The 72,089-nt window shown below is 40.9% G+C and overlaps 2 protein-coding genes across 2 annotated transcripts; one reads left to right on the plus strand and one right to left on the minus strand.

The window, feature by feature from the left end:
- The first annotated feature begins 24,247 nt into the window (after positions 1 to 24,247).
- LOC127336256 (uncharacterized) lies at positions 24,248 to 25,131 on the plus strand. The gene is made up of 2 exons (XM_051363049.2): positions 24,248 to 24,533; positions 24,623 to 25,131. Exons 1-2 carry the CDS (start codon positions 24,363 to 24,365, stop codon positions 25,001 to 25,003), a joined length of 552 nt encoding a protein of 183 aa, XP_051219009.1. The 5' UTR covers positions 24,248 to 24,362; the 3' UTR covers positions 25,004 to 25,131.
- A 220-nt stretch (positions 25,132 to 25,351) lies between these two features.
- On the minus strand, positions 25,352 to 30,967 carry LOC127336255 (probable potassium transporter 15). The gene is made up of 10 exons (XM_051363047.1): positions 30,494 to 30,967; positions 29,429 to 29,657; positions 29,077 to 29,331; positions 28,904 to 28,954; positions 28,550 to 28,810; positions 28,209 to 28,261; positions 27,896 to 28,010; positions 27,462 to 27,716; positions 26,829 to 27,351; positions 25,352 to 26,303 (listed from the first exon to the last, which is right to left on the minus strand). The coding sequence occupies exons 1-10, from the start codon at positions 30,791 to 30,793 to the stop codon at positions 25,787 to 25,789; spliced, it is 2,559 nt and encodes an 852-aa protein (XP_051219007.1). The 5' UTR covers positions 30,794 to 30,967; the 3' UTR covers positions 25,352 to 25,786.
- Between the last annotated feature and the right edge of the window lie 41,122 nt (positions 30,968 to 72,089).

Below are 72,089 nucleotides of genomic sequence, written 5' to 3' on the forward strand. Positions count from 1 at the left end.
GTATTCAACTCCCAGCTATTCGTTACTTTGCCTATTTCATCACCAAGTGCGTTCTTGCTAGAAAGAATGGAAGTAAGTTATCTATCCAGGATTTAGCCTTTTTAGCTGCTGCATTACAAGGTGATAGGACTTATAATTTGGGAGCTCTGATAGTCTATAGACTTGCTACTAACCGTGAGAAGGGGGGAATTTGTGGAGGTCTCATCGCTTCTCGTTTGTTGGCTATGCGTGGTGTAGAACCTCACCATCTTGATATTTCGCTCTCCATAGAGAAACTTGACATAGTCTCCATGATTAAACATGAATTTGTTTCTGACTCATCTAATTTGAGTAACCTGTCTTACAAGATAACATTTTACTAGAAAACTTGGAGAACAACTAAGAAAACTGAAAAACTAGTAGGATTGCCTGCACCTGTTCTGTTTAACTTTGATTCCAGAAAGGATTGGTCGGTCACAGAAGGTGAACTAAATGCATACTTGGAGGGAGATGGCCATCATGCAAGAGGCGGCACGGAGGAGGCCGAGGAACACCTCGACTCGTCATCTGATGCAGCAAGTTCTTCGCATCAACATTTTGGGCATGTGGATCCTTCACCCTTTTCTTCTGCACCGGGACCTTATTATGACTACGCCATGTATGATCCACCGGCGTGGAACCCTGACCCACCATGGGATTGATCTCCACTTAGGCCAAAAGCCTAAACTTGGGGGGAGGTATACCGGCATCACTCATTCTTTGCATATTATGATTGCTGGATACTTGTATATACTTGTTTTGCTTCTTTAAGTGGTTTTCTAATAAGAGGGAGATGATATTTGAGGAAGTGCTGATTGAAAACAGATTCTGGACTGATACCATAAAAATTCTCAAAAACAGCCAGAACGTTATTTTGTGAAGCCAATTTTTAAGCATGTTCCCCAGGTTGTTATCTAACTTTCATTAGTTGAACACTTTTCGAGCTGGGCAGCGGAAGAATTTCTAAAAAAATCGATTACTGTACTGCTGTCAAGTTTGACGAATTCCTGCTGCTTTGTGTTTATGTGACTCTTCTAGTTTTCATTTTCTTGTTTTGCTTTGTTTCTTTCCTAAAACACAAAAAGACCAAAAATATTTCTGTTGTTTCTCTTCACCATTTGTTTATTTTGGTTTCTTGCTTTCATTTTGCTTTATTTGCTATCGTTGGTTTGCTATAAGAAAATCCAAAAAGATTTTGCTTTGTTTGCTTGCTTCCTTTTGTTCTTGTTTACAATTCGAAAACACCAAAAAAATTTGTTGTTCTTCTTTGGTTTTGTAAAGTTCATTATGGAGTTCATTGGTCTTCGGTGGCTGGAGCGTGGTTTTCATTCTATATTATTCAAGCTACACAAGTGAAAGGCAATAATGACGATCTACGACAATTCGACTGTGGTGAGAGGCTGGTATGAACTCTATTTGTTTTCATTTTTGTACATATACTCATCCATGTGAGCATTCTTAGTTGGTTCATGTGAGGTATATGTCATTTAAGAAAGTCTAGTAGTTCATGATCTCTCATGTTTAGCTCCAGTTTATTAATATGAGTAGCATGTCATAGATGTTTGCTTGCATTGTTTTATTCATAAATATGTATGACATTGTGGTATCCTCCTCTGAATAATTCATTCGAATCGACTTGGCACATGCTCACGCATGCATATGACTGAACAAAAGTCAATTAAGCCTCGATGATTTAATTTGATTCAGAGTTCTTGTATCACTTTTATGCCTCCGTTAATTTATTTTGCCGCAAGCATGATTACGACAGTTACTGCTCTCTTGATTGGCGCTTCCCAGTCTATTGCTAGCCTTCACTTGTACTGAGCGGGAATGCTGCTCGTGCTTCCAAACCCCTGAAAACCAAGTTATTCCAAAGTGTCCACCATAAATACCTATGCATGGCATTTCAAACCATTCCAAGTAAATTCTCATGCGCTACCTTTAAAACCTTCAAAATGCTTCTCAATTTGTGTCAATGTTTTATAGATCATGAGGAAGTATGTGGTGTCTATCTTTCGACCTTGTCATTTACTTTTGACAGACCTTCATAATAAGAGCTGGCAACGGGGTGCCCAGCCCCAAATTAATCAAACTAAATTCTCTTCACATGTTTTGCCCTGATTCATCAGCAAGCAACTTAATTTTGCAAATAGACACTCCTCCATGGTATGAGATTGACTGGAAGGCACCCGAGGATTCGGCTAGCCATGGCTTGTGTAAGCAAAGGTTGGGGGGAGTGTCACCCATAATAAAACTAAAATACATGTGTAAACAAAAGAGAAGAGGGATGATCTGCCTTGCTGGTAGAAATAACGTCCTTCATGGGAGCCGCTCTTGAAAGTCTGGTTGATGAGGTAGTTGGTGTACCCATTACCATTCGTTGACAACAACAAACACCTCTCAAAATAATTTTTACTCCTGTTTTAAAAATGAAAAGCTCTAGCGCATGTTAATCCCTGCTTCCCTCTGTGAAGGGTCAATCTTTGACTTTTATGTTGAGTCACCATCCTTTCTTTGAGCACTTTCTTGAGAGCACTACTGTCATTCTTAGTATAATATGCTTATCCCAAGATGTGATTAATTGTGGTATAACTTTGATGCTTTTATCTTTGACAATCTCTACTTCTAGTCTTTCCATGAACTTCAGAGGTGCCTGAGCATTTATGTTTTGCTATTCAAATACGGGCAAGCGAGATACCACTTTATCATATCCTTTTATGAACATTGCAATCCTGCTGATAGACATGATTCATGATGCTTATTATTAATTTGTTGGTACCTTTCCATGATTGACATAGCTATTGGATGATCTTATTTGCATGTATCTTATTATGAATTGCCTAAGTACTTGTCCATATCATGAGAATATTTACATCATATGAACAAATGTGTTCGTGAAAGTTCTTTTATCGTACTCAGTTGTTAACTGAATTGCTTGAGGACAAGAAATAAGCTAAGCTTGGGGGGAGTTGATACGTCCAAAACGTATCTACTTTCCCGAACACTTTTGCTATTGTTTTGCCTCTAATTTGTGTACTTTGGATACAACTAACACGGACTAACGCTGTTTTCAGCAGAATTGCTCTGGTGTCTCGTTTTTGTGCAGAAATTCAACTTTCAGAAAAATCCCCGGAATTTATGTCAAAGGTCTTATTTTTCTGGAGGAATTACGGAGCCAGAAGGGCAAGCCAGGTGGAGGCCCGAGGCCCCCACACACTAGGCCGGCGCGGCCCAGGAGGGGGGCGCGCCGCCCTACTGTGTGGCCGCCTCGGCTGGCCCCCGACGCCCTACTCTGGACTACTTAAGGGGTTTTGTGGTGACCCGGCATACCACTGCATGATGTAGTATGCAAGTCTGATATAACACCAATGAAACACCGTTCCACTAGCATTATATCGCTCAGAGTGGTACAACAGAAACATATGCGGGTCCAAGGTATGTCTATAGAATTACAACAATGACTCTGTTACATAAGATCATCACAGCCTCCTACTTTACAATGAGGTAAAACTGCAGATAACTCCAGAAGAACGACTCGTAGTTTAATCCTATCACGAACTCTATTTGTAGAGTATTTAACTAGCTATAGAGGCTATGAATAGATTCTAGCTAAATAGGAGCAAGGTTTAGGAAACTAGTTCCTTTCTATTGCTAAGCTAGGTTTTATCCCCGTTGGATGTGGTGTTGACTCTTCTGACAGGTTCCTGTCCCTTGAAGTAGTTGTTGACTCATCGGTCTTCGAGTTGTACTGTAGATCCTCCTTCGATGCCTTCATATCTAAGCAGGGGATTTAAGAGTGGGATGAGTACGAGCGTACTCAACAAGTTCATTATAGGAAAGAGGTGTTTAATGCACTAGCTACAGCATTAGACCAGAAAGTCTAATGCCAATGCAGGTTTTCATAACCATTTCTTCAAAAGGTTACTTTTATTCAGAAGAACTATGTCCGTCAGCCTTCACCGGTTTACTAGAACTTCATGGAGTTCCTTTCCGGCCGCGTTCGCAGTTCCATATCCCGGAACAGGGAGTGACAGGTCACGGTTCATTACACTCTGCAGAGGTGTGTTGCTTTACCCATAAGAGATCTTAACCTTGGTGCCAACCGGGCGCGCAACCCGTCCACACTTCCTTTGGTGTGAGGCCCGGTATAAGGTCTAGCCAATCATGTTCCTCCGCTACCTCGAACACCCACCCTTTGTTGCATGCCCCGACCCTGGGTCCACGCCGGTCCCATTATTCCCGTAATTTCAGGGTGGACCCCGACCACGACGACAGTGCTGGGCTCTACCATACACTCCTACGCCGGTAGCTGCAACCCATCATAGACCGCAATACCGTGGGGAACTTATGGCTTCCCCAGCCTACCGCTTGCACTTCGAGCGACAAGTGTCTACGGACTATGCCGTGGGGAACTTATGGCTTCCCCAGCCTACCGCTTGCCACCGACAGATACAAGTGTCTACGGTAAAGCGCATCCGTTGATGAACGAGAGGTGGAAACACTTTTGACTACTCCGTCCCACTCCGGATCTTATGGTTAACACGGGTCTTACGGCACAAGAATCACTGGCGACATTTGTTGTTTAATCCTAGATGGATATAAACCCTTGCAATGGAACCTCCACCATATCAACACAATCCATGGTTCCATTGCCCACCACATAGTCATATTCATAGTTATGAAAATAGTGGTTTTGGTTTTTATGCAATAGTGATAACCATAATACTTTGCAAGTAATTTGATAGAAATACTCAAATGACATGAGCAAGCGATGAACTTGCCTTTCTTGACTGCAAGATTATGCAGGCAAGGTCTTCGATACGCAATAACTCCAAATTCTGAAATAGCATCATCGTCCGATAAGGACGATGTTTAAAAGATTGGCAAAGATGCAATAATGCATAAGTATGAGATGCAATCGTTCTAAGCGTGATCTAACCCCGATGATTTAGGATTAGTGAGTGGTAATGATTAGTGTAGGGTGTGTTACACTTTTAGAGTGATTCACAAACAAGGTTCTTATTCAGGTTTGTGTTGTTTTAGAATCATAAACAAGTGGTAGAATGCATAGTAATAATCATACACACCCAGGAATAATAGTGGTATAATAAGTAAAGAGCAGTTGTCAATTTTAAGTCCTATAATGCATGGTTGATGATTACTTATTATATAATTCAAAAGAATAACTTTTGAAGAACATGTTCTTTAACAAAGAACAAGTATGATAATTAGGTTCGTGGGGTTCTATGGTTTACTATGGTTCCAATTGGTTTCTGGAGTAAGTATTAGATGGATCACAACATAGTTGGATTCATCAGCAACTAGGCTTGATTGGTTTTACTTAAGCATAAACAACTCAAGCAATTTATTATACATGGTTGCTATCCTGGTGGTTGGATTTTGCTGGTGATAGCTAGCTAGAATTTATAGGTCCTGTTAGGTAGGGTTGATGATGATTCTCTGTTTACTTCAAAAGAATAACTTTTGAAGAACATACTTCTTAAGTAATAAGAAGTATAATAATTAAGGTTTAGGTTGTCTTGTATTAGCTATTGGATCTCTAAGTAGAGAATGGTTGGTTCCTAAATAGGATGGTTCATAAGTATCTCACACTAGTGGGTTTTAGTGGAGTATGGTTAGGTAATGCAAGATGATAAGCATGGTTGCTATTTGGTTTCCTCACAATGGTGTGATGATAATCATGGATAGTTAAGGATGGTGATCTTGGGAATAGGAACTAGGGTTTTACACTTGGTTGATCCTACTAGATCAACAAGTTGTATTTAAATGAGAATATAGCATAACAAGTAACTAGTGATAGGGTTCTTACATTTTATGTGGTCATGGCAGGTATTTATTTGCTACTATGGTTCTATGATTTGAAAGGAGGTACCATGATCACATGTTCTAACCTAGGGATTTAGGTTTAGGACAATTTAGGGTTCACATATACTAATGGAACTAGGGTCTAAGTGAGTTGAGGGTTTAGCACTACACATGAAATGATGAGTTCCTAGTTTTCTTCCATATGGAACTAGGTTTTACTATTTACCATATGGTTCTATGATTAAGAACTTCATTTTGAATTTGAAGTTATTAGTAACTTCTAAGTAAAGAACAATGTTGAATTTGGCATTTTATTATTTTTAAACAGTTAATAATTAGGGTAATTATTAATTAGGGTTTAAATCCCTTTAATAAGGATTTAACAAAACGATGAATAAATAAATTACTTTTAATGTTTTCTTTATTCATGTACTGGTTATTATTTAATTTGAAAAGTTTTTTACTAATTATTGAATTTTACTTGAATTTAAAATTAAAAGAAAAAGGCTTAAACAATAAATATTAAATGATTAAATTTTTATTAAAAAAAAAATTCATGTTATATTTTTATTGGATAGTATTTACTTTTATAAGAATTTTGATGTCTTATTCTTATTTTTCTGAGTTAATATGATTTTTCTATAATTTTCTAAAGTTGCAGTAACTATTGAATTGAAAAATAAAACAAAATGACTAAATCTACCCGGACAGAACACACCCACAGTCTATGACTGGTGGGGTCTGTCCACCTCACCCGCCACGTGGGATTTGACCGAGGCAAAATCGCCACAGTGGCGAGGAGGTCTCTGGTCGGCGGGAACTGGCGATGGTCGCCGGCGTGAGGGCGTTCCCGCGAGCCTGAGCAGGGGCGCGTTGGACAGCACTCGTCAAGGCAAACCAGCTAGTGGCGGCGCCGCCACCAAATGGTTGCCGGAGTAGCTCCGGCGAGCGCGAATAACGGCGGTGCACGGCGGACTACGGCGAGAACAAGCTACAGGGCATGCTAGGGCACAATACGGAACTCGGGAGAGGCGTGAGCTCACCCAGATGACGAAGGGCTTGAAGAGGAGGTCGAGGGAGCTCAGACGGCGGCGATCTCGTAAATGGCCGCGGCGCCGGTGGTCGGAAGAAATGGTTAAATTCGTCGGAGCGGGAGCTTCCCAGCAAGCGCGCGTCGGCTAGAAGGTAGCTAGCGACGAGGTGGAGCTCTAGGGCTTCACGGCACGGCTCGGGAGTGCTCCAGTCGACGGCAAGAGGAATCGGCCGAGCGGCTAGGGTTTCTGCCTCGAGAGAGAATGACGCAGAGAAAAGGAAAATTAGGGCTTCCGCTGCGCTTTATACGATCTACGGCGTGTGCTGGCAGTCCATAACAGCGGCGATGACGCGGGACGTGGCGGTGGTGGCTCGGTGGCGAGCTCCTGTGCGCCCCAGAGGAGAAGACGAAGACGACGCTCCCCTCCTCGTGTTTATCTCCAGTGAAACGACATGGGCTCGTGTTGGGCTGCTGTTTGAGCTGGGCTTGGACTGCTGCAGGGCTGGTGGTGGACTATGATGGTAGGCTGCTGCGGCTTGGCAAGGTCCAGGTATCCAGGTAAGGCCTTTCTCCCCTTTTCTTTTATCTGTTTTTATTTTCTGTTTTCAAATTCTATTTTAATTCCTGGTTTTAATTCGAATTTGTATCCTTTTCTATGTTGCAGGTATTTCTTAATTGAATAATACAAGGAATAGCCCAAGATTCATCATCCACTTAGGTAATGTATTAGAAAATTTAATGTGGGTACTATAACCTTGGTTTAGTTGTTATTATTGGAATTTGAATTCAAATATCCATATGGACCTGAATTTGACTATTATCTTTAAGAATGTTAAAACTTGTTTTCCATATGATAGTTTTATTACTTAGTGATATATGGAGTTTTGTTTGTATTACTTTATATGAAACAATCCCAAAGTAATTCTTATTAATGAATTTCAATAAGGGTTGACTTAATGGCATAAGTTCATGTTTTAATGTATCTCTAAGGATTTGAACTCCTATTTGAAAAGGTTGTCACTTGCCTAATATTTTATGTGCATAACTATGTGCTAATGAATTGTATTAATTCTATCTTGAACGCCCTAGGGTGAACATTATTCTCAACATAGCTTGGTTTTGACTTATGAGGATAAGTGGTTGATCACACATATGATTTTAATTATGGTATTTAACACTAGGTTAATCTTAGGTTCATAATTGAAACATAAGGTGTAGTTGGTGAGCAATCCTAGGGTTCTAATGAGATTTATCTAATGGCAATTGGTTTGACTCTCAACTATGACCTGGTTTGTATTATGATCACCATAGTGATACATAAACTGGGGTTGAGATTTAATTCTAGGTTATAGATATGACATCATATTGCATGTGCTAGAGTTTAATCTCCCCTAACCATGATAAGGTGGTTACTTGCTTAATATTTCATGTGCTTCCCTAATTACTAAGGATTTGAGAATTGGTTTTATCTTCTACCAATTAACTTCTATTATTATCCCCAACTTATCATTTAAGTAACTATAGTAGTTATATTTCTTTTTATAGTTAACTTTGGTTATAATGATGAATGGTTTCTCACCATAAAAATTATAGAGTTTGACTCTAAGGTTTGCTTAGGTTCTTAATATCCTCTACCTTAAGTTCTTAGGGTTTATGATCACTACCCAATTTATAATGATCAAGGTTTGGGTTCCTAAGTTATTACTAGAAATATTTAGATATGGTTGTACCAATTACCCCTCTCAATCCACAAGGTATTGGATTATGATCTATGGTTCTACTCAAGGAATGATGATGTGATAAACTAAATATGTGGTTTGCCTAAGAATTCTACCTTGCTATCTTCTGTAGCTTGTTCTTCAGGAAATCTGATAAACCTGCATCTTGTGGCATGCCTCCACCTCCTAGCTGCTTCATCTTGATCCTAACTATTTTATGGAGTGGCTCAATGTGTTGGTGTCCTTGCATCATGGTGCAAGATGATGAGATGAATGGAGTGTGAGGCTCCTTTTATAGGCTTGGGCATGCTCTAGTATCATGACACATAGGTGGGTGACTCATGTTTTGATTTGATGAGTAAGGTGCTTGGTTGTCATGCTCTCATCCATAGCAATCCTTTAAGCATGAGGTGTCATAGCTTGGGATGCAAGCTATGTAGATATTTTCATCCTATGTGGCATGGATATCATCCTCTCATGTGATTTGTTTTTGGAGAGCCAAGTGGCTTTTGTTACTAAATGTCTTATGAATAATCTTATGCTTATGGGTGAGTCACTATATCATATGTGATTGTATTTATATTATAATTGGGATCAAAGTGTCAAGAATAAGAATTATACCCCAGTTTTGAATGATGATTTTGATTTCACCAAGGCATGATCATATAAGTTCCAAAGTACACATAGTTTATTTTATTCAAATAGTTTGAACTATAATTCGTAATGTAAACGAATTTAGTTTTGTAATATTCCACATATTTAATAAGTTATGATTGTAATAAGAATGGGTGGCTTTTATGCACTTAGGTCCTTGTGTTTTGCTATATTTGGGATTTAGTTTTAAAGTGAGTTCAATTGTTCCTCAAGTGTAGTTGCTTAACTTTGAAGTGTTAATAACTTAGAGTTTGATTATTATCTATTTGATGGTTATAGGCCTCACCCATCTATTGTTACTTGATATCCACTTGAATAGATGTTCCTATGTTATTATAAGGAATATCATGTTATGATCTTTTATAAGATCAAGCAATTGATCCTTGATTAATATGTTATTGTGTTGGTTTTAATTCCATTTGATCTAACCCCTTAGATCAAATCATCTTTTCCCAAAACAGGTTTTAACAAAGGTCACACTGAGGTTTATAGCACTTGACTTGATGAGCTACTTCAATTCCACCAAGGTCAAGTGAAACTTCAGGTACTGTGATAGTTTTACTTTAAAGCGCGAAAATTCCCCAGATTTTCTATGCATGAATGCAATGCACACATCTGTTTCCTCTATTTTTGTAACCCCATTACCTGGGATATTACAGTCTCTACCCCTTAAACTAAACTTCGTCCTCGAAGTTTGAACTCTCTCACGTTTCGTAGTGTGGATCTGACTTGTGCAGACTACAACTTCTCTCGATCTCCGTGGTGATCTCACTAGATATAACTGAATATATCCCTTGTCCAGATTCTTCCTGGAATCCATTAGGATTTGTCTCTGAACCATGGCTTTTTACTTTTATCCTTTAATTTCATCCAACTTAATAAGCTTGTTTCCTTTCTCTTTGAAGATTCAATGCTTGGAACTTCTTCTGGTGCTGATAGTCTTATCTGAAGACTAAGTTGATCACATTCTCCTAATTGATAAAATAGGTCTTTGCTTTCCCTTACTACCAAAACTGCAATAATGGTACTAAGTAAGGTACTTAACATGGAAATGCTCATTATGGTTTATTCCTCTAGGAATGGATTAGACTCATTTAGTCCATCCAATCATGGTTTATAGTTGATACCTATAACTATTTTGGGTTATTTAGGTTCCATGAAAGGAATCATTCTTTTAGTCTGTGGTTCTGGTATGTCAATTTTATTTGGTCTTTAGCTTTTTGGGTTGTATTTGGTCTACGGTATTTCCTTCGTCCAACTTCATTATCCTTAGCTTACTTGAGCTTCCATACTTCTAAATAAATTTTACTCACTTTCTCAAGTTATAGTCCATTTCTTACTTCCTCGAGGTATAAACCTCGGCTTCTGGTCTGACATCCTTCTGAAAGTATAGTTCAACAATCTTATGAAAATAAGATCGAACTTCCTCTCAGTTCAGACCTTCTTCTTCTATCTTGCTCAAAATATTGAGTTATTATACACCCAACTCAATCTTTACTCTACCCCTTAGAGTTTTCTTATGGTCTTCAACTCCTTTTATTCCAACCATTGGATTTATGGTTGGAATATTGGTCTAGGTGTAGCTTATGGTTTATATTCTTCTAAGGTCTTGTGAAGAATGTTTGTGGTATATCCACTCAGTTGTGGACATCCAATGTGAATCCTTCGACTAAATGATTATAGGTTATTGCTATTTGGCTAATAACATTTTATTTGTTAACAACTTCTTAGTACAAATAATCCAATTATGGACTACTTGATACCAATGGTGGCTATTTGTTATCTAAAAAGTTACTCTATTCTAGGTTTTGATCAACTGGACGAGACATCTTCTACTTTATCTCGCAGTATTGATACTATACCAATTGTGGTCTTCTGATATCAACTATGGTCTTCTTATATCTGTTATGGTTTTATATATCATCTTCCTTCCTCCAGGATTTATTTTGCAAGAAAACCACTATGAAGATAGTATCTAAAGTGATTTCCCATGCATTCCCTCTTCTGTATTGATTGTGGATCTGCTTGAGCTTCACCATAATCACCAGCTTTCTCCCATTCATGCTTCTCATGTACTAAAGTACTCCTCTATTGAGGCTAAGCATGAGTCTTGAATGGTACTTCCTTCAGAGTATTGTGGTTGCTTCCCACAATTTTATTTCCTTTTTCTGATGCAACTTCATCTTGTCTTTGGAATCTTCACAATTCGTCACTTCCTCACACGTTTACCATTACCCTCTAGATCTATAGCACCAAGTAATAGCTTGATATTGCAACATGCATTTGCATATCAAAGTCAGACTTCATGTATGGATCTAGTCAAACAATGAAAATCCAATAAAATCCAAGAAGATTCAGCTTTGTGCATATAATACACACCATCTTAAGCCTGAATATAATAGTTGAGTAAGACATCTCTAAACATCAGGCTCTGATGTGTAGTATATAACACCACATAATATAGGTTTATATCGTGATACTTAGCACGAATATATGGGATTCTACTATTTGTCTCAACATTTATCTTAATTGCACATTTGCAATGAGATAAACTTGAAACAAAGGTGGTCTAGGATAGTTAAGGTTAACCTAGTTTTCTTTGGAAGTACTAACTTAAATTCTATTTTGTTGAGGACTACCTCACATGGTATCACTAGATTCTAAAATGGCTATTCTAAACACATAGCTATTGGAATATAGCTCCTATACTTTCAAGTGTTTCTACCATAAACATATGGTCATGATGTGCTTGGCACACTTCTCATGGTTTTGGAACACAACTCCTGTACTATTGGTGAACACCTGACTTCTTATTGTACTTCTCCTACATACTTAAGATGTTCTAGTCCATCACATATTGACTCTCAATTGAATCATATATGATTTCTATCTCTACCATGTAAGTAGACATAATTTATTCCAATCACTCTTCCTTACCTCCCATGGTTGACTTATCATGGTCTATACTACTTCATATAACTCATATTTATCGCTTACTATCAGTTGTTTCACAAGTCTGTATAAATTTGTACTCACCCATTACTTGTATTGGTTTGTACCTTCTAATAGGGTATCTTTCTTATACACATATCTTCATTACTTGATATCACTCCTATTACAGGTCTGGATAACTCTTACTTAACTATAACAAGTGTTGGTACACATCTTCCAATAGGATATCTTCCTTATGGTTGTATCCTCTCTTTAGACTACCATGTATTGTATACCAACTATGATCTATTAATCTATGGTTTTCAGACTTCAATGGTATGCTACATACTTGGGATTAGCTAACTAACTTTACTTGGGAAAATAGGTAGGAAAGTTTGACTCAAGTGTGTCAGGATTATTCTCAAGTGAATATCCATCTCAAGTCATAAGGAGAATTTGGTTTAGCTAAGACCACTTCCTATAGACACTACCAATCCTATAGGTCTCCTTTAAAGGGTTTTAATCCTAGGTCAAAGCATTTGCTCTGATACCAACTGTGGTGACCCGGCATACCACTGCATGATGTAGTATGCAAGTCTGATATAACACCAATGAAACACCGTTCCACTAGCATTATATCGCTCAGAGTGGTACAACAGAAACATATGCGGGTCCAAGGTATGTCTATAGAATTACAACAATGACTCTGTTACATAAGATCATCACAGCCTCCTACTTTACAATGAGGTAAAACTACAGATAACTCCAGAAGAACGACTCGTAGTTTAATCCTATCACGAACTCTATTTGTAGAGTATTTAACTAGCTATAGAGGCTATGAATAGATTCTAGCTAAATAGGAGCAAGGTTTAGGAAACTAGTTCCTTTCTATTGCTAAGCTAGGTTTTATCCCCGTTGGATGTGGTGTTGACTCTTCTGACAGGTTCCTGTCCCTTGAAGTAGTTGTTGACTCATCGGTCTTCGAGTTGTACTGTAGATCCTCCTTCGATGCCTTCATATCTAAGCAGGGGATTTAAGAGTGGGATGAGTACGAGCGTACTCAACAAGTTCATTATAGGAAAGAGGTGTTTAATGCACTAGCTACAGCATTAGACCAGAAAGTCTAATGCCAATGCAGGTTTTCATAACCATTTCTTCAAAAGGTTACTTTTATTCAGAAGAACTATGTCCGTCAGCCTTCACCGGTTTACTAGAACTTCATGGAGTTCCTTTCCGGCCGCGTTCGCAGTTCCATATCCCGAAGCAGGAGTGACAGTCACGGTTCATTACACTCGCAGAGGTGTGTTGCTTTACCCATAAGAGATCTTAACCTTGGTGCCAACCGGGCGCGCAACCCGTCCACACTTCCTTTGGTGTGAGGCCCGGTATAAGGTCTAGCCAATCATGTTCCTCCGCTACCTCGAACACCCACCCTTTGTTGCATGCCCCGACCCTGGGTCCACGCCGGTCCCATTATTCCCGTAATTTCAGGGTGGACCCCGACCACGACGACATCTTTGGGCTCTACCATACACTCCTACGCCGGTAGCTGCAACCCATCATAGACCGCAAGACCGTGGGGAACTTATGGCGTCCCCAGCCTACCGCTTGCACTTCGAGCGACAAGTGTCTACGGACTATGCCGTGGGGAACTTATGGCTTCCCCAGCCTACCGCTTGCCACCGACAGATACAAGTGTCTACGGTAAAGCGCATCCGTTGATGAACGAGAGGTGGAAACACTTTTGACTACTCCGTCCCACTCCGGATCTTATGGTTAACACGGGTCTTACGGCACAAGAATCACTGGCGACATTTGTTGTTTAATCCTAGATGGATATAAACCCTTGCAATGGAACCTCCACCATATCAACACAATCCATGGTTCCATTGCCCACCACATAGTCATATTCATAGTTATGAAAATAATGGTTTTGGTTTTTATGCAATAGTGATAACCATAATACTTTGCAAGTAATTTGATAGAAATACTCAAATGACATGAGCAAGCGATGAACTTGCCTTTCTTGACTGCAAGATTATGCAGGCAAGGTCTTCGATACGCAATAACTCCAAATTCTGAAATAGCATCATCGTCCGATAAGGACGATGTTTAAAAGATTGGCAAAGATGCAATAATGCATAAGTATGAGATGCAATCGTTCTAAGCGTGATCTAACCCTGATGATTTAGGATTAGTGAGTGGTAATGATTAGTGTAGGGTGTGTTACACTTTTAGAGTGATTCACAAACAAGGTTCTTATTCAGGTTTGTGTTGTTTTAGAATCATAAACAAGTGGTAGAATGCATAGTAATAATCATACACACCCAGGAATAATAGTGGTATAATAAGTAAAGAGCAGTTGTCAATTTTAAGTCCTATAATGCATGGTTGATGATTACTTATTATATAATTCAAAAGAATAACTTTTGAAGAACATGTTCTTTAACAAAGAACAAGTATGATAATTAGGTTCGTGGGGTTCTATGGTTTACTATGGTTCCAATTGGTTTCTGGAGTAAGTATTAGATGGATCACAACATAGTTGGATTCATCAGCAACTAGGCTTGATTGGTTTTACTTAAGCATAAACAACTCAAGCAATTTATTATACATGGTTGCTATCCTGGTGGTTGGATTTCTTTGGTGATAGCTAGCTAGAATTTATAGGTCCTGTTAGGTAGGGTTGATGATGATTCTCTGTTTACTTCAAAAGAATAACTTTTGAAGAACATACTTCTTAAGTAATAAGAAGTATAATAATTAAGGTTGAGGTTGTCTTGTATTAGCTATTGGATCTCTAAGTAGAGAATGGTTGGTTCCTAAATAGGATGGTTCATAAGTATCTCACACTAGTGGGTTTTAGTGGAGTATGGTTAGGTAATGCAAGATGATAAGCATGGTTGCTATTTGGTTTCCTCACAATGGTGTGATGATAATCATGGATAGTTAAGGATGGTGATCTTGGGAATAGGAACTAGGGTTTTACACTTGGTTGATCCTACTAGATCAACAAGTTGTATTTAAATGAGAATATAGCATAACAAGTAACTAGTGATAGGGTTCTTACATTTTATGTGGTCATGGCAGGTATTTATTTGCTACTATGGTTCTATGATTTGAAAGGAGGTAACATGATCACATGTTCTAACCTAGGGATTTAGGTTTAGGACAATTTAGGGTTCACATATACTAATGGAACTAGGGTCTAAGTGAGTTGAGGGTTTAGCACTACACATGAAATGATGAGTTCCTAGTTTTCTTCCATATGGAACTAGGTTTTACTATTTACCATATGGTTCTATGATTAAGAACTTCATTTTGAATTTGAAGTTATTAATAACTTCTAAGTAAAGAACAATGTTGAATTTGGCATTTTATTATTTTTAAACAGTTAATAATTAGGGTAATTATTAATTAGGGTTTAAATCCCTTTAATAAGGATTTAACAAAACGATGAATAAATAAATTACTTTTAATGTTTTCTTTATTCATGTAATGGTTCTTATTTAATTTGAAAAGTTTTTTACTAATTATTGAATTTTACTTGAATTTAAAATTAAAAGAAAAAGGCTTAAACAATAAATATTAAATGATTAAATTTTTATTAAAAATAAAAATTTCATGTTATATTTTTATTGGATAGTATTTACTTTTATAAGAATTTTGGTGTCTTATTCTTATTTTTCTAAGTTAATATGATTTTTCTATAATTTTCTAAAGTTGCAGTAACTATTGAATTGAAAAATAAAACAAAATGACTAAATCTACCCGGACAGAACACACCCACAGTCTATGACTGGTGGGGTCTGTCCACCTCACCCGCCACGTGGGATTTGACCGAGTCAAAATCGCCACGGTGGCGAGGAGGTCTCTGGTCGGCGGGAACTAGCGATGGTCGCCGGCGCGAGGGCGTTCCCGCGAGCCTGAGCAGGGGCGCGTTGGACAGCACTCGTCGAGGCAAACCAGCTAGTGGTGGCGCCGCCACCAAATGGTTGCCGGAGTAGCTCCGGTGAGCGCGAATAACGGCGGTGCACGGCGGACTACGGCGAGAACAAGCTACAGGGCATGCTAGGGCACAATACGGAACTCGGGAGAGGCGTGAGCTCACCCAGATGACGAAGGGCTTGAAGAGGAGGTCGAGGGAGCTCAGACGGCGGCGATCTCGTCAATGGCCGCGGCGCCGGTGGTCGGAAGAAATGGTTAAATTCGTCGGAACGGGAGCTTCCCAGCAAGCGCGCGTCGGCTAGAAGGTAGCTGGCGACGAGGTGGAGCTCTAGGGCTTCACGGCACGGCTCGGGAGTGCTCCAGTCGACGGCAAGAGGAATCGGCCGAGCGGCTAGGGTTTAGGCCTCGAGAGAGAATGACGCAGAGAAAAGGAAAATTAGGGCTTCCGCTGCGCTTTATACGATCTACGGCGTGTGCTGGCAGTCCATAACGGCGGCGGCGACGCGGGACGTGGCGGTGGTGGCTCGGTGGCGAGCTCCTGTGCGCCCCAGAGGAGAAGACGAAGACGACGCTCCCCTCCTCGTGTTTATCTCCAGTGAAACGACATGGGCTCGTGTTGGGCTGCTGTTTGACTTGGGCTTGGACTGCTGCTGGGCTGGTGGTGGACTATGATGGTGGGCTGCTGCGGCTTGGCAAGGTCCAGGTATCCAGGTAAGGCCTTTCTCCCCTTTTCTTTTATCTGTTTTTATTTTCTGTTTTCAAATTCTATTTTAATTCCTGGTTTTAATTCGAATTTGTATCCTTTTCTATGTTGCAGGTATTTCTTAATTGAATAATACAAGGAATAGCCCAAGATTCATCATCCACTTAGGTAATGTATTAGAAAATTTAATGTGGGTACTATAACCTTGGTTTAGTTGTTATTATTGGAATTTGAATTCAAATATCCATATGGACCTGAATTTGACTATTATCTTTAAGAATGTTAAAAGTTGTTTTCCATATGATATTTTTATTACTTAGTGATATATGGAGTTTTGTTGGTATTACTTTATATGAAACAATCCCAAAGTAATTCTTATTAATGAATTTCAATAAGGGTTGACTTAATGGCATAAGTTCATGTGTTAATGTATCTCTAAGGATTTGAACTCCTATTTGAAAAGGTTGTCACTTGCCTATTATTTTATGTGCATAACTATGTGCTAATGAATTGTATTAATTCTATCTTGAACACCCTAGGGTGAACATTATTCTCAACATAGCTTGGTTTTGACTTATGAGGATAAGTGGTTGATCACACATATGATTTTAATTATGGTATTTAACACTAGGTTAATCTTAGGTTCATAATTGAAACATAAGGTGTAGTTGGTGAGCAATCCTAGGGTTCTAATGAGATTTATCTAATGGCAATTGGTTTGACTCTCAACTATGACCTGGTTTGTATTATGATCACCATAGTGATACATAAACTGGGGTTGAGATTTAATTCTAGGTTATAGATATGACATCATATTGCATGTGCTAGAGTTTAATCTCCCCTAACCATGATAAGGTGGTTACTTGCTTAATATTTCATGTGCTTCCCTAATTACTAAGGATTTGAGAATTGGTTTTATCTTCTACCAATTAACTTCTATTATTATCCCCAACTTATCATTTAAGTAACTATAGTAGTTATATTTCTTTTTATAGTTAACTTTGGTTATAATGATGAATGGTTTCTCACCATAAAAATTATAGAGTTTGACTCTAAGGTTTGCTTAGGTTCTTAATATCCTCTACCTTAAGTTCTTAGGGTTTATGATCACTACCCAATTTATAATGATCAAGGTTTGGGTTCCTAAGTTATTACTAGAAATATTTAGATATGGTTGTACCAATTACCCCTCTCAATCCACAAGGTATTGGATTATGATCTATGGTTCTACTCAAGGAATGATGATGTGATAAACTAAATATGTGGTTTGCCTAAAAATTCTACCTTGCTATCTTCTGTAGCTTGTTCTTCAGGAAATCTGATAAACCTGCATCTTGTGGCATGCCTCCACCTCCTAGCTGCTTCATCTTGATCCTAACTATTTTATGGAGTGGCTCAATGTGTTGGTGTCCTTGCATCATGGTGCAAGATGATGAGATGAATGGAGTGTGAGGCTCCTTTTATAGGCTTGGGCATGCTCTAGTATCATGACACATAGGTAGGTGACTCATGTTTTGATTTGATGAGTAAGGTGCTTGGTTGTCATGCTCTCATCCATAGCAATCCTTTAAGCATGAGGTGTCATAGCTTGGGATGCAAGCTATGTAGATATTTTCATCCTATGTGGCATGGATATTATCCTCTCATGTGATTTGTTTTTGGAGAGCCAAGTGGCTTTTGTTACTAAATGTCTTATGAATAATCTTATGCTTATGGGTGAGTCACTATATCATATGTGATTGTATTTATATTATAATTGGGATCAAAGTGTCAAGAATAAGAATTATACCCCAATTTTGAATGATGATTTTGATTTCACCAAGGCATGATCATATAAGTTCCAAAGTACACATAGTTTATTTTATTCAAATAGTTTGAACTATAATTCGTAATGTAAACGAATTTAGTTTTGTAATATTCCACATATTTAATAAGTTATGATTGTAATAAGAATGGGTGGCTTTTATGCACTTAGGTCCTTGTGTTTTGCTATATTTGGGATTTAGTTTTAAAGTGAGTTCAATTGTTCCTCAAGTGTAGTTGCTTAACTTTGAAGTGTTAATAACTTAGAGTTTGATTATTATATATTTGATGGTTATAGGCCTCACCCATCTATTGTTACTTGATATCCACTTGAATAGATGTTCCTATGTTATTATAAGGAATATCATGTTATGATCTTTTATAAGATCAAGCAATTGATCCTTGATTAATATGTTATTGTGTTGGTTTTAATTCCATTTGATCTAACCCCTTAGATCAAATCATCTTTTCCCAAAACAGGTTTTAACAAAGGTCACACTGAGGTTTATAGCACTTGACTTGATGAGCTACTTCAATTCCACCAAGGTCAAGTGAAACTTCAGGTACTGTGATAGTTTTACTTTAAAGCGCGAAAATTCCCCAGATTTTCTATGCATGAATGCAATGCACACATCTGTTTCCTCTATTTTTGTAACCCCATTACCTGGGATATTACAGGTTTTGACCTAAAAACACGGGAGAGAAGTCGAAGTCGCTAGAAACCATCCAGAACGCCGCCACCATCGCGAAACTCCGTCTCGGGACCAGAAACTCCGTTCTGGCACTCCGCCGGGACGGGGAATTGGAGGAGATCATCGCCATCATCACCACCGATGCCTCTCCATCGACCAGCCATGTTTCCCACATCCATGTGTGAGTAATTCCCCCGCTGTAGGCTGAAGGGGATGGTAGGGATTGGATGAGATTGGTCATGTAATAGCATAAGATTGTTAGGGCATAGTGCCTAGTGTCCGTAATTGGTACTTTGATGATATTGTTGCAACTTGTTATGCTTAATGCTTGTCACTAGGGCCCGAGTGCCATGATCTCAGATCTGAACATGTTATTGTTTCATGATGATATTCATTATTTTATGATCTTACCTGCAAGTTGTATACACATGTTGCTGTCCGGAACCCGAGGCCCCGAAGTGACAGAAATCGGGACAACCAAAGGGGAAGGCAGTGATGTGAGGATCACATGTGTGCATGGAGTGTTAATGCTTTGCTTCGGTACTCTATTAAAAGGAGTACCTTAATTTCCAGTAGATTCCCTAGAGGCCCGGCTGCCACCGGCTGGTAGGACAAAAGATGTTGTGCAAGTTTCTCATTGCGAGCACGTACGACTAAATATAGAACACATGCCTATGGATTGTTTAGTACTTGGATACCGTTTTATTACTATCTGCAAATGCCCTACTTTGATTGTTACATGAGTTTCTCTCATCCATGCAACGCCCGTCATCCATCCCTATGCCTACAGTATTTTAATCCTGTTGTTTACTAAAATCACTACTGCTGTCTTTGTTACACTGCTGTTGTTATTTCACTACTGCTACTGCTATAAAATTGTTACTACTGATAAACTCTTGCGAGCAAGTCTGTTTCCAGGTGCAGCTGAATTGACAACTCCGCTGTTAAGGCTTTCAAGTATTCTTTGTCTCCCCTTGTGTCGAATCAATAAACTGGGTTTTACTTCCCGCGAAGACTGTTGCGATCCCCTATACTTGTGGGTCATCATCGACTAGCTTTTTTTTAACACGGAATGGCCCTGAAGGGCCTAGATCCTGCATTAGTCACAAAACATGGAGGTACAAACTACATAGAGGACTCCCAAGGAAAATAAATTACAACAAAGACCTCACAATAAGCCCGAAGGACCCTAAACATCAAATAGAAAATGCGATCCAGTCCTTCCTCTCCACTGATGCATCTAGAACTCCAACTACCGGTCATCCTTACCTTCATTGGGGACAAAATCACTTGGTAAAGAGAGGACAAGGAATGCCGCCTGGAATCCCACAAAGGGCCTCCACCTGGAGGTTAAAGAAACACCGAATGAAGCTACCGACATTGATGCAGGCCACTTGTTGGCCATCAAGGTCGGCGGGCAAGCTTGGGCCACTGAGGTTGTACTCGTGGGAACAACAACTTCATGTCTCCCCCCACCCACTATCCAACTCGACTCCAAAATCCAACAAAAACTCTACCTTCTTCAGGACCTTGCCAACATCGAAGAAAAGGCCACACCAAGATGATGATGGCACCATACCCACCGGCCCGACGTCTTTCCCCACCTACTGCTTCCACCAATGGAGCAGCACATGAAGAGGAAGAGCCAGAGAACGCCAGATCTACCCCAAGAGATCTAGCGTTCTACTCACATACACCGGCAAAATGCCTACAAAAGATGAAATTGCATTACTACTATATACAGGGGCATCCGACATCTCTCCTCCACCATCTGCGGCTAACGGCGCTGCTGTGGAAGACTCGGGATTGATTCGGTCTCTCACAGGGGACTCACAAGGGTGGTCAGGTTCGGTTTTAGCTGGGAGGAGAACGAGAGCAAAGTGTCGTCGACTAGTTATATATCTCTGTGACTGTGATCATGGAGGACATGTTAGACCAAAGAAACCTTAAAACTAACAATGTGTAGTATTATTTAAGGAAAAAACTACTTGTAGAATTCTCATCCACTCCAAAAATATATCTATATTTATATCCAAGTTAAGAAATCATTTAAACCTTTCTAATAATATATCTTGTAGAATCCAAAGTTCAGCTCATAGAGTTCAGGATGACAAACCAAGTAACCATCCAAACTTGATTAACTATTGTGCACTTCATGAGAACATTGTCTATTGTTCTCTATTCTTTCTACTTCTCGAGGCATAATGAGTTAATGACAGATCGAGAGGCTCGGTTAAACAAAAATGAAGGAGATGACATATGTTATATATGGTAATCGTGCTGCCTATAGTGCATGAATTCTATCTCAACCTTCCTATGAATTCTATCTCGACAAGAGTATCAAATAGATATTTTTCTTTCGCCTCCAAGGATTCTGTTCCTTCGTATCTATGTTGGAATACGATACAAGAGGCTAAACATGCCGATTGATTAGACTAGCAAACTAAGGGGCCACTGACTTCTATAGAAAAATTGGAAGGAGCAGTGGGGTCTAGTCGAAGCGGTGCACAAAATGTACCAAGGCGAGCCTCACTTCAGGGGTCTCTTGAACTTCATGGAGACACGGTTAGAGAGTTGGAAATGCAGTTTTGACTCTTGCATCCCAGATGCCTATATATAGGATTCACACATGATCTCACGGCAGCCAATGCAACGCAGGCATGCATGAAAGTCGGTACCCATATATGGCAGTACACACTGGAGATCCTAGATATCTAAGAATACATGATAGATGCAAACACATATGAATATAAAATGATACCCCAATGTGATACAAATTAATTGATTGTGAATTATGAAAAAAAATTATTCTTACCCAATAAGGAGTTCAAATAGGTACATGTTTTGAAAGGGACAATGTACTGAACTAAATCTTTAGAAAATAACAAAGAATTTTGTGCATTTCTATGTTTATCACACATCTAAATTTGGCGATATGTGTTACAATCGCATAACGATGATCACTTTATATATCATAATATTTTGTGCTTATGTCATGTATTCACCTTCGCAAATTATAATAGAGAAAATGCTAGTCAAGACCATCAGATAGATATCCAAGCTATATGAAAATACAAAAGATTAGTATAAACAAGGTGGAATCACTGGTTCTAACATTTTTTTAGCTCAACAATTAACCTAGTTGGTTTTATGGGAAAAATACATGGTTGATGAATTTTGTTCAGGAAATCTCATTTTCATTAGAAGATAGCCACCTACTAAATCTGGAAAACAAAGTAATCATCTATGCGCAAGAGAGAATAAAAATAAAATCAAACACAAAATTAAAAAGGTGCCATTGAGATCATGATTCTCATCCTCGTCTATAAACATTTTTTGAAGCTAGAATCCACTTCTTAACTCGTTGTGTATGCGGTAGAAACAGGGCCGCGCGGACGGGAGTGCGGCTGGTGCGGTTGCACAGGGCCCCAAATTTTGAGTGGCCCCAAATTTTCGATTTGCATTTAGGAGCATGTAGTCGATAACTAGTGGTGAATCAGGATCGAGTAGCGGTTGCCGCCCCAGATGTCCCATGTTCAGGCAGTTTAGTTATGTCCTTTTCTATTCTCCAGCGGCCGCGGGGAGTAACATCATTGACGAGTGACGGCGTGGCTTGAAGCTTTCTCTCCAGGTCCAAGGGTAATGGGTATGGGAGAAGATGATGACCGCAGCTTGCCCCTGGGCTTAACTCTTTGAGTGAAGAGGCCCATACCAGGAGACTGCTCCAGCTCAACTTATAATAATTGTTTTGTGAAAACAGCTCAGCTCAATCTATGCCTAACTAGGAAAAAACCTCAACCTACATATTTTATACTTCTCCTAATACTAAAAACAATCTTGCTCAGATAACGAATGTTTCAAGTGTTAGTGGTCTATCTTTATTAAAAAAGAATCCTCTTGCCAGTTTTTTTTGGATCATGAAATTTGGGATATTTTTGTGCACCATTTTCAAGAGTAGACATAGGCTTGCGCCTTACAAATTTTTGATCTAATATTTTTTGCCCCAAATTTTTTATTCCTAAGTCCGGCACTAGCCATAAGCACTTAAAAATTGTAGTTATAGTGCATGCGGTGTTTCCAAGTCAATACCCGAATCATCATTGGAAAGCATCAATTACACATTATTTGTTCATTTGTTCAATCTTTTCGGAAGAAAGGGCCCCTTTTTAGAGTTTGGCACAGGGCCCATGATTTTGTCGGCCCGGCCCTGGGTAGAAACATGAAACAATAGGTACCTCCAAGGGTGGATCGCGGCCAGAATCATCACCTTGATGGTTCGTAGACCAAAGAAGGTGCTCATCGACGAAGGATGGCCCTTGTTATAGTGGCAGAGCTCAGTACAAACAAAAAGGAACCATGACCCTTCAATGAAAACATAGAGTCGGATACAAGTGGTGGCACGCTTAGCTTATTTGTGAATTCATGGAAATTATTAATGGGCTTGCTAATACAATTTGCAGTTTTAGGAATTTTTATCGATTTTATTCTCGGTTACAATTTTAGGCTTTAATATTAGAATCGCAAGTTGAACACATGAAAGATCAACTTTTCTTGTTGATGCCATCTGTCAAATGTCTCGCGCTCAGATGTACATATCCTCAACTTCAAACGTGTACACGAGTATTTTGTTTTCTTCGGCCCGTTCGGAACACGTCATGTACGTACGTGCGCTCGCACGAGAGGCGGGCAGCTATGGGCGCACCCAAGATTGTTTTTTCTTCTTTCTTTTCCTGGCGAAATCTAACGAGTATGGCTGCCGCACCACACAACCGGCGAATGTTTTGCACGCACCGGCGACGACTACAGTGATTCGTGGTGTCGTGCACCGCAGCGCGTCTGGACGGTACACGTCTCACTTCACCTCTTCCCTTCCCCCGTCCATGCTGTGATGTGCATGCACACTCGGCCTATAAAACCAGCACTGGCACCTCTCTCGTCCTCACCATTGTCTACTCAACTGCAAAGCTCACACAGTTTATTCAGTTACCGGCGCCAAACTGATCCAGTTTCCTTCACCAACATCCAGACCCAGCTCAATGGCTTCTTCTTCCGTGCTGCCAATTGGAGGAGGCGTGGGCGCCGCCGTGCTCACCGGCGGCACAGCTGCCGGCAAGGCTCTTGCTCCCAGGCCGTGCTTCCTCGCCGCTCGCCCAAACGCCGTCAACGGAGGCCGCCTCCGCGTGCAAACCCCTCCCAGATCGTCTCCGGTAGGTATATATAGTTTGTATACACTCACCTTTGTGTGTTCGCTAACTTCTCTGAGATATGACCATTGGTTCATTCGTACGTTCGGCAGGCGTACAAGAACGCCGCGAACGCCACCGACGACGCCATCCAGAACGTCAAGGGGGTGGCCGGGAAGGCGGCGGACAAGGCCTCGGACGCGAAGAACAGCGCGGCGGAGACAGCGGGGAAAGCCTCTGGGAAGGCGCAGAATATGTCCGAGGGCGCCGCGGGCAGCGCGGGCGATGCTAAGGACAGGGCGGTGGAGGGTGCCAAGAGCGCCGGCGAGAGCATGACGGAAACGGCCAAGGGTGGCGCGAGCAAGGTGGCCGAGACGGCGCATGACCTCGGCGGGAAGGCGAAGCAGACGTCAGAGGAAGCGTGGGACGCGACCAAGGACGCCGCGCAGTGCATCACGGACAAGGTCGCCGCCGCGGCTAAGGATCTGAGCTGAAAATTTGCTAAAATTTCACAGTTCTGTCAGATCATAGGAGCTCTGTAATATAATGCTTTCGAATGCACCTTTTCAGCTGTGTGTCCCAATGTCTACTGTCTCAAAAGAAATACGAAGTGCTAGCGTTAACTTTTGACTGCAGATGTTTGGACATACCATGATGCAAGTCTGAATCAACAGAGATATTTATGTGTGGATGAGAAGGCAGATGGCAAGCCATCACTGTCCAGAGAAGAACTAAAAGCTCCTGGAAGCACCGTCAAATACTGTTGCTAACATGCACTCATCCTTAATTTCAAAACAGCAACATAAATTTACACGTCCTTAGACAGGACGAAAGGCAAACTATAGAAATTCCAACCAACACATCAAAAAGTTGTCATAGCAACACTGCCTGATCGGCGTACATGTACATATGTCATATATGACCTAATGATCCTTTTTCAGCTAACACTCTGCCTTTTGCAGATATCAAAACTGGCCTCACACAATCAAACAAGTACACAACAATCTGCTGCACAAGGGAAATACTATACAGGTTAATACATCATCATGTGATGTGCCTGCTGCCACAATGTCGTCTACACTTCGACACTGTACACAAAATTACAGGAGAGACGTGTTCCTACTGTCCTAGTTATCGCCTTCTGAATAAAACCAGAAGCAAAGTGTCGTCTTTTGCCAATCGCCATTGTCGTTTGTTTTTATGGTTAGTGTGATCTCTAGTAGATAAGTAGATCGCCATGAACAAAACAACCAGTGCTGAAATGGTAGCTTCTGCATTCACACATAGGAGGTCAAGCGCACCTGCAGCAGATTTGAGTGCGGAATGCTCATCGACACAACCGCCCTGCGACAATTGTTCCTCAAGAACGCGAAGAAGTAGTTTATGGTCAACTTCTTGAAGAACCAGGAGTCCTTCCTGGCTTTGACGATGGGGTTGTCAATAAGATAGACAGCTCCAGTTTGCTTCGCCTGCTTGATGAATGCGAGCTCCAGCTCAAGGTTCTCTGTGTAACCCAGTACAGGATCTTGAGGCGTTGAGCAGCTGGGTGATTCAGGAATCGCTTCATTTGTAGGCGCAAAGTCCACCATGAGAGGGACATCAAGCGAGTAGAGGCTACCGTTTGCTGCTGTGATTATCCGTGTAGGCGTTGTTGGCTCATCATCAGAGTCGATATCATCTTCACTCTGTAGGGACAACTCTACAGCCTCCCGTTGTATGAACTTCTCAAGACCTTCTATCAGAAGGCGCTCAAATGTGTTATGGTGCTCCTGTTTCTTGTCTTTGTAACCGTATCTGTGTTATGGTACTATTTGCATGTTAAATTAGAAGTAAATAAACTACTAAGACCAATAATTATCCCCAAGCAAAAAAAGTAATGTTAAGCACTTAAGCCTCTTGGTAATAATGTTATAAACCAGATATTAGTGGGTAGTAGTAAATAATCATGGATCAATGCAATCATGTTTGAAGATTTTACCAGACCAAGGCCCGTAACCAACCAGATTCGGTGTATTCTGATTTAGCGTTTCATTTCGTTACATTCTACTGTATTTCTTTAGCGTTCTATGAGAATGTGAGCCTATTATGGAACCAACCATTTCAAGTCAGTAAGACCAGTAACTGGCTGTGTCTGATGTTTTCGGTAGAAATGGGTAAAGTTGGGAATAATAGATAAAATTACATCCATGTCCTCGATTTGCTAGTGCTAAAACCTATTATTATGTGGTGGGGGAAGCACACACACAATGTGGATTATATACCGTAGTACTTGTAACTCAGATGGATCATGAACCTAATCTAATGAGTCCATGTACATACCTGGCAATACAGCGGAACATGTGATAGCTCCTTGAGCAGACACGTTGGAAGAGAAACCTTTCACTTTGGGGAACCACAGGCACTGGCACATTCCTTATGCACACGAATACGATTATCGAATGGATGGCGGGGAGCGCGGTCAGAAAATGACCAAAAGTTGCAGGAACTCCTTTCACTATCTCACTATACACCAAGCCTAGTCCAGGCGCTCTCATGGTGCCAAGGTTGGGGCCCAATTTTCTCATTAAATCCTTTGAAAGCTTCTGTCTGACTTCACTGTCATACTTCAGCTTGCTTCCATAGTTCCAGATAAACATAATCATGAGAAGACCAGATGCATAGACCAACAGTGCCCAACCTCCATCTCCGACACTACTCAGAGCTGATGAGAGGAAAATCAGCTCCAAGAAGAGGAATGTGGTAAGAAATGATATCACCTTAATAATATGGGTTTCCCATATTAAAAGCATTATGATTGTTACATAAAGCGTGGCCATTATCATCACCCCAAGTTCAGCTATGGCTGTTCAAGATGGAACAGTTGGTTAGCATATTGAAGTGTTACAGCATATTGCATAAGCAGAGAGGCAAGCAAATTGGCATAAAAGTATATCTCCGGTTCATTTTTATTACCGTATGCATTGCCGACATCATATGTGCTTCTGAATAGCACAATAAATCCCAAACAGGAAGCCAACAAAAGCCAATTTACGACAGGAATGTATATCTTAGCCATGAATTTTCGAGACGTGTGAACAATTTTGAGTCGAGGAAAGCAACCAAGTGAAATTGACTGCTTTAGGCATTGAAATATAGCAATCGTCATTGTCCTACTCGCAATCAGTGCAGCTAAATTAGCAAGCAAGAAAACAGGCCAGAAAGCTCCACCTGCATAGAGAATACAGCGTAATTAGTCAGAGTAAATACACTGGTGTAATACATGATACCAGCCAATTAAACACGGAAAAATTGATGTATGTAACCACAGCATATGGAAGAATCACTAATGGAGTTCATTCATTAGAACATGAGAAGACTGGCTAGATGTTTTGCAGCCTTCAACTTACTTGGAATAGATGAAAAGAAGATATGTTCGGATGACTTCTGGCTTGCAATGAGGAAAGCAGCTTGTCCTAAATATGCCAAGACAAGGCAAGGAAGAACAAGAAGAACAAACATAGACTGCAAAGGAGAACCCAGGTGGATTTAAATATAGTCAAGAGTAGTGGATACATTAAGCATATCTGTTTTTATATTATATAAAACTGAGCATAAAAATACTAAGGTGTTTATAGGAAATTTTAACAGCAGATAGAGCATCATCTACAGGAAATGGAAATAAAAATAATACGGAGTAGTTTCATAAACTCGTGATAATACCTGAACAAATCGTACAGGAAAGTAGCAAAGATTTGCAAAGATAGCCTCAGATCCTGCAGGACAGTTGGATTGAATAAGTATAAGTGAGTTTCATAGAATGTGTTAACAAAAAAGTTCCCTTTTTAACCAAGAGTTTAAGACAAAAGTTCTGAACTAACACACTGCATTCTAACACAGCAGGAATCCAAATTCATCATAGAAATGTCTCGAAATTAAAGCATGCAAGCAAATTACACAAGGAAAAGCAAAAGAGAACTGAGATTGTAAGCTGAAAAGATAAGTTTGTGTGGAAAAATCAAATTATCCTTACTCATTGGAGGTAAACTAGCTAAGATGTTTACCTGTTGCGCACAAAAGACAACCACCAAGGGACAGCCAGGCCTGAAAGGGATTCTTCCCAAAATAATAAATAGCGTATAGAGGATTAAATGCCTTGAAAGCTGCTGGGCCGTATCTACTGAGATTGCATATGCCGATTCCTCCAAGACAGCAAAACCATATCAGCAAACAAGGGCCAACCACAAACCCAATTTTGCTAGTGGCATACCTCTGTAGACTATATAAGATTACAAGAAGTGCAATAGAAATCATAACCACAACATCTGCAAACAATGTTAGACGAAATTAGAAAGGGGAACTAGCATAAATTACAAATAAGTAACTTACTTCACTGCCATTAGATAATGTAAATTCACCTTGTGAGGCATTCGGTATCCCAACTTTCAAGCCACTCACAGCAGACAACACTATTTAATGATAAAAAAAAGTTAGCGAACAATATAGTTCCGAATAAACTACAATCACACAGAAAGGAAAAATATGATATTATAAATTGAGCGCATAGTACACATATGAAGAAAAAATAAACCTGACATTGCTGGTGTGATAACTCCATTGGATATAAACATGGCAGTCCCAAACAGCACTAGGCCTAAAAGTAACTTCTTCATCAATAGTGAAGATTCAAGTTTCTCCTTTACTTTTATGGATCTCTCAAGCTCAGCTGTGGGAAGTTTGAGACGGAAACTTGACATCCTCTTCTCAGCCTGAGCCTGTACTTGGCTTGGAATGAGACTGACTTTTGCATTTCTACAAATTAAAGAATACATGGCAAATATCCCACCTGCAGAGTCATTGAATAGCTGAAGGATGTTAAGCCTCTAACAAACCCATGTATAAAAGGTTCAGCCTTACTAACTCATTAACAACCTGGGATATACCTTCACCATCGTCATTGGCCCAAAGGACAACCAATACATACTTCACCAATGGCATCAAAATCAGAGTATATAGAACTAGTGAGAGTGCTCCGAGAACATCCTCCTCCCCAAGAATAGGGTACTTGTTAAACATGACATCAAATGTATACAACGGACTAATGCCAATATCTCCAAAAACCACAGCAAGAGTCTGAAGAGCAAGAAATACTGTCCTGCCAAGATCAAACTCCTGCACATGTAAATGAAACAGATAAGCCATATATGAGATAGTGAAGGAAACATGAGAAAAGTAAAAAAAAAATCTTTATTTAACGTGGAGACATATTAGGATCTACATACATGCATGTAATGTCCCTTTAGGATCTACATGCATATTACTTTAAGAGATGCCTATATTGTATATAGGCCGAAAGAACCTAAGTTTTTATGAAAGAAAAACTTGCCCTGAATTCACAGCAGGTTGGGGTCTCCAATGAGATTATACAAGTTCCTGATTTAGCTGTATTTAGAAGGCGTGCCTTCTATAAGCATGTTGGTTGGAGTGGGTAAAGGTTCACGGCGATTCAACATTAAGTGTAGGTGATACAATTTTTTTAAAAATAACTAGTGATCCAGAGTTGATGCACAACAAAAAAGACGACAGATAACAGACATCCTTTTCCGCAGTCACCGTTGGTCACACATCCAGATTATGAGTCCAATCAAGAAGCACAGAAAATTTGCATAAGGGATTATTAATTTTGCATGTAAAATTCCACAAAACACTCTAGTCGACCACACATTTATCCGGTTATCCCAGCACAGCCATTCCGAACCACCATTTGATTACTGATCATTAGCGAATTATTGATTTCCCAATCCAATGGTACACACCGAGCCGAGAGTAACCAAATCAGCACCCGGCGATCGTCACATCCCCTGCCATTGCACGCGCACAGCAAAGCTACCACCACAGAAGGTCAGACGCAAGCAACATCCGTCGTGCACATGGCGTGAAACGCGAAACATCGCTACGAGCATACTATATGTGAGGAAGGGAACAAGAGGGCAGAAGCAGAGGGAGACCTCGTAGTCCTCGAGCGGCTGCGCGACGGAGACCTCGTTGCCCTCGACGTCGAACCAGTCGACGGAGGGCCCGGTTCGGATGAGCTTCTGCCTGGCCTCCTCCTGCTGCTCGTCGTCGTCGTCGTCGCCGTCGTCGTTTTCGTCCTCGGACTCGAAGCTCCCGCCCCTGCCGACGGGCGCGGGCCCTCCCGGCCGGGCCTCCTCCTCGCCCTCCTCCTCCTCCTCCCCGGCGGACACCCAGCGCCACTCCATGGAGGGCGCCTTGCGCATGCTGCCGGCCGCCGACGACTCCGCGGCCATTCCCGATCGGATCGACAGGACAGGACAGGAAGTTTTCCGGGAGGAGAAACGAAAGAATTGGGCTCCCGTTGTTGCGTGTCGGGAGGTGGGATGTCTGGGTCTGGGAGCGGAGGGGGGAGCGAGAAAACCGGAGGCGAATGGGGCGGTGGTGGAGTGGAGCGGGGCGGCGAGCCAGCCAGCGGTTTGGTTCGCGCGGAGGGGGGAGACGGGTCGCTGCTGAGGTGGCGGCACGTGCGGACCACATGAGCAGATCCAATCCCATTTCGACGATGATGATTAATGAATTCTTTTAGAAAGTGTACTGTGTCTATGATCTTATTTGAGATATATGGATGGCGGCACGTGCGGACCACATGAGCAGATCCAATCCCATTTCGACGATGATGATTAATGAATTCTTTTAGAAAGTGTACTGTGTCTATGATCTTATTTGAGATATATGGATTTATGAAATTTGCATTCCTCAGGGAACCAGCCGACAGAATTGAGACCAAGGAATCAACAATTTTATGTAGTCCCTCTCCCTTTCGAGGAGAAATTAATTGGTTTAAAAATATAATAGGTAGTACGAAGACGTGACCTCCGTTGGATCTTCTTAAAAAAAGTTACATCAAGTAACGGAGTGGTTTGCTATATTTTTCAAAAATTGGAAAAATAAGAAAATAAGTTTTTTTTATTTTTAAAACTACGCTGGTTTTATAGTTTTTAGATAAGTTTTAGAACTTGACCTAGTAATGACGTCGGTTTGACACTAGATGATACCCCGCACGTTGCTGTAGAAAACCAAACAAACAATTTAAATTTTCTCGATGCAATTGAGGTGTGATAACATTAAGAGACCATCTAAGCCTCCGTAAAACCACAAACAATAGGGGAAATACAAAGGAGCTCTCGGGTGCAACGCACCCCCATACTTAGAAAAATAAAAAAAATATTAAAAAAAGTTTAAATTTTTTTAGTTTTTTTGGAAAGCAAAGATGATCAGGTATTGTACTAGAAACAAAATATTTTCCTAGGAAATTACTTTTATTGCATCCTGGGTAAAAAAACAAATTTGAAACACCCTATGACCAGGTACTATTCACTTTATATTCGTCATAATTTTGTCTTTTTTGCCCTGGAGTTCATGGGAATCATTTCGTGTCCAAACATTTTTTTACGAGTATAAACTTGATCATCTTTGATTTCCAGGAAGATTCAAAAAAAAATGACTTTTTCAAATTACTATATTTTTTTTTTGGTCTATGGGGGTGCGTTGCACCCGAGAGCCACAAATCCGCGTTAAAAACAATAGTTCCCATATTTAATTATCCCTTGAAGAATAAGTGGAGAGATCATAAATAAAACACACTTGAAGAACTATTAATGTAAAAATACCATGCCCCGGGAGATTTACTTGTACATATCCTATAAAAGAAACATGCCTCGTTCAATTAAACTGAATTTTAGTACTGCCTTTTGCAAAACTGTGTCATCTCAACTCCAATCATCTAAAATGATGTGATGAAAATGGATGGGGCGCAAAAATAATCGGAACTTGGTTTATGCACTCAAACATATTTATGTGCATCCCGTCAACAATACATGTAGCTCTTTGTTAACGTTAAACATGCACGCTTCGATGTAGCGTTCAGCCATTGAGCCTAAAAAATTGATCAACAAAAATTGAATAGAGATAAGTATCACCGAGAAGGGGTGCATTTTCAATATCAACAGTAGAGAAGTCACATATATGATTGCCAAAAACTCTCGTATATATCTTCAGTACAATAACTTGTTAACTCCATTTCCCACTCCCCGTCAAATCTAAGAAAGAAACAAAACATCGGACTTACAATAACAAAATCATGTGTAGACTGCAACAATAATTTCTAGTCGATCCAAGAGCTCGTTATGTTAATGAGTCGAGTCAAGCAAGCTCGTTAACTAACGACTATTTGTGAGTTGAGTCGAGCTGGCTCCATATCCACCCCTATGGTCGGCCGGCTATCTTCGTCATCATTTATCACTTATCAGAATGCCAACTCCACTCAGAACTTGAACACCGCTTCTCCTTCGTCTTTCTATGCATTCATGTCCAAAGAAGAAAACAAAGCCCAACCTGGTCCCCGTCGATGTGATAAAGAAGGTGGGGAAGACGGATAATGTAAGGGTACATTGCCCCCATGTGTGGTTTTGGTAATTAATGACAACCCCTATGGACTAATATTTTCATTGAGTTTATATGAAGAAATATTCCATAGGTACTACTTATAGTCCATGTGTTGGATTCAAGTATGGATGCCATGATGATAAAAGATATACCTTAAGTATTGGCATCGAGATCATCGATTTGAAGACATATATGTGATATGATCAAGAAGAAGAAATGAAGATGGAGTTCTTATGTGGAACTCAATATTAGTCATGGTATAGCTTATGTGTTAAGCAATGAATGATCAAGATCTTGAATGCTTGATTACAAGTGAAGAACTCAAGATATGGCTCTAAGTCGGTGTCATGATAGGCTCATGAGTTGAGCCATGGTTGACTAAGATTTAGAGCATGCAAAAAATGAAGAGTTCTTTATACACCTCAAGATAGTTTGATAGAGCATGAGAAGATACAAGGTTGACCAATACAAAGAGTGAAAAATAGATTCAAGATTTGTCAACACATGAAGCATGAAGAATGTGTGATACGTCCATTTTGCATCACTATTTTGTATCATAATTTACTGCTATTCATTGATATATTTCATATTTAGAGATGATACTTATGTTATTTCACCTATTTTGCATGTTTCATGATTATTGGAGAATCACTCACCGGAGTCAGGATTCTGCTGGAAAAAGCACCGTCAGGATACAGTATTTCTGAAGATCAACAATTGACGGAAAATATACCGAAGATCTTATTTTCGCAGAAGACGGAGCTAGCCAAAAGGGGAGGCCGAGGAGGGCCGCCATGGCCCCCCCATAGGCCGGCGCGGGCTCCACCCTCGACCGTCTCTCCTTCGCGTACTTCATCTACCCGAAAACCTAAGGTGCTGGGAGGCATCGCGATTAGACACAGCCGCCTCTGCGGGGCGGAAAACACCAGAGAGAAAAGAGCTCTCCGGCAGGCTGAAATCCGCCGAGGAAATTTCCTCCCGGAGGGAGAAATCGTCGCCATCGTCACCGTCGTCGAGCTGGACTTCATTGGGAGCATCATCACCATCATCTCCACCACCGTCACCTTCATCTCCACCGCTGCACCTCGTCTCCACTGTAACATCTAGGGTTAAATCTTGATTATTTCATAGGGAAAACTCTCCCGGTATTGATTACTCCTTGTTATTGATGCTATTGGGTGAAACCGTTGAATTAAGGTTTATGTTCAGATTATTATCCATCATCATATCACCTCTGATCATGTTCCATATGATGTCTTGTGAGTGATACGTCTCAAACGTATCTATAATTTCTTATGTTCCATGCTACTTTTATGATGATACTCACATGTTTTATACACATTATATGTCATTATTATGCATTTTCCGGCACTAACCTATTAACGAGATGCCGAAGAGCCAGTTGCTGTTTTCTGCTGTTTTGGGTTTCAGAAATCCTAGTAAGGAAATATTCTCGGAATTGGACGAAATCAACGCCCAGGGTCCTATTTTTCCACGAAGCTTCCAGAAGACCTAGGGAGAGACGAAGTGGAGCCACGGGGCGCCGCCACACTAGGGCGGCGCGGCCCAAGGGGGGCCCGCGCGGCCCTAGCGTGTGGGGCCCCCGTGACTCCTCCGACTCCGCCCTTCCGCCTACTTAAGCCTTCGTCGATGATAGTTCCAGTACCGAGAGCCACGATACGGAAAACCTTCCAGAGGCGCCGCCAATCCCATCTCGGGGGATTCAGGAGATCGCCTCCGGCACCCTGCCGGAGAGGGGAATCATCTCCCGGAGGACTCTACACCGCCATGGTCGCCTCCGGATTGATGTGTGAGTAGTTCACCCCTGGACTATGGGTCCATAGCAGTAGCTAGATGGTCATCTTCTCCTAATTGTGCTATCATTGTTGGATCTTGTGAGCTGCCTAACATGATCAAGATCATCTATCTGTAATGCTACATGTTGCGTTTGTTGGGATCTGATGAATATGGAATACTATGCTATGTTGATTATCAATCTATCTATGTGTTGTTTATGATCTTGCATGCTCTCCGTTGTTAGTAGAGGCTCTGGCCAAGTCATTACTTGTAACTCCAAGAGGGGTAATTATGCTCGATAGTGGGTTCATGCCTCCATTAAATCTGGGGGAGTGACAGCAACCTCTAAGGTTGTGGATGTGCTGTTGCCACTAGGGATAAAACATCAATGCTATATCTAAGGATGTATTTGTTGATTACATTACGCACCATACTTAATGCAATTGTCTGTTGTTTGCAACTTAATACTGGAGGGGGTTCGGATGATAACCTGAAGGTGGACTTTTTAGGCATAGATGCATGCTGGATAGCGGTCTATGTACTTTGTCGTAATGCCCAATTAAATCTCACACTACTCATCATAACATGTATGTGCATTGTTATGCTCTCTTTATTTGTCAATTGCCCAACTGTAATTTGTTCACCCAACATGCTTATTCTTATGGGAGAGACACCACTAGTGAACTGTGGACCCCGGTCCATTCTTTTACATCGAATACAATCTACTGCAATACTTGTTCTACTGTTTTCTGCAAATATCATCTTCCACACTATACATCTAATCATTTGTTACAGCAAGCCGGTGAGATTGACAACCTCACTGTCACGTTGGGGCAAAGTAATTTGGTTGTGTTATGCAGGTTCCACATTGGCGCCGAAATCCCTGGTGTTGCGCCGCACTACACTCCGCCACCAACAACCTTCAACGTGCTTTTTGGCTCCTACTGGTTCGATAACCTTGGTTTCTTACTGAGGGAAAACTTCCTGCTGTACGCATTACACCTTCCTCTTGGGGTTCCCAACGGACGTGTGTCTACACGCCATCAAGCATTTTTTCTGGCGCCGTTGCCGGGGAGATCAAGACACGCTGCAAGGGGAGTCTCCACCTCCAATCTCTTTACTTTGTTTTTGTCTTACTTTACTTTTATTTACTACTTTGTTTGCTGCACTAAAACAAAATACAAAAAATTTAGTTGCTAGTTTTACTTTATTTACTATCTTGTTTGCCATATTAAAAACACAAAAAAATTAGTTACTTGCATTTACTTTATCTAGTTTACTTTATTTACTATTGCTAAAATGAATACTCCTGAAAATACTAAGTTGTGTGACTTCACAAACACAAATAATAATGATTTCTTATGCACACCCATTGCTCCACCTGCTACTACAGCAGAATTCTTTGAAATTAAACCTGCTTTACTAAATCTTGTTATGAGAGAGCAATTTTCTGGTGTTAGTTCTGATGATGTTGTTGCCCATCTAAATAATTTTGTTGAACTATGTGAAATGCAAAAGTATAAGGATGTAGATGGTGATATTATAAAATTAAAATTGTTTCCTTTCTCATTAAGAGGAAGAGCTAAAAATTGGTTGCTATCTTTGCCAAAGAATAGTATTGATTCATGGACTAAATGTAAGGATGCTTTCATTGGTAGATATTAGCCTCCTGCTAAAATTATATCTTTGAGAAGTAGCATAATGAATTTTAAGCAATTAGATACTGAGCATGTTGCACAAGCATGGGAAAGAATGAAATCTTTTGTTAAAAATTGCCCAACCCATGGACTGATTACTTGGATGATCATCCAAACCTTTTATGCAGGACTGAATTTTTCTTCATGGAACCTATTGGATTCAGCTGCTGGAGGTACCTTTATGTCCATCACTTTGGGGGCGGCAACAAAGCTTCTTGATAATATGATGATAAATTACTCTGAATGGCACACGGAAAGAGCTCCGTAAGGTAAGAAGGTAAATTCTGTCGAAGAAACCTCTTCCTTGAGGGATAAGATTGATGCTATTATGTCTATGCTTGTGAGTGGTAGGACTAATGTTGATCCTAATAATGTTCCGTTAGCTTCATTGGTTGCCCAAGAAGAACATGTTGATATGAACTACATTAAAAATAATAATTTCAACAACAATGCTTATCGGAACAATTCTAGTAACAACTATAGGCCATATCCTTATAATAATGATAACGGTTATGGTAATTCTTATGGGAATTCTTACAATAATAATAGTAATACACCCCCTGGACTTGAAGCCATGCTTAAAGAATTTATTAGTACACAAACTGCTTTTAACAAATCTGTTGAAGAAAAGCTTGGGAAAATTGATATACTTGCTTCTAAAGTTGATAGTCTTGCTGCTGATGTTGATCTTTTGAAATTGAAAGTTATTCCTAATAAGGATAATGAAAATAAAATTGTTACTACAGCAAATGCCATCCAAGTTAGAATTAATGAGAATATAAGATTAATGGCTGAATTGCATGCTAGGTGGGAAAGAGAAGAAAACGAAAAACTAGCTAAAGAGAATAATGTAGCTAAAGTTTGGACTATTACCACCACTAGTAATGCTAATGCTCCACATGTTGCTGCACCTCCTACTATCAATGGTAAAATAATTGGTGTTGGCAATGTTTCTACTCCTAATGCAAAGCGAGCAAAGCACTGAAAGCGCTAAAGCTGCTAAATCGCACGTGATAAAACTGCTGAAATTTTTTCCAACATTGGGGACAATGATCCCATTGCTGTAGATCATAATGGTTTAGATTTTGATGATTGCCACATCTCTGAAGTTATAAAGTTCTTACAAAAACTTGCTAAAATTCCCAACGCTAGTGCTATAAACTTGGCCTTTACAAAACATATTACAAATGCTCTCATAAAAGCTAGAGAAGAGAAACTAAAACTTGAAACTTCTATTTCTAGGAAGTTAGAAGATGGTTGGGAGCCCATCATTAAGATGAAGGTCAATGATTTTGATTGTAATGCTTTATGTGATCTTGGTGCAAGTATTTCTGTTATGCCTAAGAAAATCTATAATATGCTTGACTTGCCACCATTGAAAAATTGTTATTTGGATGTTAATCTTGCTGATAACTCTACAAAGAAACCTTTGGGGAAAGTTGATAATGTTCGCATTACTGTTAACAATAACCTTGTCCCCGTTGATTTTGTTGTCTTGGATATTGAATGCAATGCATCTTGTCCCATTATATTGGGAAGACCTTTTCTTCGAACTGTTGGTGCTACCATTGATATGAAGGAAGGTAATATTAAATATCAATTTCCTCTCAAGAAAGGTATGGAACACTTCCCTAGAAAGAGAATGAAGTTACCTTTTGATTCTATTATTAGAACAAATTATGATGTTGATGCTTCATCTCTTGATAATACTTGATACACACTTTCTGCGCCTAGCTGAAAGGCGTTAAAGAAAATCGCTTATGGGAGACAACCCATTATTTTACTACAGCACTTTTATTTTATATTTGAGTTCTGGAAGTTGTTACTACTGTAGAAACCTCTCCTTATCTTAGTTTTATTGCATTGTTGTGCCAAGTGAAGTCTCTAATAGAAGGTTGATACTAGATTTGGACTACTGCGCAGAAACAGTTTTCTTGCTGTCACGAAATTGAGTCCCTACGTCTGTAGGTAACTCAGAAAAATATGCCAATTTACGTGCGTGATCCTCAGATATGTACGCAACTTTCATTAGTTTTGAGTTTTCTCATCTGAGCAAGTCTGGTGCCTCTAAAAAATTTGTCTTTACGTACTGTTCTGTTTTGACAGATTCTGCCTTTTATTTCACATTGCCTGTTTTGCTATGCTTGATGGATTTCTTTGTTCCATTAACTTTCAGTAGCTTTGTGCAATGTCCAGAAGTGTTAAGAATGATTATGTCACCTCTGAACATGTGAATTTTTGATTATGCACTAACCCTCTAATGAGTTTGTTTCGAGTTTGGTGTGGAGGAAGTTTTCAAGGATCAAGAGAGGAGGATGATACAACATGATCAAGGAGAGTGAAAGCTCTAAGCTTGGGGATGCCCCGGTGGTTCATCCCTGCATATTTCAAGAAGACTCAAGCGTCTAAGCTTGGGGATGCCCAAGGCATCCCCTTCTTCATCGACAACATTATCAGGTTCCTCTAGTGAAACTATATTTTTATTCCATCACATCTTATGTGATTTACTTGGAGCGTCTTTATGTTCTTGTTTTTTGTTTTGTTTGAATAAAGTTGGATCCTAGCATTCATTGTGTGGGAGAGAGACACGCTCCGCTGTTGCATATGGACAAATATGTCCTTAGGCTTTACTCATAATATTCATGGCGAAGGTTGAACTGCTTCGTTAAATTGTTATATTGTTGGAAACGGGAAATGCTACATGTGGTAATTGGTATAATATCTTGAATAATGTGATACTTGGAAATTGTTGTGCTCATGTTTAAGCTCTTGCATCATGTACTTTGCACCTATTAGTGAAGAAATACATAGAGCTTGCTAAAATTTGGTTTGCATAATTGGTCTCTCTAAGGTCTAGATATTTTCTAGTAAGGGTCGAACAACAAGGAAGACGGTATAGAGTCTTATAATGCTTTCAATATGTCTTTTATGTGAGTTTTGCTGTACCGGTTCATACTTGTGTTTGCTTTAAACAACCTTGCTAGCCTAAACCTTGTATCGAGAGGGAATACTTCTCATGCATCCAAAATCCTTGAGCCAAACACTATGCCACTTGTGTCCACCATACCTACCTACTACATGGTATTTCTCCGCCATTCCAAAGTAAATTGCTTGAGTGCTACCTTTAAAATTTCTATTCTTTATCTTTGCAATATATAGCTCATGGGACAAATATCCTAAAAACTATTGTGGTATTGAATATGTACTTATGCATCTTATCTCTTATAAGTTGCCTGTTGAGCTATAACCATGTTCCTGGGGACGCCATCAACTATTTCTTTGTTGAATATCATGTGAGTTGCTATGCATGTTCGTCTTGTCTGAAGTAAGGGTGATTTATCATGATCAAATGGTTTGAGTATACATATTGTTAGAGAAGAACATTGGGCCGCTATAAAGCCATGATCAATGGTGGAAGTTTCAGTTTGGACAAACCTCAATCTCTTATGAGAATATTATCTGTTGTTGAATGCTTATGCATTAAAGAGGAGTCCATTATCTGTTGTCTATGTTGTCCCGGTATGGATGTCTAAGTCGAGAATAATCAAAAGCGAGAAATCCAATGCGAGCTTTCTCCTTAGACCTTTGTACAGGCGGCATAGAGGTACCCCATTGTGACACTTGGTTAAAACATATGCTATGATATGATAATCCATGTAAATCCAAGCTAATTAGGACAAGGTGCAGGCACTATTGGTATTGACAAGGTGCAGGCACTATTGGTATTGATAAGGGACATCCCTACCTCACTACTACCTCCGTCATTACAAGCTGAAGATGAACCTGCTGTGAAGCTCAAGTCCGATGAAGTAAGGATTGGACCGATGACAAGAGCTCGTGCGAAGCTACTTGAACAACAGGTGAATTTGTTTCTAAACGATACTTTGATTGATGAGAACTTTATACTGCCTAAGTCCTATGATTTATGTATCATCAGGTATCAAGAGGAGACAAGCATCGCACGAGGAGGAGAGGAGCAGCTGGACATGAAGACGGACGTCAAGATGGACGTGAAGCTGGACATGGAGCTGGACATGAAGATATCTCATGGACGCGCGAGGGAGGAGCGGGAGGAAGGCGCGAGAGGAGAAGCAGAAAGTCCAGGCCGGTCCTGCACCCGGTCAGACCGGCCCCCAGGCCGGGCAGCCCGGTCCCTGACCCGGTTGACCGGGCGCCAACCGGATTTTGACGCTCGTACCGGATGAAAACCGGAAACCTCGCAGTTTTCCGGTTTCCGCCCGGTCGACCGGACCCACGACCGGACCACCCGGTCCACAGCCCGGTTGACCGGATTCCAGACCGGACGCGTCCGAGTCTGTCTCGACCAGATCTATTCTGGGTCAGTTTTCTTTGTATCTTTTCGACCAGAACTTGTCCCGGACGCCTATATAAGTGCCCAGGACGCCCCCCTAGCTGCTTTAGACCACGTTTAAGATAAACCCTAGTTCTTAGTTGTTTGGTCTGCAAAACTATTGAATTCCCTACACCATATTGCTTGATATTGTGTAGATCCTGATAAAGTCTTGTGTGATCTGCTGTTCCATTGGGAATTAGACGATTGCAACTTACCACTTCGTGGTCGGCGGCTACGTGCGCAAGTGTGTGGAGTTGCGAATATCTTGCAGGGTTGAGAGTTGTTGCATTGGTGACAGGGACCAATCGAGAGATCTCGTTGCGTCATACAAGTTATCATCCACTACATCGTCGTGTTCCTCCGCTGCTATCATCCCGTGATCATCATCACCACCGTTGCTTACTGAGAAGATCGGGCCACCCCTTATCATCTTGGTATCAGATTTCCAGTTTTCCTCGGTAAGCCATCCACAATCCACCCCATAGTTGAGTTGTGAGTGTTTTCCTATCCAGAAAAAGCCAAAAATATTAGGGTTAGGGTTTGCCATAGCTTTAGATTGCACTAATTTCAAGTTTTAGTTGCTTTTCGTAGTTGTTTTTGCGTATCTTTGTCTCTCATCTAGTTGTTAGGGTTTGAGTCTCTACTTTCATCTAGTTTTAGTTTTTGTTACTCCGAGTCCACATAGCGTCCAGTGTGCTTTTCCCAACCATAGCCACAGCCTATCGATATACGTGACTAGGAACTTCCCCAGAAGAGACTAGTTTTACCGCTCGTCAGGCTGCTCATTAGGGTTTGGTGCTTTGCATATTTTGTTGGCCGTGTTATCAAGGAGTTGAGTTAAAAAAAACAGAAAATTGAAAAGAAGCAAAAAGAGCTACATAGCTGCGTGTGTTATACAAAAAGAAAAATCCAAAAAGAAGTGAAGTGCTAGTTGAATCAAGTGAAGGCCTAAGTTTACTTTACTGCACCCGTAGTTGAGCAATCTTGTGCATGTCTCTTTGAGCTTTGCTAGCGTCTCTCGTGTGCTTTGCAACCTTTCCCACATATAGTTGCATTGCCCCTTTATATCGCCTTGTGTGAGTATCATTGGTTATCTACGGTCAGCGCTAGAGCTTGTTATTGGTGCAAATAGGTAGCCTACCTACAGCCCCACATATATCCTGCTTTGCTGTGTGATTTGATCTTATACCCTTGATATTCGCTTCGCTACATCCGTGCACTAGTTGTTACTACAAGTGGTAAGCAACACTAATTTACTTTGGAACGGTAAGATCTCCTTTTCTTATCAGTTTTTGAGTGAGTTGTGAGAGTACCACCAAATATTTTTGATTTAGTGCACTAATCTACTAACGATGTCTGCTAGTGATCATAAACTTGTGAACCAGGAAAACAAGAGTGCTGCAGATATTATCACATGGAGGGAGTGTGAGGCTCTTCGTAATGAGATGCGACGTGAATTCCGCGCTCAGGATGATGAGCTTAAGGGGACGGTCCAAGAGATCTCCCAAAACTGGATGCTACACATGTGACTGTCACTACAATGCAAGATCAAATGACAGATGTACAGTGTAGTCTTGCTGATTTGCGCTTGGCTGTTGAGAATTTGACCGCGCAACAACAACAAGACGATGATGACGACCTTGACTTGCAAGATGACGCACACAATGCTCGTGGTGCGCCACGTGGTTATCGTCCTCGCGGTTGGGCTCCACTTGGCCGCAATGGTCGTGGACAAGATGAGGAAGATGGATTGGGTAAGCCCAAGTTTTCTATACCCAAGTTTGAAGGAGGAGCTGATGTTGAAGAATACCTCACTTGGGAGCTCAAGATTGAGAAGTTGTGGAGCTTACATCCACATTATACTGAAGATAGAAAGATCAAGCTTGCTTCTTCTGAATTTGATGGCTATGCATTGCGTTGGTGGGATGCTTTTGTTCGTAACCGAGATGAGGATGGTGAGCAACCTATACGTACATGGCGTGCCATGAAGGAGGCGATGACTTCTCGCTTTGTGCCTACAAATTACTTGCGGAATATATATGATAAGCTGACTCTATTGAGACAAGGTGTGAAGACTGTCGATGAATACTACATGGAGATGGAGATGCTAATGCAGCGTGGCCGTGTGCGTGAGTCTCTTGAGATGACAATGCAGCGTTTTCTGAATGGTTTGAAGTATGATATCAAAGGCATTGTTCGTCACTACAGTTACACCAATATGAATCAATTGTTACATCATGCAAGAGAAGCTGAATCACGGTTATCGACGAAGCAAAGATCAAAGGACGAGCTACAGGAGCTGGGCGTTACACACCCCGCGCGGCCCCATCTACGGCGCCGGCGCCTTCGACGCGCTCCGCCCCTTACTCTACTCAGCCTAGTAAGCCGGTCTCCAATGTGTCTAACACAAAGAAGTCCGAATCTGCTGCAAGTACGAGTGGCTCTAATGTGTCTACTGCGCATAACCGTGATATGGCTTGTCATACATGTGGTGGCAAGGGACACTTCAAGAGAGATTGTCCTAACCGTAAAGTCATGATTATCAATGAGGACAATGAGTATGAGACTGGAGATGATGTTGATCCTAATGCTCCAGAAGATGATGACTATGACACTGATGGTGAAGATGCATACCCGTCTGATGCTCGCACCATTGTTGTGTCGCAGCGTGCTCTTAATGTGTTGCCTAGTGCATCTACTCAGCGCTGCAATTTGTTCCAAACAAAAGCTTTAGTTGGTCCTGACAAGGCTTGCAAGGTCATTATTGATGGCGGGAGTTGCCGCAATTTAGCAAGCAAGGAGTTGTGTACCAAGCTGAAGTTGAAGTATCTACCGCACCCGCATCCATACTATATTCAGTGGTTGAGCGACAATGGTGAGATGAAGGTATACCACATGGTGCGTGTTGAATTTTCTATTGGACCGTATAAGGACTGCATTGACTTTGATGTCGTTCCTATGACGGTGTGTCACCTGCTATTGGGACGGCCTTGGCTTTATGATCGTTCTGTGCAACACAATGGCCGTGCTAATACATATCACTTGGAGTTCAAGGGCAAGAAAATTAACTTACAGCCTATGACACCACAGCAAATTGTCAATGAATCTCGTCAGAAAGTTGAAGTGAATTTGGAGGATGCTTCTTTAGATAGGCGAGAGAATTGTAATGTTGTGAGTGATATAACGAAAAGTGAGAGAGTGAATTCCTTAGTTTCATTAGCCACCAAAGAAGACATGAGAGAATTTAGTGAGGATCCTACAGCCATGCCTCTTGTGCTCTTATACAGGGGTACGGTTTTGGTTTCTAACGACATGACCCCTCTTCCTCTTGGTGTTTCTAATGTTTTGCAGGAATTTGGCGACGTGTTTCCGGATGAGGTACCCGCAGGACTTCCACCATTGCGAGGTATTGAGCATCAAATTGACTTGATTCCCGGAGCTTCGCTACCCAATCGGGCACCATATAGAACGAACCCCGAAGAAACGAAGGAGATACAGAAGCAAGTACAAGCGCTACTCGACAAAGGTTATATCCGCATAAGCCTTAGTCCTTGTGCTGTTCCTGTTATTCTAGTTCCTAAGAAAGATGGTACATGGCGTATGTGCGTAGATTGTAGAGCTATAAACAATATCACTATTCAATATCGTCACCCTATTCCCCGTTTAGAGGATATGCTAGATGAATTGAGTGGTGCTGCTGTGTTCTCTAAAATTGATTTGCGTAGTGGTTACTACTACCTCACTACTACCTCACTAGTCACGTATATCGATAGGCTTGAGCGGTAAAACTAGTCTCTTCTGGGGAAGTTCCTAGTCACGTATATCGATAGGTTGTGGCTATGGTTGGGAAAAGCACACTGGACGCTATGTGGACTCGGAGTAACAAAAACTAAAACTAGATGAAAGTAGAGACTCAAACCCTAACAACTAGATGAGAGACAAAGATACGCAAAAACAACTACGAAAAGCAACTAAAACTTGAAATTAGTGCAATCTAAAGCTATGGCAAACCCTAACCCTAATATTTTTGGCTTTTTCTGGATAGGAAAACACTCACAACTCAACTATGGGGTGGATTGTGGATGGCTTACCGAGGAAAACTGGAAATCTGATACCAAGATGATAAGGGGTGGCCCGATCTTCTCAGTAAGCAACGGTGGTGATGATGATCACGGGATGATAGCAGCGGAGGAACACGACGATGTAGTGGATGATAACTTGTATGACGCAACGAGATCTCTCGATTGGTCCCTGTCACCAATGCAACAACTCTCAACCCTGCAAGATATTCGCAACTCCACACACTTGCGCACGTAGCCGCCGACCACGAAGTGGTAAGTTGCAATCGTCTAATTCCCAATGGAACAGCATATCACACAAGACTTTATCAGGATCTACACAATATCAAGCAATATGGTGTAGGGAATTCAATAGTTTTGCAGACCAAACAACTAAGAACTAGGGTTTATCTTAAACGTGGTCTAAAGCAGCTAGGGGGGCGTCCTGGGCACTTATATAGGCGTCCGGGACAAGTTCTGGTCGAAAAGATACAAAGAAAACTGACCCAGAATAGATCTGGTCGAGACAGACTCGGACGCGTCCGGTCTGGAATCCGGTCAACCGGGCTGTGGACCGGGTGGTCCGGTCGTGGGTCCGGTCGACCGGGCGGAAACCGGAAAACTGCGAGGTTTCCGGTTTTCATCCGGTACGAGCGTCAAAATCCGGTTGGCGCCCGGTCCGGTTGGCGCCCGGTCAACCGGGTCAGGGACCGGGCTGCCCGGCCTGGGGGCCGGTCTGACCGGGTGCAGGACCGGCCTGGACTTTCTGCTTCTCCTCTCGCACCTTCCTCCCGCTCCTCCCTCGCGCGTCCATGAGATATCTTCATGTCCAGCTCCATGTCCAGCTTCACGTCCATCTTGACGTCCGTCTTCATGTCCAGCTGCTCCTCTCCTCCTCGTGCGATGCTTGTCTCCTCTTGATACCTGATGATACATAAATCATAGGACTTAGGCAGTATAAAGTTCTCATCAATCAAAGTATCGTTTAGAAACAAATTCACCTGTTGTTCAAGTAGCTTCGCACGAGCTCTTGTCATCGGTCCAATCCTTACTTCATCGGACTTGAGCTTCACAGCAGGTTCATCTTCAGCTTGTAATGACGGAGGTAGTAGTGAGGTAGGGATGTCCTCATCAGGTATACTATGCATGAGGCTTGCAACTTGTAGGATATAATATACATAACTCATATGCTTTATTACTACCGTTGACAAAATTGTTTCTTGTTTTCAAAATAAAATCTCTAGCACAAATATAGCAATCCATGCTTCCCTCTGCGAAGGGCCTTTCTTTTACGTTTATTGTTGAGTCAGTTTACCCACTTCCTTCTATCTCAAAAAGCAAACACTTGTGTTAACTGTGCATTGATTCCTACATACTTGCATATTGCACTTGTTATATTACTTTATGTTGACAACTATCCATGAGATATACATGTTAGAAGTTGGAAGCAACCGCTGAAACTTAATCTTCCTTTGTGTTGCTTCAATACCTTTACTTTGAATCTATTGCTTTATGAGTTAACTCTTATGCAAGACTTATTGATGCTTGTCTTGAAAGTACTATTCATGAAAAGTCTTTGCTATATGATCCCATTGTTTACTCATTTGTATTTACCATTGCTTCAAATCGCTGCATTCATTACATGTGCTTACAATAGTATTGATCAAGATTATGGTAGCATTATCACTTAAAAAATTATCTTTGTTATCGTTTACCTACTCGGGACGAGTAGGAACTAAGCTTGGGGATGCTTGATACGTCTCAAACGTATCTATAATTTCTTATGTTCCATGCTACTTTTATGATGATACTCACATGTTTTATACACATTATATGTCATTATTATGCATTTTCCGGCACTAACCTATTAACGAGATGCCGAAGAGCCAGTTGCTGTTTTCTGTTGTTTTTGGTTTCAGAAATCCTAGCAAGGAAATATTCTCGGAATTGGACGAAATCAATGACCAGGGTCCTATTTTTCCATGAAGCTTCCAGAAGACCTAGGGAGAGACGAAGTGGGGCCACGGGGCGCCGCCACACTAGGGCGACGCGGCCCAAGGGGGGCTCGCGCGGCCCTAGCGTGTGGGGCCCCCGTGACTCCTCCGACTCCGCCCTTCCGCCTACTTAAGCCTTCGTCGATGATAGTTCCAGTACCGAGAGCCACGATACGGAAAACCTTCCAGAGACGCCGCCAATCCCATCTCGGGGGATTCAGGAGATCGCCTCCGGCACCCTGCCGGAGAAGGGAATCATCTCCCGGAGGACTCTACACCGCCATGGTCGCCTCCGGATTGATGTGTGAGTAATTCACCCCTGGACTATGGGTCCATAGCAGTAGCTAGATGGTCGTCGTCTCCTAATTGTGCTATCATTGTTGGATCTTGTGAGCTGCCTAACATGATCAAGATCATCTATCTGTAATGCTACATGTTGCGTTTGTTGGGATCTGATGAATATGGAATACTATGCTATGTTGATTATCAATCTATCTATGTGTTGTTTATGATCTTGCATGCTCTCCGTTGCTAGTAGAGGCTCTGGCCAAGTCATTACTTGTAACTCCAAGAGGGGGTAATTATGCTCGATAGTGGGTTCATGCCTCCATTAAATCTGGGGGAATGACAGAAACCTCTAAGTTTGTGGATGTGATGTTGCCACTAGGGATAAAACATCAATGCTATATCTAAGGATGTATTTATTGATTACATTACGCACCATACTTAATGCAATTGTCTGTTGTTTGCAACTTAATACTGGAGGGGGTTCGGATGATAACCTGAAGGTGGACTTTTTAGGCATAGATGCATGCTCGATAGCGGTCTATGTACTTTGTCGTAATGCCCAATTAAATCTCACACTACTCATCATAACATGTATGTGCATTGTTATGCTCTCTTTATTTGTCAATTACCCAACTGTAATTTGTTCACCCAACATGCTTATTCTTATGGGAGAGACACCACTAGTGAACTGTGGACCCCGGTCCATTCTTTTACATCGAATACAATCTACTGCAATACTTGTTCTACTGTTTTCTGCAAACATCATCATCCACACTATAAATCTAATCCTTTGTTACAGCAAGCTGGTGAGATTGACAACCTCACTGTCACGTTGGGGCAAAGTAATTTGGTTGTGTTGTGCAGGTTCCACGTTGGCGCCGGAATCCCTGGTGTTGTGCCGCACTACACTCCGCCACCAACAACGTTCAACGTGCTTCTTGGCTCCTACTGGTTCGATAACCTTGGTTTCTTACTGAGGGAAAACTTGCTGTTGTACGCATCACACCTTCCTCTTGGGGTTCCCAACGGACGTGTGTCTACACGCCATCAGTGAGTAGTTCGTTTAGTTCTTGCGGACATGGGTGAAGTCTAAATGTTAGTAGTGAACTATGTTGAGTAGTATTTAATGGTTTGATATTTAAGTTGTGGTGTTATTTTCTAGTGGTGTCATGTGAACGTCGACTACATGATACTTCACCTTTATGGACCTAGGGGAATGCATCTTGTATTCGTTTGCTAATTGTGGGGTTGCCGGAGTGACAGTAACCTGAACCCCCGTTCGTATATCGATGCAGGATGGATAGCAGGATCTCGGAGTTTAAGGCTGTGGTTATATTTAACTTAATTACTTTCTTGTATTTGCGGATGCTTGCAAGGGGTTTAATCACAATTATGTATTAGTCCTAGGAAGGGCGGTGCATTAGCATAGGTTCACCCACACAGCACTTATCAAAACAATGAAGATTAATCAACTATATGAAGCGAAAGCATTAGACTAAATTCCCGTGTGTCCTCAAGAACGTTTGGTCATCATAAGTAAACAAACCGGCTTGTCCTTTGTGCTAAAAAGGATTGGGCCACTAGATGCAATTATTACTCTCGCATTTTACTTACTTGTATTTTATTTATCTGCTATATCAAAACCCCCTGAATACTTGTCTGTGAGCATTTACAGTGAATCCTTCATCGAAACTTCTTGTCAACACCTTTTGCTCCTCGTTGGGTTCGACACTCTTATTTATCGAAAGTACTACGATACACCCCCTATACTTGTGGGTCATCAAGACTATTTTCTGGCGCCGTTGCCGGGGAGTGAAGCGCTATTGGTAAGTGGAATTGGTAAGGGAAACTTTTACTGTACGTGCTGATTTTATTTCTGCCTGCTGCTATAATTCATTATGGAGAGATCTTCTCTTGAATTCCTATTTGGAAAATCTACTACTACTGCAAAGGTAGTGGATGAAGCGCCAGGTGTGAAAGAGGTTCCATACAAAATACCTATGAAAATTATTGAACATGTTGTGGATAACCGCTATGAAGGGGATGGAACTGTCCATCCTGGAGATTATTTACTGTTTTTACATGAATTATGCGGGTTATTCAAGTGTGTAGGTATTGCTATGGATGAAGTTAGGAAGAAACTATTCTCTATATCGTTGTTTGGTAAAGCGGCGCATTGGTACAAATTGCTGAAGAATGGGGATTCTCTTGATTGGAAAGATATTGTGCCTCTATTTTATTCTAAATTCTATCCTCCAAGTGAAATTCACAAAGACCGAAACCGCATATATAATTTCTGGCCTCATGATGGAGAGAGTATTGCCCAAGCATGGGGGAGTTTGAAGTCTTTAATGCTCAAATGCCCCATGCATGAGCTTCCTGGTAATATCATCATTGATAATTTCTATGCAAGTCTTTCTTTTCAAGATAAAACCTTGCTGGATACTACTTGTTCTGGATCATTTACACGGAACAAAGAAGAGTTTAAATGGGACCTTCTTGATCGGATTCAGGAGAATAATGAAGGATGGGAGAATGACAAAGATAGAGAGTCAGGTATAAATTATGATTATGAATGCATTGAAACTTTTATGGATACTGATAAATTTCGTAATATGAGTGCTGCTTATGGTCTTGACTCTCAAGTTGTTGCAAATTTTTATAAAGCTTTTGCCTCTCATTTTGAATTGCCTAGGAAGAATTTTAATAAGTATCATGAACCTTACAAAGATAAAACTGATTCACCTATAGGTAAATGTGTTGAAATTAAAACTGTTGATCATATTCTTCCCGAAGCTTATATTGAAAAAACTCCTTTTCCTGCTAAAATGAAGGAGTATTCTGTTATAACTAGTGTGGTTAATAAAAGTGTAAAGAAACCTATAGAACCTGAAGAGCAAATAAAGGTTGAACCTGCTATTGCAATAGTTAAAGATCTTGTGACTGAAAATGTAGAACATGGTCATATCATTTTCTGTGAAGATGCTTCTAATATTGTTTCACATCCTAATAAGTCTAGGAAAGCCAGTGTTCCTATGCTCTCTGTTAGAATTGGTGATCATTGTTATTATGGTTTATGCGATATTGGTGCAAGTATTAGTGTCATGCCTTATGAGCTTTACACAGAAATCATGCATGAAATTGGTTCTTGTGAACTTGAAGATATTGATGTGGTTATTCGGCTAGCTAATAGAGAAACTATCTCTCCTATTGGTATTGTTCGAGATGTGGAAGTTCTATGTGGTAAGATTAAATATCCTGCTGACTTTTTGGTACTTGGTTCTGCTGCTAGTAAGTCTTGTCCTATCATTTTTGGTAGACCTTTTCTAAATACTTGTGGAGTTGTTATAGATTGCAAGAAGGGGAAAATTGTAACGAAATTTCCTGGTGAATCTTATGAGTTTAATTTCTCTAAATTTTTCAAGGCTCCTTATAAAGCTGAATTGCCTAATAATGATTTTAGAGTTGAACAATGTGCATCTATTGCTCTTGCTCCTAATGATCCTTTGCAGTAACATATGGAGGATAGTGAGAGTGAAGTCTTTAGGGAAGAAAGGAATGAGCTTGATGAAATTTTCCTTCGTCAACCTATTCTTAAACATGACTTACCGGTTGAAGATCTAGGTACAACACCACCACCAAAGGAAGATCCTGTTTTTGATTTAAAACCGTTGCCTGATAATCTTAAGTATGCTCATATTGATGATAAGAAAATATATCCTGTTATTATTAGTTCTAAGCTTTCAGATTTTGAGGAAGAAAGGTTATTGGAAATATTGAAGAAACACCAAGGAGCTATTGGCTACGCTCTGGATGACTTGAAGGGGATTTCTCCTTCTATTTGCCAACATGCCATCAACATGGAAGATGATGCAAAGCCTGTTGTTGAACATCAGCGTCGTCTAATTCCTAAGATGAAGGATGTGGTAAGGAATGAGGTATTAAAACTTCTTGAAGCTGGTATTATATATCCTATTGCTGATAGTAGATGGGTTAGTCATGTGCATTGTGTTCCTAAGAAAGGAGGAATAACTGTTGTACCTAATGATAATGATGAGCTCATCCCTCAAAGAGTAGTTGTAGGGTATAGAATGTGCATTGATTATCAAAAATTTAATAAAGTTACTAAGAAAGATCATTACCCTTTACCTTTTATTGATCAAATGTTAGAAAGGTTATCTAAAAATACTCATTTTTGCTTTCTTGATGGTTATTCTGGGTTTTCACAAATTGCTGTTAAAACTAAAGATCAAGAGAAAACCACTTTCACTTGTCCCTATGGAACTTATGCTTATAGGCGTATGCCTTTTGGTTTATGTAATGCTCCTGCTACTTTTCAAAGATGCATGTCTGCTATTTTTCATGGCTTTTGTGAAAAGATTGTACATGTATTCATGGATGACTTTTCTGTCTATGGGAATTCTTTTGATAATTGCCTGCGAAACCTTGATAAAGTTTTGCAGAGATGTGAAGAAACTAACCTTGTTCTTAATTGGGAGAAATGTCACTTTATGGTTAATGAAGGAATTGTATTGGGACATAAAATTTCTGAGAGAGGTATTGAAGTTGATAGAGCTAAAGTTGAAGCAATTGAGAAGATGCCCTATCCTAGGGATGTTAAAGATATTCGTAGTGTTCTTGGTCATGCTGGATTTTATAGGAGATTTATTAAAGATTTCTCTAAGATTTCAAAGCCTTTTGTTTTTGATGATGATTGTAAGGAAGCTTTTGAAACTCTAAAGAAAGCCTTAACAACTGCTCCCGTAGTTGAACCTCCTGATTGGAATTTACCTTTTGAAATTATGTGTGATGCTAGTGATTTTGCTGTAGGTGCTGTTCTTGGACAGCGGGTAGATAAAAAATTGAATGTTATTCATTATGCTAGTAAAACTCTCGATGTTGCTCAAAGAAATTATGCTACAACTGAAAAAGAATTATTAGCTGTAGTTTTTACTTGTGACAAGTTTAGACCTTATATTGTTGATTCAAAAGTCACGATTCATACTGATCATGCTGCAATTAGGTACCTTATGGAAAAGAAAGATGCTAAGCCAAGCCTTATTAGATGGGTGCTTCTTTTGCAAGAATTTGATTTGCATATTATAGATAGGAAAGGTGATGATAATCCTGTTGCTGATAACTTATCTAGATTGGAAAATATTGCTTATGATCCTATTCCTGTTAATGATAGTTTTCCAAATGAACAATTGGCTGTAATAAAGGTGAGCTCGCGAGATAGTCCTTGGTATGCTGATTATGCTAACTTTATCGTTTCGAAGTACTTGCCTCCAACCTTTTCAGCTCAGCAAAGGAGGAAATTCTTTTATGACTTGAGGCATTATTTCTGGGATGACCCACACTTATATAAAGAAGGAGTGGATTGTATTATGCGAAGATGTGTTCCCGAATATGAACAACAAGAGATATTGAGTAAGTGTCATGGTAGTGTTTATGGAGGACATCACGCCGGAGATAGAACCGCGCAAAAGGTTCTACAGTCAGGTTTTTATTGGCCAACTCTCTTTAAAGATGCAAGAAAGTTTATTTTATCTTGTGACGAATGTCAAAGAGTTGGTAATATCTCCAGACGCAATGAAATGCCTATGAATTATACTCTTGTTATTGAGCCATTTGATTGTTGGGGATTTGACTTCATGGGTCCTTTCCCTTCTTCAGAAGGTAACACTCATATACTTGTCGTTGTTCATTATGTTACTAAATGGGTGGAAGCCATACCCACAAAAAGTGTTGATGGTGAGACCTCTTTAAGAATGCTTTTAGATATTATTTTCCCTAGATTTGGAGTTCCTAGATATCTTATGACTGATGGAGGTTCTCATTTTATTCATGGTGGTTTTAGAAAAACTCTTGCTAAATATGGTATTAATCATAGGATTGCTTCCGCTTATTATCCTCAAACTAGTGGGCAAGTAGAATTATCAAATAGAGAAATTAAATCTATTTTGCAAAAGACTGTTAATAAATCTAGAAAAAATTGGGCTAGTAAGTTGAAGGAAGCACTATGGGCTTATAGAACTGCTTATAAAAATCCTATGGGTATGTCTCCTTATAAAATGGTTTATGGAAAAGCTTGTCATTTACCTCTAGAACTAGAGCACAAAGCTTATTGGGCTGTAAGAGAACTTAATAAAGATCCTAAACTCGCCGGTAAGAAAAGATTGCTACAATTGAGTTCTCTAGATGAATGGAGAAATGAAGCTTATGAAATTGCTAAACTTTTTAAGGAGAAAGTTAAGAAATGGCACGATAGAAGAATTATCAAAAGAGAATTTAATGTTGGAGATAAAGTCCTATTGTATCGGTCTCGTCTTAGATTTTTTGCAGGGAAATTACTCTCGAAATGGGAAGGACCATATGTCATTGTGGAGGTGTATCGTTCGGGGGCAATTAAAATTGGTTCTCTGAACGGTGATGCCACACAAGTGGTGAAGGGACAAAGACTCAAGAATTATATTTCTGGAGATTCTTATAATGAAGATGTTGATGTTATTCGAGTGGTGACTCCGGAAGCTTTCATCAAAGATCAAATTGATAGTTCTGCAGAGTTCGATTTCGAATAGGTAACAGTTCTAGTAATAAAGAGTCCGCGTTTAACTTTCCAAACAATGTTTTTGCTATTTTTGGAAAATATGAAAAATTACGAGATCGAATCGGAGCGGAGGAGACACACGAGGGCGTGCCCCCATAGGCCGGCGCGGGCCCCACCCTGGCTGCGCCGCCCTATGAGGACAGTCCCTTGGAGTCCCTCTCCCTCTCCGGTTCGACCTGGTACTTTCCTTTTGTCGTGGAAATTTTTGCTATATAATCCCCCGAACCCCTGGAAGACAGTCCCTTGGAGTCCCTCTCCCTCTCCGTATATCGTTTTCTCGTCGTGTTTTGTTTCGAGCTGTTTTCTGCCAGATACTGTTTTCGGATCTAGAGCCACCATGTCTTCATCAGGAACTCCGAAGGACAGCTTCTTTGAGGACGTCGTCAACCCGTACATGAACGAGCTGAAGATGCACCCCAAGGAATTGCTGCTCGTAGATGGAGAGTTGCAGATTGAAGATGTCCGGGGTCCTAAAGGAGAAGGAAGTTTGGAGGACAGGATGGAGGAACTAGAACAAGAGGTCTTCAACTACAAGAAGATGGATGAGCGTGAAGTGGACATCTTCCACAAAATTGTGTCTGAACTTATTGATGGACACAAGAAGGAGACTGCAAAGCTGTGGGACGATATCCTCTCGCTTCACGACACTACCAATAAACTCCAAGCTCAATTCTATGATGTTCAGAATCAAAACTGTGAGTATGAAAACAGGTTTAAACACATAAGCTATGCTGCTAGTTTCAGGATTCCTGAGACCAAGATGTCGTTTGTTGATGGAGAGCCTGTTCCTTGGAAGTGTGATGATGGGAAGAAATCACCACCGCCACCGAAGGAGTAATTCATCATTGGTATTGGCACCCCCTTGTTTTTTCCAAGCTTGGGGGGAGTGCCGCGGTATCACATCATCACTATCTTTTACCTTTTTACTATTAAGTAGTGTCATATCATGAGTAGGGAAGTTATCATATGAGATGGTTGCAGTATGGAAGTATCTCTCTTTTAGTTAGTTATCTATGTATCCCTTGGTGTGAGTTATCGTTATGGAATATTAATGAGAAGTTTTATCATTTACATATTGCACACCTTATTTTAGTTTGCAGTTTCTGTTATATGATTGATCTTGTTGTTAGTATTGGTATCACTTTGGGAGCATTGAGCAAATCTATTTGGTTTTGGCAAACTTAGCATTGGTCAATAGCAACAACACTTTGAGGTTTAAGTAGAAAGAGGAAATACATGTAGATATGTTATTTCATTCTTGTTAGCTAATGAGCTTAGTATTCTGAAGTTAAAATTATTTGTGCTTACAAGAAAGATGCATGATTGTTTCTATCACACGTATATTTGTTTGTTTCCCTCAACTCTTATGCTTGCTAACCAACCTTGCTAGCCAAAGACCTGTACTGAGAGGGCATGCTTCTTGTGCATCCTAACCCTTAAACCAAACCTATGCCATCAGTGTCCACCATAACTGCCTACTATGTGGTATTTCCCTGCCATTCTGCTTGCGCACAGTTGACGTGGGCGTAGTAGCTTCCTTGTGACGGTAAAGCACTCGTCCGTTGGGAACCCCAAGAGGAAGGTATGATGTTGTACAGCAGCAAGTTTTCCCTCAGTAAGAAACCAAGGTTTATCGAACCAGTAGGAGCTAAGAAGCACGTTGAAGGTTGTTGGTGACGGTGTGTAGTGCGACGCAACACCAGGGATTCCGGCGCCAACGTGGAACCTGCACAACACAATCCAAGTACTTTGCCCCAACTTAACAGTGAGGTTGTCAATCTCACCGGCTTGCTGTAACAAAGGATTAGATGTATAGTGTGGAAGATGATTGTTTGCAAAGAACAGTAAAACAAGTATTGCAGTAGATTGTATTCGATGTAAAAGAATGGACCGGGGTCCACAGTTCACTAAAGGTGTCTCTCCCATAAGAAATAGCATATTGGGTAAACAAATTACAGTTGGGCAATTGACAAATAACGAGAGCATAACAATGCACATACATGATATGATGAGTAGTGTGAGATTTAATTGGGTGACAAGGTATTAACTTGTCAATGCCTACAAGTAGTAGACTAGGGTTTCGTTGGATGTAGAGGGCAAGTAGATCTCGAAGGTTTCAGCCGAAAAGTACTCGATGATGTAAAAGCTAGGGTTTGTGAGACAATGATTCGATCCTCTCTTTGTCCCTCGACTCCCCCTTATATACAAGTTGGAGCCGAGGGATTTCGTAATACACAAGTTTACAGAGTCCGGGAGGGTTTCTAACCCATCCCGCCAGATTACAATTGACACTTCCTATTACAACTCTATCTTTCCATAATAACATCTTGGGCTTCCGAATCTTCTTATTTTTCGAGTCTTGGGCCTTGAATAAATCTCGGGTACCATCTTCGGCAGGCCCATTGGGGATGCCTATGTCAGTAGCCCCCGAGATTTTATTTGAATTGTAGAGTCAAGTAAAATCTCCACCTTTATACTTTATTCGACAACTCCAAACTTTATCACATGTCTTTGCATATGAATTTATATATTGTACAGGGATAATGGTAGTTGGGGCTAGTTCATCTGACGGATCAGGTACTAGTTGTCACATCCCGAAATTTTCTAAATTTTGGAATGTAAAATAAAAATAAATTTAATGCTTGATGGATTGAATTTTGATTGAAAATTCACAAAGAATTAAAACTTTTTAAAGTTATTTACAAATTAATTTCAAAATAGTGTTTTTTTTCAAAGACTTTTGGTTTTAAAGTATTTTCAAAACCAAACATATATGCCAAATGTATATAATGATCATTTTAATTTCACAAAGGGATATTAAAAAAGTTTTTGCCAAATATAGAGTTTTCATACAACTTGGTTTTCAAAATATTTTTCAACAATGCTCTATTTTGGTTCCGAGGTTTTGAAACTTTTGAAATTATTAATTTGAGAAAAACATTAAACCCTAAAAAGGCACTATAGCCACATAGACATGTATGTCAAATTTTGTCTTTATAAAGTTTATAACTTATCCCAAATTTAGTCTCATATTGAAGCATTTTTCGTAACGAATCCAACGATACCTTATTTGCATTTTTCCGATTTTATTTGAAGCTCCAAAGTGTATTTCCAATTTCAGTAATAAAAAAAAACAAGAATCGGGCCGGCCAGCCGAGCCGACCGGCCCAGCAGCCAGGACTGCCCGCGCGGCAGGCAGCGCAGCCTCGCACAGGCCGCGGCCCACCTGGCCGAATCGGCCCAGGCCACCCCGCCCCAGCTTCCCAGGCCGTTCCGGCCCAACTCCAGCCCGCAGCTTCCCAGGCCGCCCAGCCTTTTTCTTTTTCCTGGCCACGCCCACGCCCAGCGCGCACGCCCGCACGTCGCCGCCGCCTTTCTTCTTTTCTTTTTGTCCCACCTCGCATTCCTAGAAAAAATTGCTCTAGCTTGCAGCCTATATAAAGACCTCAAAGGGTAGCTCCCAAACATATCAGCCCGGTCTCTCCTCTCCACCTAAGCCGCACGCTCCTTGGCGACGCTGCTATTCGCGATGCACCCACGCGATGCAACATCCGCAACGCTATTTGGGAAACGCCGCGACCCGACGCATCCCTTGCCCGGTAATAATTCTATTTCCACTCTTTTTACGTAGTTTGTCTTTAGTAACTTCGCAATTTTATTTCTTTAGATCTACACCTTCGCTTAGAATAGTGGTTTTTCCGTTAAGTTTGTAAATAAATTCTCTACAACTTTTATTTAGGAAGTTTTTCCATCCGAGCAACTTGTTCGGACAACTTTTCGTACAACATTAGAACTTTAACCACATAGGTCTAGTTTTGTAAAATTCATATCTTCAGTTCTACAAGTCGGATTTCGACAAACCCTATACCGTCGGAATCAGCAAATCACGTAGATCGTCTTAGACATATTGCGTGGCAGTTTCGCCCAATTTATTTTCGCAGTACCACCTTGTTCCGCAACATCATCTATAAAATAAATCCTACAAACTTTTTTCGAGAGATTCTTCTCGCGATACGCTTGTAATAGAATTCTCTACAACTTCCGTGTAGAAAGTTCTTCCATCCGGAAAACTTCTTCTAATAACTTTTCGCGAAAAGTGTAGTCCTATAACTGGTTTCGACATAGTTCCTTTAGCCAAAATGACCCTTATGATCATACCCATATTCCAGGATCAGTTATAATTGTTTGTCATGTTCACATAGTTTATCCCTGGTTGTCTAGTTCATATTATTCAAATGACAATTGAGTTATTTGTGTAATGTGTGACATGTCCTAGTTTAGAATTTACCTTGCTTTAGTAGGGTGGAGATACTCTACCCCATATCATATGTGATGAACCTTTGTTATCCATTAGACTCCGCGAACCAAATCCCGATATCATTCATGTCTATACAACCTCATATCATTCAATCCTTCCACTTAGTTCGAACTATTCAACTTTCAAATGAGTTATTTGAATAGTTCAATATGTCATTAGTTCATATCCAATGCTATCTTGCTAATTTGATAAGTGTTATCACTATGTCAATTACATAAGCCTTGCTTTACAGTACTTTATCCAATAGCACCACCGTCCAAAGTATTTGAATCGCTTTACAAATATCCAAATTCAAATATGTGAATATGAGTATGTTCATTATAAAATTAATTCTATGATTCCTTTCAATATGAATCCTTCTACAAAAGTAAACCTTATGATCATACTCATCTACCAAATCCATTTAGATATTACATCTTGAACCAATATCGTGTCTATCCAAATTCTTTTTCATTCATCCCTTTGACTTAGTTTAAAAACTATTCAACATCACTCATACATATTCAACCTCATGCCCACTTAATCTTATTGGCTTATTTGAACTATTCAATTTAAAAATGAGTTAATTGAGTAATGAATGTATCACAAGTCCGTAAGCCTATGTGTAATTCATACTATTTTGAGTAATTGTTGTCACACTTATTCAGTAGTATTATTGTTGCACTATTTGTCACTTATGTGATTCAATTCGCATAAGCCGTTCCGAATTCTTTTCATGCTTTTGTAAAGCATAAATATTCTTCATTTAATCATGTGACTTTCCGTCCAAACTCTCACTGCAATATCTTGCAAGCCAAACCTCATACCACCCCTTAGTACCATAGAGCGATTTCCGATTGTTGCCTTGTTTGATTTTGTTGTTGTTGTATGGTGTGTTTATGTTGTGCTACATTTTATATTATAGTTTGTACGGAGAGGCACGTATTTTGATTAAGAGAAGTGAACGCTCTTTGACTACCAAAAAGGCAAGTGACACTCAAATCCTACTTATTTTCTTTATGCATTAGTGTTTTGAAACTTGTATGCATGGTAGGATTTTGATTTCAAAAGAAAAGTATTATGCTATGCTTAGCAAACCCTGGTAGTGTGTAGCTACTCCTGAACCTATTGATAGGATACTTTATTTCTGCTCCGCAACATCAAATGCCAAATGATGTTTCATTGTTTCGATTGTGATGGTTTGAAAAGTGAAAATTAACAACCTAAATGAATCACCTGGGTGGATTGGTAATTTCTTGGTGGGCGGCTACTCAGGGCCACGGTGTGGTTGTCGTCGCCTGAGGGTACGTGGCTACTCAGGGCCACTTTGTGGTTGTCGTCGCCTGAGGGTACGTGGCTACTCAGGGCCATATCGTGGTTGTCATCGCCTGAGGGTGCGCAATTGTTGAGTGGCTACTCAGGACCACATTGTGGTTGTCATCGCCTGAGGGTGCTCAAATGTTGAGTGGCTACTCAGGGCCACATTGTGGTTGTCATCGCCTGAGGGTGCACTTGTGGATGGCCACTCAGGATTAAAGAGATTAATATGTCGTCCATGTTTTAGTTAGCTTCCAGTGCAGCCTTATGGTATTATGGGCTCTGCCGGGATTAAGTAAGTTGTGAGGCCAAACTTGTTGCTAGACATGATGATGTGGCTTGCAACCAAACGGGAACGGGTCTAGCTGGTTATGGTTGAAGCCTCCTTCTGAAAGATCTTGTCTCATTTCTTCTCTTGGGAAGGGTGGGTCGTAAGGTGAAAGTGCACAACCTCTCGAGAGTTAAACCTAAGATCTTAGCCGTGTCCCCGGTTACGGACAATTTGAGCTTCTAGGCAGGGAATGTACGGAGGAATCTCATCACCTTTTATGAATGTATTTAAAATTTTGTATCAACCTTTGAAAACTCATGGGAGATGTAACCATGTGATTATTCTAAAACCCATGGAGGATTTAACCATGGTGTGATTTCATAATGTCATTCAAAGATTTTCAAAAATGTTTTGTTTTGAAATAAAATGTAGGATAAAATTGGCTTTATGCAAATTTGCCTAAACTCCACTTGCCAAATATCATGTAGATAGTCATGCCCAAAACAGCCACCATATAAGTGTCATTTGCCAGTGCATCATTGTACTGACCTCCATTCGTGGGGCTGCATATTCAAACGTGCAGGATTTTCTGAAGAGAAGTACGTGGTAGGATCTCGAGTCTACATTCCAACATGACTGCCTGTGGCACATGAAGATGATGAAGGCTCATTGCTGATTTACTTTCCGCTGAGTTTATTCTGAGCTAGTCCATGTGACTATGCAATTTGTAAGGTTTTATTGTACCCTCTGGATCAACGATGTAGTAATTTGATACTATTGCAATGATTACTATATTTTGTAATGTGTGTGCTATCAGTGATCCCGGGAATAGCACTATACACAGGTATCTTGCCTTTATTAAAAGGTGGGGTGCTACAGAATGGTATCAGAGCATAGTGTTGCCTGTAGAATCGAGACCCTAGGTTTGGATTTGAAATAGGAAGACTTTAGGAATAAAATTTTGTCTAATCCTATTTCAAATAAAAAGATGTTTGCTTTGTGAACTTCTAGTATTCTCACCTACTTCATCTTCAAAAATGTTTTCCTCTTTTCCTTAGATGTCCTATATGAAAAAGAAATACCATTAAGGAAATACATATGATGAGCTTGTTCCAGAAGTGAGGGGTTGACGCTTCACATGATAATCTTCGACTCTGCAAGAAGTGTTTCATAGAAGACCAACGAAGAACTTGAAGGAAGACTTCGATGCAGACTGCACAACACACGAAGATACACCGAAGGACTAGAACATAAACTTGATGCATCCAATATAGAAATGGAGTAGACCACCATTAGTTATCTTTTAGCGAACCAACGATAAAGTAACAAAATATTGATCATACCAAACTGTGGTATGACCATACTATTTTGTTTGAACCATGTTGCTTGATGCTTGTTAGATGATTGTTGTTTGCCGAATTGCCTTGATCTGATGTGTTTGGGTAGGAAATCTTCTTTAGATCTTTCTATCTATTCTCGTCTATACCCAACCCAGAGAATGTTTTCTCGGCAAATCGCCATGAAGACAATATTAGTAGAACCAACCTTGATGCTCCTATCAAGATGAAGAAGCATAGGATGTGAGATACGCAAAAACCTAGTTCAGAATCGATAGAGATGTTTTCAAAACAATTCAATAATGGGGATTGAAACATTGATTCAATTCTCCATAGAAATTTATCAAACTTGTGAGGTTGACCAAGTGTTAGAATACGAGATTCAATAAATCAAATACGGAGTAATGATTTGGGTGCAGGATGGATTGATCACCATTCCTACTACTCTTATTATTCGCTTTCGTAATATTGACTTTGCGAATCTAGAGAGACATACCTACACAAGAGATATCGGCGAATAAGCCAAAACCTTAGGGTGGATAAATATTGTACCTTTATAGTAGGCAAGTGCTGCCAAGCGTAGGACTATGTTTGGTTTCAAGATCTAGCCACTAGATGAAAAATAGTGGAAGACTTCAATTAAGAAGATGAAGGATGCCTTGAAGTGCTCTCATAATGGTTTTCCGATTGACCCAAGGAGTGACCCATCAGTATCAAAATTAGTTCAACTAACTCTTTGGATTAGAAGCCCTACTATGAAGGAACCTAATGGACTCACCTTGGAGAGATATGTTATTCACTATATGTGAATAAACATTCGCCTATTAGATTTAACTGGGAAGCCCTAAGCCATAAATGTTTTCCAAATATGACCTATTGTCAAGTCTTATCCTCGGATGAGCCAACTCATACAGAATGATCTTAGCCTCAACCCAAGACTTAAGACTACCTAACAAAAGTCTCTTTTAAGGGTGGTAGAAGCCGTACCCTTAGATTATGGATTTACACCAGATGCCGCATGAGATGGTACTTGGAGAGGGTATCACAAGGAGTTCCCCATGAGTATACTTAGGATAATACCCAAGAGATGAGTACCGTCATAAGATTGGATACAATTGATGGTATAACCGCATATAGTTTAGTGTAACATTTTCAAAGTCCAAAGTTAACTTCCGAAATCTCCTCGGAGATGTTCGAAAAAGAAGCAATAGTGAGTATGAACCTATTAGAACACCTGAGCTCAAAACCTTTTCCTTCTAGCCTTTCTCAAATCTCGAGGACGAGATTTCTTTTAAGGGTGGTAGTCTGTCACATCCCGAAATTTTCTAAATTTTGGAATGTAAAATAAAAATAAATTTAATGCTTGATGGATTGAATTTTGATTGAAAATTCACAAAGAATTAAAACTTTTTAAAGTTATTTACAAATTAATTTCAAAATAGTGTTTTTTTTCAAAGACTTTTGGTTTTAAAGTATTTTCAAAACCAAACATATATGCCAAATGTATATAATGATCATTTTAATTTCATAAAGGGATATTAAAAAAGTTTTTGCCAAATATAGAATTTTCATACAACTTGGTTTTCAAAATATTTTTCAACAATGCTCTATTTTGGTTCCGAGGTTTTGAAACTTTTGAAATTATTAATTTGAGAAAAACATTAAACCCTAAAAAGGCACTATAGCCACATAGACATGTATGTCAAATTTTGTCTTTATAAAGTTTATAACTTATCCCAAATTTAGTCTCATATTGAAGCATTTTTCGTAACGAATCCAACGATACCTTATTTGCATTTTTCCGATTTTATTTGAAGCTCCAAAGTGTATTTCCAATTTCAGTAATAAAAAAAAACAAGAATCGGGCCGGCCAGCCGAGCCGACCGGCCCAGCAGCCAGGACTGCCCGCGCGGCAGGCAGCGCAGCCTCGCCCAGGCCGCGGCCCACCTGGCCGAATCGGCCCAGGCCACCCCGCCCCAGCTTCCCAGGCCGTTCCGGCCCAACTCCAGCGCGCAGCTTCCCAGGCCGCCCAGCCTTTTTCTTTTTCCTGGCCACGCCCACGCCCAGCGCGCACGCCCGCACGTCGCCGCCGCCTTTCTTCTTTTCTTTTTGTCCCACCTAGCATTCCTAGAAAAAATTGCTCTAGCTTGCAGCCTATATAAAGACCTCAAAGGGTAGCTCCCAAACATATCAGCCCGGTCTCTCCTCTCCCCCTAAGCCGCACGCTCCTTGGCGACGCTGCTATTCGCGATGCACCCACGCGATGCAACATCCGCAACGCTATTTGGGAAACGCCGCGACCCGACGCATCCCTTGCCCGGTAATAATTCTATTTCCACTCTTTTTACGTAGTTTGTCTTTAGTAACTTCGCAATTTTATTTCTTTAGATCTACACCTTCGTTTAGAATAGTGGTTCTTCCGTTAAGTTTGTAAATAAATTCTCTACAACTTTTATGTAGGAAGTTTTTCCATCCGAGCAACTTGTTCGGACAACTTTTCGTACAACATTAGAACTTTAACCACATAGGTCTAGTTTTGTAAAATTTATATCTTCAGTTCTACAAGTCGGATTTCGACAAACCCTATACCGTCGGAATCAGCAAATCACGTAGATCGTCTTAGACATATTGCGTGGCAGTTTCGCCCACTTTATTTTCGCAGTACCACCTTGTTCCGCAACATCATCTATAAAATAAATCCTACAAACTTTTTCCGAGAGATTCTTCTGGCGATACGCTTGTAATAGAATTCTCTACAACTTCCGTGTAGAAAGTTCTTCCATCCGGAAAACTTCTTCTAATAACTTTTCGCGAAAAGTGTAGTCCTATAACTGGTTTCGACATAGTTCCTTTAGCCAAAATGACCCTTATGATCATACCCATATTCCAGGATCAGTTATAATTGTTTGTCATGTTCACATAGTTTATCCCTGGTTGTCTAGTTCATATTATTCAAATGACAATTGAGTTATTTGAGTAATGTGTGACATGTCCTAGTTTAGAATTTACCTTGCTTTAGTAGGGTGGAGATACTCTACCCCATATCATATGTGATGAACCTTTGTTATCCATTAGACTCCGCGAACCAAATCCCGATATCATTCATGTCTATACAACCTCATATCATTCAATCCTTCCACTTAGTTCGAACTATTCAACTTTCAAATGAGTTATTTGAATAGTTCAATATGTCATTAGTTCATATCCAATGCTATCTTGCTAATTTGATAAGTGTTGTCACTATGTCAATTGCATAAGCCTTGCTTTACAGTACTTCATCCAATAGCACCACCGTCCAAAGTATTTGAATCGCTTTACAAATATCCAAATTCAAATATGTGAATATGAGTATGTTCATTATAAAATTAATTCTATGATTCCTTTCAATATGAATCCTTCTACAAAAGTAAACCTTATGATCATACTCATCTACCAAATCCATTTAGATATTACATCTTGAACCAATATCGTGTCTATCCAAATTCTTTTTCATTCATCCCTTTGACTTAGTTTAAAAACTATTCAACATCACTCATACATATTCAACCTCATGCCCACTTAATCTTATTGGCTTATTTGAACTATTCAATTTAAAAATGAGTTAATTGAGTAATGAATGTATCACAAGTCCGTAAGCCTATGTGTAATTCATACTATTTTGAGTAATTGTTGTCACACTTATTCAGTAGTATTATTGTTGCACTATTTGTCACTTATGTGATTCAATTCGCATAAGCCGTTCCGAATTCTTTTCATGCTTTTGTAAAGCATAAATATTCTTCATTTAATCATGTGACTTTCCGTCCAAACTCTCACTGCAATATCTTGAAAGCCAAACCTCATACCACCCCTTAGTACCATAGAGCGATTTCCGATTGTTGCCTTGTTTGATTTTGTTGTTGTTGTATGGTGTGTTTATGTTGTGCTACATTTTATATTATAGTTTGTACGGAGAGGCACGTATTTTGATTAAGAGAAGTGAACGCGCTTTGACTACCAAAAAGGCAAGTGACACTCAAATCCTACTTATTTTCTTTATGCATTAGTGTTTTGAAACTTGTATGCATGGTAGGATTTTGATTTCAAAAGAAAAGTATTATGCTATGCTTAGCAAACCCTGGTAGTGTGTAGCTACTCCTGAACCTATTGATAGGATACTTTATTTCTGCTCCGCAACATCAAATGCCAAATGATGTTTCATTGTTTCGATTGTGATGGTTTGAAAAGTGAAAATTAACAACCTAAATGAATCACCTGGGTGGATTGGTAATTTCTTGGTGGGCGGCTACTCAGGGCCACGGTGTGGTTGTCGTCGCCTGAGGGTACGTGGCTACTCAGGGCCACTTTGTGGTTGTCGTCGCCTGAGGGTACGTGGCTACTCGGGGCCATATCGTGGTTGTCATCGCCTGAGGGTGCGCAATTGTTGAGTGGCTACTCAGGACCACATTGTGGTTGTCATCGCCTGAGGGTGCTCAAATGTTGAGTGGCTACTCAGGGCCACATTGTGGTTGTCATCGCCTGAGGGTGCACTTGTGGATGGCCACTCAGGATTAAAGAGATTAATATGTCGTCCATGTTTTAGTTAGCTTCCAGTGCAGCCTTATGGTATTATGGGCTCTGCCGGGATTAAGTAAGTTGTGAGGCCAAACTTGTTGCTAGACATGATGATGTGGCTTGCAACCAAACGGGAACGGGTCTAGCTGGTTATGGTTGAAGCCTCCTTCTGAAAGATCTTGTCTCATTTCTTCTCTTGGGAAGGGTGGGTCGTAAGGTGAAAGTGCACAACCTCTCGAGAGTTAAACCTAAGATCTTAGCCGTGTCCCCGGTTACGGACAATTTGAGCTTCTAGGCAGGGAATGTACGGAGGAATCTCATCACCTTTTATGAATGTATTTAAAATTTTGTATCAACCTTTGAAAACTCATGGGAGATGTAACCATGTGATTATTCTAAAACCCATGGAGGATTTAACCATGGTGTGATTTCATAATGTCATTCAAAGATTTTCAAAAATGTTTTGTTTTGAAATAAAATGTAGGATAAAATTGGCTTTATGCAAATTTGCCTAAACTCCACTTGCCAAATATCATGTAGATAGTCATGCCCAAAACAGCCACCATATAAGTGTCATTTGCCAGTACATCATTGTACTGACCTCCATTCGTGGGGCTGCATATTCAAACGTGCAGGATTTTCTGAAGAGAAGTACGTGGTAGGATCTCGAGTCTACATTCCAACATGACTGCCTGTGGCACATGAAGATGATGAAGGCTCATTGCTGATTTACTTTCCGCTGAGTTTATTCTGAGCTAGTCCATGTGACTATGCAATTTGTAAGGTTTTATTGTACCCTCTGGATCAACGATGTAGTAATTTGATACTATTGCAATGATTACTATATTTTGTAATGTGTGTGCTATCAGTGATCCCGGGAATAGCACTATACACAGTTATCTTGCCTTTATTAAAAGGTGGGGTGCTACACTAGTTAACTGCTCTAGTGGCAATCCGCAAAAACCTACTTCAAGATCACGTCCCTGGACATGATCTCGGGATACTGGTGTAAACTTCGACATGTGCCGCTTAAGGTCTTACCATTCTGTCGAGTCCCAGTAATATTTATCGGGTACCTAACGCGTCCGTTAGGATTTTTCTTCGTATCTGTTGATACGTAAAAAAGTAGCAAACCGACGTCAGAGACGGCGCCACGCCGTACAGAATGTATCTGGGGTCTTACCTTCGCAAAGTTTTGCGGCATTCAGAAATTGTTCGCAACTTTGGTGTTCTGAGAATATATTGTCGAGTGCGTATTCGGCTGTTGGAATAGCACATTTTACTGAGTCAACGGATGACTTTACATTGTTCTCCCGATGGGAGTATATGGAGAGTTATCCTTATAACTCGAAATATGCTCCTTCTTTCTTCTTTTTCTCTTTTTCTCTTTCTTTTTGTATGATTTCATCGGGCACGCGAACAGCGTTCCCGATGGGAGTAGCCCCCGAGGCTACAGCCAAGGACTAGTGCTTGGTTGTAGGCTCAACATTTTATTGCATCGTGTCGCTATATTGTCATTCCTTCTCGAATTTTTTTTTCTTTTTTTTTTTATATATCGGGTGCGCGAACAGCGCTCCCGATGGGAGTAGCCCCCGAGGCTATGAACAAATGCTTGCGTTTGATCATAGGCTCCCGCAAATTCTATATTGTCATACTCAAAATTTGCTTCTTTCAAAGTAGCCCCCGAGCATTTGGGCAAAAACTTGTATTTGATCAAAGGCTCCCGAAGTATTCAATAATTTTCCTTGTCACCAATCCTCCTTTATTTTCCCTGTCGAAATTTCCTCCCTTGGTCAAAGTGACCTCATAACTGACGATAGCCGCGATTTTTGCATCCAAAAAGCTTGAGTACTACTCTCTCTTTGCCTTGTGGGTCCTCTTTTTCTACCACGTTGACACGTCGTGCAAGTGGGGGACACACGTCCTCCGCTTTTCCTGGCGTACGTACTGTAGCGCCTGTTCTGTTCCATTGGAATAAATTTACCATTTTACCCTTCGATTACAAATTCCTTGTCCGCCGCACGATTTCCTCGTCAACGGTGCGTCGATTCAGCACACCTTTATTTAAGGTCATCGTCTTCCTCCTTTCACACTTTCCTTCGCGCCGTTGCTCTGCTTCCTCTTGCGAAAAATCTCCCCTTGCGCCCATAGTTCTTAGAGCTCCGCCTTGCTTAATCTGTGTTGCTCTACCAGCTGATGCCACCGCGCAGACTCACCAGGCACACCACCCCTGAATCCGCAATGGCTGCCGCAGATCTTGGAAGCGCGGAGTGGGAGAGATCCAAAATCACCTCCCAGGACATTAACCTGCTGAAGAAGCTGGGGATCTCCAAGAAGCCCGACGCGCTGCGCTTCCCCAGTGAAGAAAGCTACCCAACCCCTCCAATGGAGTACCGGGTTAGTTTTGTTGATCACCTCATCCGTGGCCTCTCCGCTCCTATCCACAATTTCCTTCGAGGGTTGCTTTTCATGTATGGATTGCAACTCCATCATATCACCCCCAACTCTATTCTCCACATCTCCATCTTTATCACCCTCTGCGAGTCCTTCCTTGGAGTCCAGCCTAACTGGGCTTTATGGAAGCGTCTCTTCTTTTGTCGCCACAATGGCTCTGCCAACGTCGCCTACAACATAGGTGGCGTTGTTATCAGCGTCCGCCCTGATGTCGATTATTTCGATGTCAAGTTCCCTGATTCAGTTCAAGGGTGGCGCAAAAAATGGCTATACATCCACGAGGAGAACCACGGGTCTGTTGAAGACAATATCCCTCCTTTTGATGGTGCCGAAAAAATCTACCGCCGCCGTTCCTGGGATGCAGAGGCTACCGCCGAAGAGAAAATGGCGACAGAGGCACTGATGACTCGCATCCGCGAACTTCAGAATACTCGAGGCCAAGAACTATCGGGTATCCAAATCACGGCGTATTTCCTTAGGATTAGAGTGCAGCCTCTGCAAGCTCGCAAAAATCCCCTCTGGAAGTATGCTGGCGATGAAGATGTGGATCGCTTGGCAGTGGATTTGTCGGTCAAGGACTTAGAAAAACTTGTCCGGAAAATCTCCTCCCTCAGCAAGAAAGATCCAGTCCCCTCATCTTGCCGCGTGGAGCCGTATAGCGCCACCAACCCTCTCCCTGAGGTAAGTTCTTCGGGTGCACTATTTTTATCGACGCTTCCTTTGTTTTTGTTGACATCTTGTTTATGACTTTTGTCGACATTCTTCTATTTTGTAGAACCATCCAGATCTGGTTTCTCTTCCTCCCCTCCCTGAAGGTGGAGAAGTCGAAGAACAGGCCGTTGTCACCGACGACAACCAGGGTACTTCTCGCCCTGAGAGTGAAGCCGCAGTTTCTCGTAAATCTGCGGTATCCTCTGAAAAAGAGACTCAATCTGAAGGCACTGTTTCAGTCCCTTCTCCTCCTCATGCTGTTTCTCCGAAGAACAAAAGGAAGAGGAAAGAAACCTAAGATTTCGGCACCTCTAAAGCCGGAGAAGCTTGTCCTCCTGCTGGGAAGAAAGCTTTCGACCCTTTTGCGGATGCCCTCATCAGCTCGTAAGTCACTTATCCTTTGTCGTTTATCTTGCACAATACTTGTCGTTGTTTTGCTGATACTGCCGATGTTTTATTGCAGTGACGATGAGGAAGAAGATCCGCCTAATGTCGTGGCTGCTCGAACGAGTACGTCACGCACTTTAGTTGTGTCGGATGCTCAACCTGAGGCGGAAGAAACTTCGCCTCCTCCACATAACGTCGAGCATCCGACTCCCCCTGCAAGCCCCCGAGCTCCTTCACCGAAGAGGGCCAGAGTTGAACCAGTCGAAGAACCCACCCAATTAAGTGGTGGTTTCACGGCTTCTTAACTGAATGATGTAAGTTTGATCTATAATTGTTTTGCTTGTTGCCTTTTTCTCCATGTTGCCACTGGTTTTTCCCGCACTATATTTTGACTTCTCTTTCTTTTGGTTCCTTTAGCCTTTGATGAAGGAGTTTTTCCATCTCGGTACCCAATTTCTCGGGTACCGTGATCTTTCCGACCAGCTGAAAGGTACTACCTTACTATCTTTCCCTTAATTGCACTTCTTTCTTCTTAATTCTTTTCGCCATATTCAGTATTGTCGACTGTTTTTTCAGCCGATCTTGCGGAAGCTACAAATCGCGCTGACGCACTTGCTCGCAAACTGGAGCAAAGTGAGAAAGCTCGCAAGGAGGCTGAAGCAGATGCCAAGAAGGCCAAGGCAGAAGCCGCCACCGTCGAAGATCTTCGAAAGAGACTTCATGAGGCGGAAAATTCTCTGAGCGAGCACATTTCTGGACAATCTGCTCGCGAGGAGGTGATTATGAAGCGTCTGGCGTCGCAAAGCCATCGTTTCGTCAGTAAGTACCCGAACTTTTTTGGCTTGCTCTGAACTCCTTCTATCTTGCTTGCTTATCGATAAACTTTTGTCTTAGCAGGGAAAACGGGTCAAGAATATAAACTTAGTGATCCCGAGAATGATCCCCTCCTTGACACGCTTTCTCTTCTGGAGATACATGGAGACGAGGCACGCGACGGCCTTGCCGAAGCTGAAGCGGGTTTGTCGCGACTTTTTCCCTACTTCTTCCCAAAGAAGGAGCAACCCGCGCTGTTCCTTGCTCTTGCCAAGTGCTTCAACACTGCCGAAAACCTTGGGCTCAAACTTCGCCAAGAAAGTTTAAAGGTTGGCGTGGAAAGTACTATTGCTCTGGTTGCCGATAGTCAACAAACTGTCGACTGGACTAGAGTTGGTGACTGCTTGCGCACAGTTGATGTGGGCGTAGTAGCTTCCTTGTGATGTTGGGAACCCCAAGAGGAAGGTATGATGTGTACAGCAGCAAGTTTTCCCTCAGTAAGAAACCAAGGTTTATCGAACCAGTAGGAGCCAAGAAGCACGTTGAAGGTTGATGGAGGCGAGATGTAGTGCGGCGCAACACCAGGGATTCCGGCGCCAACGTGGAACCAGCACAACACAACCAAAGTACTTTGTCCCAAAGAAACAGTGAGGTTGTCAATCTCACCGGCTTGCTGTAACAAAGGATTAGATGTATAGTGTGGATGATGATTGTTTGCAGAGAACAGTAGAAACAGTATTGCAGTAGATTGTATTCAATGTAAAAGAATGGACCGGGGTCCACAGTTCACTAGAGGTGTCTCTCCCATAAGAAATAGCATATTGGGTAAACAAATTACAGTTGGGCAATTGACAAATAGAGAGGGCATGACAATGCACATACATGACATGATGAGTATTGTGAGATTTAATTGGGCATTACGACAAAGTACATAGACCGCTATCCAGCATGCATCTATGCCTAAAAAGTCCACTTTCAGGTTATCATCCGAACCCCTTCCAGTATTAAGTTGCAAACAAGAGACAATTGCATTAAGTATGGTGCGTAATGTAATCAATAACTACATCCTCGGACATAGCATCAATGTTTTATCCCTAGTGGCAACAGCACATCCACAACCTTAGAACTTTCATCCTTTGTCCCAGATTTAATGGAGGCATGAACCCACTATCGAGCATAAGTACTCCCTCTTGGAGTTAAGAGTAAAAACTTGGCCAGAGCCTCTACTAATAACGGAGAGCATGCAAGATCATAAACAACACATAGATAATAGATTGATAATCAACATAACATAGTATTCTCTATCCATCGGATCCCAACAAACGCACATGTAGCTTTACAGATAGATGATCTTGATCATGATAGGCAGCTCACAAGATCAGACAATGATAGCACAATGAGGAGAAGACAACCATCTAGCTACTGCTATGGACCCATATTCCAGGGGTGAACTACTCACACATCAATCCGGAGGTGGCCATGGCGGTGTAGAGTCCTCCGGGAGATGATTCCCCTCTCCGGCAGGGTGCCGGAGGCGATCTCCTGAATCCCCCGAGATGGGATTGGCGGCGGCGGCGTCTCAGTAAGGTTTTCCGTATCGTGGCTCTCGGTACTGGGGGTTTCGCGACGAAGGCTTTAAGTAGGCGGAAGGGCAAGTCAGGGGGCCACCCGAGGGCCCCACACGCCAGGGCCGCGCGGCCAGGGGCTGGGCCGCGCCGCCCTGTTGTGGCGGCGCCTCGTGGCCCCACTTCCTTTCCCCCTCGGTCTTCTGGAAGCTTCGTGGAAAAATAGGCCCCTGGGCGTTGATTTCGTCCAATTCCGAGAATATTTCCTTACTAGGATTTCTGAAACCAAAAACAGCAGAAAATAGCAACTGGCTCTTCGGCATCTCGTTAATAGGTTAGTGCCGGAAAATGCATAATAATGACATATAATGTGTATAAAACATGTGAGTATCATCATAAAAGTAGCATGGAACATAAGAAATTATAGATACGTTTGAGACGTATCAGTGACACGCAAGAAATGGAGACCAAACGGTGGCAGTCGCTGATCAAGGCTGCGAAACCGAACTCAAAGAAGATCCTTGCATATCTTGGGTGCAAGCCAACTCCGGCTTCAAGCTCATCAAAACCGGAGGTCCAGTAGACCACCTTGTCTTTCTTCCTCCTTCTTTTTTTTTATTTTTCTTTCTTCCTTTTGATG

This window comes from Lolium perenne, chromosome 2, assembly GCF_019359855.2.
Source record: "Lolium perenne isolate Kyuss_39 chromosome 2, Kyuss_2.0, whole genome shotgun sequence".
Classification (NCBI taxonomy): Eukaryota; Viridiplantae; Streptophyta; class Magnoliopsida; order Poales; family Poaceae; genus Lolium; species Lolium perenne.

What these genes read in the sequence shown, in the direction of transcription:
- LOC127336256 (XM_051363049.2), top strand. Translation starts at nt 24,363, where the DNA reads ATGGCTTCTTCTTCCGTGCTGCCAATTGGAGGAGGCGTGGGCGCCGCC. An exon ending in CCCCTCCCAGATCGTCTCCG is followed by an intron (nt 24,534 to 24,622) that starts GTAGGTATATAT and finishes TACGTTCGGCAG; the next exon opens with GCGTACAAGAACGCCGCGAA.
- LOC127336255 (XM_051363047.1), bottom strand. Translation starts at nt 30,793, where the DNA reads ATGGCCGCGGAGTCGTCGGCGGCCGGCAGCATGCGCAAGGCGCCCTCC. An exon ending in TTCCTGTACGATTTGTTCAG is followed by an intron (nt 28,011 to 28,208) that starts GTATTATCACGA and finishes TCTCCTTTGCAG; the next exon opens with TCTATGTTTGTTCTTCTTGT. An exon ending in CTTCTTTTCATCTATTCCAA is followed by an intron (nt 27,717 to 27,895) that starts GTAAGTTGAAGG and finishes TTCTCTATGCAG; the next exon opens with GTGGAGCTTTCTGGCCTGTT.